The following is a 71,586-nucleotide window of genomic DNA, read 5'->3' as shown; positions in this document are numbered from 1 at the left end:
AATGGGACTGCCTTGACTATTATTGGGATGATCCGTATCTTTTCCGAATATGTACCGATGGTGTGATCCGATGATGTGTGCCGGAGGAAGAACAAATAGGTATTCTTGAGGCTTACCACTCTTTACCGTATGCTGGAGCAAGAACGGCAGAAAAAGTTTTGAGTTGTGAATTCTATTGGCCTACTCTCTACAAGGATACTAGTGAGTTTGTCAAGCGGTGTGATGAATGCCAAAGGGCCGGTGGGATCTCAAAGAGGAATGAAATGCCTTTCACCACCATTTTGGAGATAGATATCTTCAATGTGTGGGGTATTGACTTTATGGGTCCGTTTGTTAGCTCTTGTGGGAATACCTACATTCTAGTTGTGGTGGATTATGTATCTAAATGGGTTGAGGCCATTGCTTTGCCCAACAATGAAGCAAGGAGTGTGGTGGTATTCTTGAAAAAGAACATCTTCATGAGGTTTGGTATCCCAAGAGCCATTATTAGTGATGGGGGTTCGCATTTTTACAACAAGGCTTTTGATACCTTACTCACAAAGTATGGTGTCACTCACAAAGTATCAACCCCCTACCATCCTCAAGCAAGTAGACAAGTTGAAGTATCCAACCGGGAGATAAAGAGTATTTTGTCAAAGACAGTCAATGCCAACCGGACGGATTGGTCAAGAAAACTTGATGATGCTCTTTGGGCTTATAGAACGGCCTACAAAACACCTATCAGGATGTCTCCATACCGGTTAGTGTTCAGGAAGGCATGCCATCTTCTGGTAGAACTTGAGCATAAGGCCATGTGGGCTTTGAAGAAGTTGAACCTTGAATGGGATGTCGCGACAAATCTAAGGATGTCACAATTGAATGAGCTTGATGAATTCCGGTATCATGCCTACACAAGCTCGTCTCTTTACAAGGAAAAGATGAAGTACCTCCATGACAAGTACATCCACAATAAGGAATTTAAATAGGGTGATCTTGTGCTATTGTTCTATTCCCGGTTACGGATATTTCCAGGCAAGTTGAAGTCAAAATGGAGTGGCCCCTTTGAAGTGGTGAATGTAACCCCCTTTGGTGCTCTAGATTTGAAAAATAAGAATGATGAGGTGTTTAGAGTCAATGGACACCAGGTTAAACATTATCTTGGAAAGGTTGATGATGGCCACATTATGGAAGTTCTTCATTTCAAATGATTGGTAATCTGCGTCGTGCCGCTGTTAAATCAGGCGCTTCTTGGGAGGCAACCCATGCATCTTTTTCTTTTTCTTGTTTTTCTTCTTTGTTAGATAGCTTTATTTTGTGATAACTAGTTTTGAAGTGTATGTAGGAATGGGTGTGCATTGCATGGTCTGTGCAAGAAATATTGGCTAAGTGACACAGGATTGCGGACCGCACCAAAATTATGCGGGCCACACAATCACTATGCGGCCGCACAATTCTGTGTGCGGTCGCACAACTGGAAGATCAAAAATGCATGGTCTCTGAAGTTTGGCCTGTCAAATTTCCTTATCAATTTGCGGTCGCACTCATTCTTGTGCGGACCGCAGAAAGTATTCCAAGGTACAGGTAAGGAGTGCGGACCGCACTCAAAATTGTGCGGCCGCACTCAGGTAAGTCCTGGGCCCGACGGGTCAACCTATAAATAGGGCTTTTCAAAACTTTTCACACTTTACACTCTCTGAAAGCTCAAGCCCTAAGCAAGCACAGTGCATACCCCATTAGCTCTAAATATTCCCTCATTTCATCAAGTTATATTCTCACCTGCATCATTCACTACTAGTATGTTCAATCCATGTTAGATTTTTGTTCCTTCTTCTTAATTTGTGTTCTTGTTTTCTTTGATTAGTTTAGTTATTTTAAGGCCTATAAATGTCAAATGTGCTTAATATGTGCTTCAAAATCATGTGGGTAGCCTCGTATGTGTTAATTAGGGACTGGGTAGACCACTAAGCTTGTCAATTTGTGCAAACCATGTCTAAATTGTGAAAAATTACATGAACCCTAGTTTACTGCCCGTAAAATTCAAATTGTGCGACCGCACACATTTTTGTGCTGTCCGCAGTCCTTTAACTTAGGGCTTCTGTGTGCTTGAATTGTGTGGACCGCGCTAAAAAATATGCGGTCTGCAATGAAATTGTGTAGTCCGCAACAAAATTGTGCGGTCCACACTGATGAATGATCAGAGAACCCGGTATTCTTAACATGGGGTTGTGCGGCTGCACTCAAAAATATGTGGTCCGCAGTGAAATTGTGCGGTCCGCAGCAAAATTGTGTGGTCCGCACTGATGAATGATCAGAGAACTCAGTATTCTAAACCTGGGGCTGTGCGGCCGCACTCAAAATTGTGCAGTCCGTACTTTTGGTTGTGCGGCCGCACTCATCTTTGTGCGGTCCGAACTTTTGGTTGTGCGGCTGCACTCACTTTTATGCGGTCCGCACTAGGCAGTGTGGCCGCACTCATTTTTGTGCAGACCGCACTGCCTCTTCTGTTTTTCCACATCTGGACTTTAACTATCATGCATATATCTGTGTCCTATGAACCTGAACTCTAACTGATTATTATTGTTATGAATTGCAGACGATGGTTAGATCACGTGGTGGAGGAGATACATCAAAAGTGAGGGTAGAACCCTCCCGAGGCCGAGGCAAGAGTAGCCTAGCACTTGCCATTCAGAGGACCATAGGCAAGAAACCAACCGCTAACAGAGTTCCTGAACCCTCCGAGACCAGTGAGTATCTCCCATCTGGGGAAGCTTCTGAGGGTAACTCTATGCAAGCACAGCCGGAAGCCCAATCACAACAAGTCCCGGGTATATTTTACTTGGTAGATGAGTCATCTTCCACTGCTAGTTCTTCTGAAGGTTCGTAAGAGGGTAGCCCAGATTTTGAGCCCTCTTCCTCACATGTCCCGGCTGCACCAATCAATATTGATGATGATGATGATATCCCGGACGATGGTAGAGGGGGGTGATGCTACAGTGGGGGGTTTAGAGAGGTCGAGGAGAAGGGAGATATGGGAAGACAAATTTGTCATCTTGACTGTCTTCAACAGATTTAGAGAGTGGTGGCCCCAGAGATCGCTCACTCTTGAGCGACAATTCTTGATGAAGGATTTGGACAAGCATAACCCAAATGTCCTCAGGCATTTCCAGGAGAGCAAAGGATGGAAATGGTTCACCCAAAGCGTCCTCGATGCAAATGAGCACTTGGTTAAAGAATTTTATGCCAATGTGGCTCACATTAAGAAGGGTACCAAGGTGACAAAAGTGCGAAATCTGAAAATCCGATTCGACTCCTGTGCTTTGAACTCTTATATGGGATTCGAAGAAGTGGAGGCAGTCCAATACTTGACAAAGCTGGCTATGGGTGATGAAGCTCGCCCGTGGCTAGCTGACATTTTGGCTATTCGAGGATCAACACCTCTATGGCTTACAGCAGGGGTTCTCATAGTTCGGACCACCCTAAATTTTGAAGCAAAAGGGTGGAAACATTTGTGTGCAGCCGCATTGATCCGTGCCTAAATGAGAACAACCTCCCACTTCCCCGTGCAGTCCTGGTGGCTTCGATAATGGCTGGGTATCCGATTAATGTTGGTGCCATCGTGTCCACCAACATCACATTAGCTGTCCAGAAAGATGAGAGATCATACCCGTACCTGAACTTCCTCACAGAATACTTCAAAGATCAAAAGGTGGAGCTGAGGCAATATGATACAGAAGTAAAGGCCAAGAAGCCTTTCTCATGGTACCGCCTGTAGGGGTGCTGATAACCCGAAGTTCAAGGGTAAGGCAACTACCTCCACTGGCCAGTCTGAGGAGCCATCGATAGTAGTTATTGATCCAGCTGCTGAGCCTTCTGCAGCAGCCAGTCCTTCCACCCGGACAGCAGCCATGCCACCACTGTCGTCTTCTAGACCACCAGCTTCATTATCAGTGCCATTATCAGTGCCAGCTTCATCCACTTATCCATAGATTGCGCTGCGAGTCTCCCAGACATCGACGAGTCTTAACAACTGGATGCAAGTAGCTACTTCAAAGCTGTCTCACATATCAAGTGTCGTTGTAGCACAGTCAGCAGCCCCAGCAGCACCACAGGTACCTCCGTCAGTGGAGGAAATATTGAATAAGATTCTGGACAAACAGAAGACCATTATGGAGATTCTAGTGGCGCATGGGGAGGTCATTGAGGAGTTGGGAAAGTAAACAAAGAAGATGCGGAAGTCTCAGGCATCGAAGAGGTCAGTGGACAAGTTGAGGAAAGTGGTTGCCAAAATTGCATCTACCGGAGATCTACCACTGGACTTACTTATGGAGGGAGCACCTTCAGCACCAACAGTACCAGAGGCATCACATATAGCAGCCGGCCAGTCTGAGGAGCCGGTTGCGACTGCCCACACCGCTGAGGAGATGATCCAGATGCTCAGTAACCTTGTTATCCCTCAGCCAGGTGATGATGAGATACAACTAGAGGAGACAGAGGGTGATGCGGATCCCATGCAGACTGAGACCACATAGGGAGTTATCTTAACTCTCTATCCTTCCCTGTTCTTATTTTTATTCAGCATTGGGGACAATGCTTATTTTTATTCGGGGGGTGGTCTATTTTGATTGATTGACATGTGGCCTGTAATAACTCTTATACTATTTTTTTCCCTTTATCTTTATTTTCTCTTTGGTATGTATATATTCTCCCCCTTCGTTTGATGTATATATCCAGTCTCCCTTATGTATATATTCATTTTACTTCAGTTTGTATATTCACTTATCTTGCTTTCCGTAGTTTATTTCGTAGCTTCTTTACTTTTTCTTTCTTAGTAGTATAACTTCTTATTTACTTTAGTAGTTTCTTTTTGATTTGTTAGATTCTTTTTACGTTTGAGTGATCAATAAGTCTTTGGTTTTTTTAATGTCACGGTTCTTTCCAAAGGTGGATTTTGTGTGAACCGGGTGGCTCTTCCCAACGATAGATGGTGTGACAACCTTCTTAAGGGATTGAGGCTGTTTTCTTTTATGTTTAGGCAAATATAGTAGTAATGAATAAAAGGGTCTCAAGCATGATTCACTTGGTACCAACACATTACCTCCGACCTTATGGTTAAAAACAAAGTTGTTGGCATAAAATAGCTCTAGTTGTGACCTTTTGACTCTTATGTTGACTTAAACAGTCATCGAGTGGTTCAGTCGAGCCATTTGTAATTCTCAATCTTAACTAGGGTTGTTGTGGTCCCTCGACTCCATTCTCTTTAGCAATCCAGCAGCGTGAAAGGAGAGGTATTGAATTGCAAGTCCAAGTTCCCATGCTAATAGTGTAGAACTTGCCCCGAATATTTTTCTAGGCGAAATTCTAAGTGTAGCTTGGCTTGAGAAATGATTGTAGGCTCTCCTTGATCCGATTTGAAGTTTGAAATCTTCCATTGCCTACCAATGTGATACCCCTAGTCAACCCATTTGAGCCTAAGCCTTTTTTCTTTCTTTCAATAACCACGTTACAAGCCTTTATCCGTTTTGTAATGACCCTCTCTTGGTACCAAATTTTTCCTTAGAATTCTTGAGAAACAATTGGCAAAAACATAAGTTTGGGGGAGAGACAAGGAGTTTGAAAGTAATAAAAGGTACAAAGAAGAGAAAGAAAGGAAGAAAAGGGAAGGCAAAGAAAAGAAAGAAAGAACAAAAAGAAAAATGCCAAAAAGAAAGTGAATAAGGTAGAAAGTTAAAGGGATTCAAAAAAAACAATGATGAAAGGCATGAAGTAAATAGAAAAGGAGAAAAATGAATGTCATGACCAAGAAAGAGTGACGTTACGTCTCTCCAGTTTCCCCGAGGAAAAAGGAATTGACTCAAAGAGTCGACAAAGTATGAGCCAAGAGAAAATGGAGTGCTTAAGGAAAGATGCAACTATTCTATTCCAACAAGTCCTACCTTAGTCCAAAAGCCTTCATTACATCCCGCAAAAGCCCTACTTGATTTCAAGTTGAGTGAGCTTACATTAGTGGTGATTTACATAAGGGGCAAGCTTATGGTACTTAGAGCCGGACTTGTGACATTCTTTTGAGAGAGATGAGCGAACTTTTCACAATCCTTGCATCAAGTGTTACATTCTAAAGTGAGATATGCTAATGGAGAGTAGAGGAGGAGGAGTTTGGGATCCACAATGACCTACATAAAAGAGCGAGCTTCCTTGATGAATAAAGTCAACTCTTGATGTTCTAATGTCACAATAGAACTATTGTACTCAAAAAGTCAAATCATTGCATTATTGATAATTCATACGTGTTGTGGGTAATTGTTGGTCCCAATTGATGTGTGATTGATTCACCTTAGGCCAGATAAAATATCCCTTTTTTCTAGTGGAGGTGGGAATTTCCTTAATTGCTTGAGGACAAGCAAAAGCTTACGTTTGGGGAAGTTGATAAGTAGGGATTTTGACCGCTTATTTGCTCTCTTTTACTTGCGTTTTAGCTCAAAAATGCTTAAATGTATTCCCGGGAACTAATAAAATGTGCTTTCGTACAGGAATATTGGGAGACGAGCCAAAAAAGTCAAAATCAACTCATAGAGGAGTCAAAAATGGACAAGGACCAAAATAAGGCAAAAATTCCCACAGTGCGGACCGCACAATACTGTGTGCGGCCGCAGAACAATGAAACATCAATGTCAGATTTCCTTCAGAGTATGCGGACCGCACAATTATTGTACGGCCGCAGAAGAGGAAATTCAGAGAGTTAGTTTTTAGGCAGGTTGAAAATATGTAGACGGCACCATAATTGTGCGGCCGCACTCATAATTGTGCGGTCCGTAGAAGAGAAGAATCAGAGAGCCATGTTCTAATCCAAGTTCAAGTATGCAGCCGCACTCAGAATTGTGCGGTCCACACAATCAAATTAAGTGCGGTCGCATCCCACTTTATGCAACCGCAGAAGGCCCAGTTGACCAGTCAAGCTCAGAGTGCAGACCGCACACAGAATTGTGCGGCCGCACAACCTTCGCAGGGGCATTTTTGTCATATATTTTCACCTTAGTACAAATAGAACGTTTTGTTATTTTTAGGGTAAGTTTTGTTTTGGGAGAGTACCTGAGCCATTTTTCTTTACTGTTTTGAGTAATATTGTACTAGATTAGCTTCTAAACATTAGATTTTCTTTCCCTAATCAATTATTATGCATTATATCTTAATTTTTTCTTGTATTACTTCATTTTTTATGAGTAGCTAAATTTCTAGATAGGGTTGTGGCCCAACCCTAGTGTGGGTAATTAATGGGTGTTTGATTTAGGACTAGTTTGTGATTGTGTTAGTGATATTTAGCCTAGTTCTTGCTTGAATTCAAGAATTAATTGTTGCAATCATTGATTCATGCCTAATTGACTTAGACTCTACTTGAGAAAGAGAGACCAAGTCTAGGAAAACTTGGATAACAAGAAATTGGGGTGAACTCAAGAAATTTATCGCCCCAATTAAAGGGGTTGAATATAGAGATAGTAAGACCCGACTTGAGCATTTATCACTTGTTTTGTAAAATACCCATTTGGACTTGAAAAAGCCAAATGGGACAAAATACTCAAACTACCGAGAGGTATAGAATGGGTAATTGCGTGTGATTTCTATATTACAACCCCGACCAATCAAACTTGCCCTAGAGTTTACAACCCATTAGGTAACCACCTAGGTGGAAGTCACGACCCTAGATCTTTTATTATTTGGAAAACAACCAAAACCAAAAATATTGTCTTCTAGTTTTATAATTGCAATCAATAGTTTAAAGTAGAAGTAGAAACAACAAACAAGAATGTGGAAGCGTAATCTAAGGCATATCGTACAATTACACTATATATATACCTAATCCCAATTCTAACTCCCTGAGGATTCGACCCCGACTTGCGTTGGGTTTTATTATTGCTCCGACCGCCTCACTATCTATATTTATGGTATGAGTTTGGGCGACATCAGTGCTTTCAGACATAATAGTCACATTCTCCTTTTGTTGTTGCCTGGAAGTGTTAGTCTGATTCATAATATTATAAAAAGGTGAATGAGGTCGTACCGCTTTAAGTGTGTCACGTTCCAGTTGTTCGGTAGTTGTGCACAGTTTGCTTCGTGTTTGTATGAACCTTTACCAGTAATCCCGATGACTCGATATGGTCCTTCCCAATTCGGCCCCAGCTTCCCCTCGTTCGGGTTCCAGGTGTGTAGTGTTACTTTACTTAACACCAAGTTCCCGATATTGAAGTGTCAGAGGTTGTCTCTTCAGTTGTAATATCTTTCAATCTGATATTTCTGGGCGGACTCTCACCTCTCATCCAATAGTTCCAAGCTCGTGCTCATGGCCTCACCTTTTGATTCTTCGGTCTCATATCGGAACTCGAGGCTCGGTTCACCCACTTCGATCGGTATTAGTGCTTCGGCACCGTAGGCCAATGAAAATGGAGTGGCCCCGGTACTAGACTTCGAGATTGTACGGTATGCCCAGAAGACTTCGGGAAGAATTTCCTTCCATTTCCCTTTGGCATCGATCGACATTTTCTTCAGGTTTTGAAGTATGGTCTTGTTTATCGATTCTGCCGGTCCGTTCCCACTAGGGTGATAGGGTGTCGACAAGATTTTTTTGATCTTGTGATCTTCGAAAAATTTGTTTACCTTGCTGCCGATGAATTGCTTCCCGTTATCAGACACTATCTCGGCCGGTATTCTGAACCGGCATATTATGTGATCCCAAATGAAGTCGATGACTTCTTTTTCCCAGACCCTCTCGAACGCTTGAGCTTCGACCCACTTAGAAAAAGAATCGGTCATAAATAGTATGAATTGAGCCTTACCGGGTGCCCACGCAGGGGACCGACAATGTTCATTCCCCACTTCATAAACGACCAAGGTGACAAGACCGAATGTAGTAGCTCTCGGGGTTGATGGATCATTGGTGCATGCCTCTGACAACCGTCACATCTCTGTACAAAGTCCTTTGCATCTTTCTCCATGTCGATCCAGTAATAGCCGACTCTGATTATCTTACGAACCAAATATTCTGCCCCCGAATGGTTTCCGCAGGTGCTCTCGTGAACTTTCTTCAAAACATATTCGGTGTTTCCCGGCCCCAAGTGTATGGAGAGTGGGCTATCGAACGTCTTCTGAATAGAGTACCTTCAGACATGCTAAACTTGGCCGCCTTCGTGCATAAATCTCTCGATTCTTTAGGATCTGAGGGCAACTTCCCAGTCTTCAAGTAGTTTATATATTTGTTTATCGAGTCCCAAGTTAAACTTGTTAAGTTTATTTCGGCGTGGCCTTCTTCCACTACTGATTTCATGAGCTGTACGACCGTTCTTGAGCTGAATTCATCATCATCAACCGACGACCCCAAATTAGCCAAAGCGTCGGCTTTGCTATTTTGATCCCGGCGTATGTGCTGTAAGGTCCATTTCTTGAATCGATGCAGCGCTACCTGTAATTTGACTACTTCGGCCCCCAGGCTTTTAGCCAATTCGAGACCTACAATCATAGCCTCATACTCGGCTTCATTGTTAGTCAATTTCACAGTTATAATAGATTTCCTAACTACGTTACCCGTAGGTGGCTTCAACACGATACCGAGTCCGGGCCCCTTTGCGTTCGAGACACCGCCCGTAAAAAGGGTACAGATTCCCGAGGAAGTCGCCGAGGTTAATAACCATTCCTTTTCGATTTCGGGTATTAAGGTCGGCATAAAGTCGGCCACGAAGTCTACCAAAATTTGAGATTTGATGGCAGTCCGGGGTCGATATTCGATATCGTACCCGCTAATTTCTACGACCCATTTGGCCAACCGGCCTGAGATCTTGGGTTTATGCATTATGTTCCTTAGCGGGTAAGAAGTTACGACACATATGGGATAGCATTGAAAATACGGTTTTAATTTTCTGGAGGCGCTTAGCAAATCGCGCGCCAATTTTTATAGGTGGGGGAACCTTATTTCAGCCTCGCCTAGAGTTCTACTAATATAATAAATAGGAAATTGCATACCTCCCTCTTCCCGGACTAAGACTCCACTTACCGCTATCTCGGATACCACTAAGTACAGGTACATTTGCTCGTATGCCTTCGGAGTATGGAGCAAGGGTGGACTCGAAAGATACCGTTTGAGTTCTTCCGAAGCTTGCTGGCACTCTCGGGTCCATTAAAAGTTATTCTTCTTCTTCAATAATGAGAAGAATCGATGGCTCTTATCGGAAGACCTCGATATGAACCGGCCTAGGGCGGCTATGCGCCCGGTTAGCCTCTGAATGGCCTTGACATTGTCTACCACGGTGATATCTTCTATAGCTTTGATTTTATCGGGATTAATCTTGATCCCTCAGTTGGACACCATGAATCCATGGAACTTCCCAGGTCTTCAGTATGTTGAAGGTTTCCTGCAAATGTTTCAAATGGTCCTCTGCTCGCAGGGACTTAACTTGTTGATACCCAATTTTTTCCTCATATTTTTCATATATATATATATATATATATATATATATATATATATATACACCTTCAAAATAGCGCATATGTATCATCATTTGATTTACAAGCATACACAAGTATTATTCATAGTTTTCCATAATTTCTAAAAACTTTAAATCAATTTATTTCTGTATTTTTATTATATAAATTTCAAATAATTACCCTACAAATTATTTTTATGATGATTTAATCATCTAAACTTATCATTTATACCAATATGAGGTTTTAAATATTTTCAGTGCATTTATCATAATTACATTTGCATTTTTAGGGCCAAATTGCATATTTTGCAATAATAGCCCATATGCATATATAATTACATTATTCATACATAAAATGAGTTTTTATATTTTTATAATGTTATGTAATTATTTTTAATCATATTCATGCACAAATTATATTTGTGTTATTTATTAATTATTTTATAAATTATTTATTTATTAAATAGTGGGTATTTAAAATCTAGCCCTAAAATCCCCTATTTTCGGATTTAACCCAACACCCTTACACCGGCCCAATACCCTTGGCCCAAGACCCATTAGCCCAATCCTCATACCCATTTAAACACCCGACCCAGGACCCCTTTAAATCGTGAACGTTGATCTCTAAGATCAACGGTTTACGTTACACCCTCCCCTTTAAAGCAACCTAAACCCCTAACCTTAATCATTCTATACCACCTCGCCGCCATGTAACTCCCTCGTCTCTCATCTCTCATGAACCCTAGCCGTCGTTCCTATCAAACCCCCCGCCCAAATCCGGCTCCAAAACGGAATCCACCATGGATTCCCTTACCGTATTTACCTCTCCTCACCACTGGCCACCCGTCTATGATCTTACTTAGTTGCTTGCCTAACATGGCAAGCAAATCTTTCCAAGACCGAACCAAATCGGTTCACACCTCTAATTTATATGGCTATTCCGTCTATGTTCATCATTGATTCTTTGTGAGTAACGAATATTCTTCATATCTGTTGATGATTCTTACCTACCCCAAATTAGGGTTTTCAAACCCTTTCAATCGGACCAAAATAGGTCCGATTATCTGATTTTTAATGTTATTCCGCCTCTATTCATCTTATTTTGTGCGATTTTTACCTTATTTTCCACTGATTTCACACTTTTCCTAAAACTAGGGTTTGAAACTTTCTCCTTTTCTTACCGATTCTGGTGAATCTTTTCTTTCTGTGTTCGATTACTTTATTTCCTTATGTTTTCCTTGATTTTTACTTTAATATTTGTTTAAATATTCTGAATAATTTTTGTTTGGGTATTATTTGTGTTTCCTTTAATATTTGCTTAAATATTCTGAATAATTTTTGTTTCAATATTATTTGTGTGTCCTTTAAAGTCTGCCTTAATAAGTCTGAACGATTTGTGTTTTGGTATGTCTGTGTATTTACCTTAAATATTCTAAATAATCTCGGGTGTTTTCCTGATTTGCTGAATCCCTTGATTTGTGCCCTAAATTACCTATAACTGATTATGAAATATTTTCTTACATATGACTGATTTATTTCTATGTTTATGTGCTGATTTCTATCACTATATATACTCTTCCCCCATTCCCTTTTAAAAGGACCTTCGACTACTTTCTGAACTCATTATAGACTTACTAGACCTAAGGTTATTCTGATTTTGCATTCTATACTCTAACTTTGGCCAGCTGGAAGCCAAGGCTGTCAGCTCTGAAATCTTGCTATATACTGTGGACTTCCATACTTTGTGCATTTTTCTCGCTTAACTGGTGAGTCACCTAACTTCTGCACTTTCATTCTTACATGTCCTTGATTTGTATATCTGATTACTACTGAATTTTTTATTCAATATGCTTTGGAAGGGTGTTTAAGTATAACTCTATCAAACCTGTATGTCTTAGTCCCTTTAACACTTAATTACTCCTAATGTTACCTGTGATGAAGTTATTTGAACTTATTTAAGGTCTATCCAGTTAGTGTATCAATCCTTGAATGCCTATGAACATGTTTATCCCCTTACCTTGAATCCCTGCAGTGAATGCCTCACATTTGTGACTCTTATTACTAGTTATAATCTGCCTCTTTGCTATTATGTTAATATGATCACTCGATCCCACACCCCCTCTAGTGTTTGTTTGTAATTTGGAATAGCTGTCTCATCATGTTCGAATTACTGCTTTATCCTTTGATACAAACTGGACCATCTTTGGTTAGATCATTATAACAAAGTTACCTGCTACTTAACATGATTTTACTGAGTGTGTGTGTCTTGACTTATGACTGTAAGCATGATGCCCTCCCCATTTCTATGATGTTGTTCTGGTTTTCTTGATAATAACACTAGGTTATGTACTTAACATGATTCAGCATGTTTTAACTCATTCTACATCCTATGACTTTGTCAAACTTGCAAACATGTTCTTTGCCATATTTTAGCATGTGACTGCTACTGTGCTGAGTTTGAAACCTGTTTATGAGTTTCATTAAACTAGTTCTTTTTTTAAGTTCTATTTAAGTGTCTACTTGTTGACTCAATTTGGTCATATCTGTTTAAATCCTCAATTCCTATCTTCTCAATTTTGGTCTTTCTTTCTCTATCAACTAAGCTCTTTTTAATCCTATTCTTAGCCAATGCTGCCCAAGTTCTATCCTTTGGCCTCCCTAGTGTGAGCACTGCTAAGGGTTCATTAGAGACCCTTGTGAACTCTGACACATTAGGATTTGGTCCCTAATCCCTCCTCTGAACTATTCTTGTTAACCCCATAGTGTGAGCACTGCCCTGGGTTCTTGAAGCCCTTGGGAACTCTGACACACTATGGCCTTGGTTCTATATGCTCAACTCTATCTTGTGCTCACTGGGTGAATCATTCAATTCCTGGCTGTTGTTTGTCTATGAGTGTGTAACTTGGAGACTGTTGTGATTTGTGAGAATAAAGGTCATGCCTATCCAGGTGTATTTTGGGCCTGCTGTAGGCTCCCTATAGTTATTCTCCTATGTAATTCATGCTATTCATTTTAGGTCTGTAATAATTATTGTAATAACATTTGGGGTATTAGTGAAATTGGGAAAGGCATTTTTATCTTATATTTGCAATAAATGGGGTAGAAATCCTGCCTATAGGTTCAATAATGAGTGTTTAGTTATCGTATGTTAGAAATCATGCCTATAGGTATCCTATTATGTTCAGTCATTATATGTTAGCAATCCTGCCTATGGTTTCAATACTTGGTCCAATTGTGTTCTATTTCTGCTTATTAGAAACCATTCCTATAGGGAATTATATGATTCAATATGCATTTACATGCTTCGCTATTCATAAATTGTAGAGATCATGTCTATAGGATCTAAAATCGGATTAAATTGTAGAAAGCATGCTTATAGATCTGAATCAGTTTAATTATCATCTTGCTCGTTTATTCAGGAGTTCTCACCACTGTGTCATTATTATCACTAGAAAATATGCCTATAGGACTAAATAAGTAATTTTGAATATCCTTACGTGATGCCTATAGGTTTAATCCCCTTATGCTTAAAATCAGTAGGCAAATTATGTAGGTTTCTGGAAATCGTATTTAGGAAATGGCTTTTGCATGTAGCTGTCTGCTCATTAATTTGATATCACATAGAGATCCTGCCTATAGGATTCTACAGCCTTAACTCATTAAAATCTGTCAATGTTAATCAGTTTGGCGTGCATTTATTGTCTAAATGCAGAGGCTAACTTGAGCCCTTATTTGCTTATATGTGAAAGACCTAAATGTTTTGCTTGTCTCCTAGTATTTTCCCTTTTGATCAACCTAAGTTAAAGTCTAGAACCACCCTGAAATAGAGGTCCAAATGCCTCCTGGACCATAGGCATGGGACGGGTAGTGTACGCATAGGGTACGACTTAGAATTGACTAGTGCGCTTTAGGTAAACAACTTAAATATAGTAATCCGCGCTCTTCCGAAAATTACCCTTTTAAATCGGAAAGGCTTATTTGTGGTAGACTAGTCGATCAGCGGTGCAATCGACGGTCCCGTGCCTTTCCCTCTCAAGTTGTCCACTTGGGAGTACCAGTCTAGACCATTCTAGAAACCCTACTCCAACTTGAAATATATATGCATCATGCTAAACCTAGTACGGGTTGAAGCGTTATTAACGTAACAACTCGCTAAGATGAACCTCGTCCAAAGCCGACGGGATTTCCACAATCCCAATGGATGCTATTATACTATGTGCATTACTTGAAAAAAATATGCCAACGTGTTGATCATTATTGCGTAAACATTTTTGGCATTAATGAATTGACGCAAATGTTGTGTTGGCATCAATTTTCTCCAAGTCTACATGCCGCTTAGGCCTACCTCGGGCACAATGAGGTCCCCAAATTAGGACGCGAATTATTGCATGACTTTGTGAAACATGTTTTAATATCGCGAACACTCTTTTAATATTCCTTACCAACTTGGTTACCTTTTATTTTTTCTTTCTTTTGATTATTCCCATTCCCAAAGGTTGGTTCGTGCATACTGGCATCTTCTCAAGAACTAGACTGTTGCACCATCCCGGGCCCGTCGAGTTCCTAGGTAGCCTGGCAAATTAGCATGAATTACTTTTAAAATAGTTTTGAGCATTTGAGACATTTTTCCGTATTCTGTTTTGAAGTAATTGCTCGAGCCATCAAGCCACACTTGTTGACGTTTTAAAGATTTTTTTAATGCATTACTGCTTTTCGTATTTATTATTATCTTTACATTTTTCTTTTAAGCATTATTATTACCTATCCCGATGAACCTACGACTGTGACATGTAATGAGACAATGCAACATGAGGATAGTGATTCAGTTAATAATTACTGACAACACCGCCAATTTAAACAGCGATTTGATGAAAGCCATCTCCATGGCATAGAGACCGCAAATGAACGGAGTTGTAGAAGCCGCCAACAAGAACATCAAGAATATACTGAGGAAAATGGTAGATAATTACAAACAATGGCACGAGAAGCTTCCATTTGCTCTGCTCGGGTATCGTACTACGGTTCGCACATCAACTGGGGCAATTCCCTACTTATTGGTTTATGGTACTGAAGTAGTTATTCCTACCGAAGTAGAGATCCCTTATTTAAGAATTATACAAGAAGCTGAGCTCAGCGATACAGAATAGGTACAGAGCCGATACGAGCAACTAGCTCTCATTGATGGAAAGAGAATGAATGCGGTATATCACGGTTAACTCTACCAAAACAGAATGACAAGAGCTTTCAACAAAAAGGTCAGACCAAGGCAGTTCGCAACGGGGCAGCTGGTACTGAAGCGGATCTTCCCGCATCAAGATGAAGCCAAAGGGAAATTTTTGCCCAATTGGCAAGGGCCCTACATGGTTCATCGAGTATTAATAGGAGGAGCACTCATACTCTCAGAAATGGACGGAGAGGCTTGGCCAAAGCCTATCAATTCAGACGCAATCAAAAGATATTATGTTTAGAATGTTCGCATTTCTTCATCCGATGTAATTGAACTACGCTTGACCTGATTCCCATTTAAGAGGGGATACGTAGGCAGCCCTGTGGGTTCGGTCACAATTCAATAAAATTCTCATTTTCCCCACAATCAGAAACTGGGGCAGAATTTTGAGGAGGACCCTGTGGCAGAATTTTAATTTCGGGGCAAGCTCAGCCAACGGCACCGTGTGCGGAATATTCAGAAAATCGTCTGAATAACTGGGGAAGAATTTTGAGGAGGACCCTCAAAATTTTATGGCAAGAAGGTCGCAATGTCTCTGATAATGTCACAGTTACTGGTTTAATTTATTTAATATTACTGTGTTTTAAAAAACTATGCACACATATTTTTGGAAAGCTTTATTTTTAGCCAGATGCTACCCATGGTAACTCGAGCAGGATTTCAATGCAGAGCAAAGCAAAGCAAGCAGGCGGAGGGATAAACCGACCTCCCCATAAAACTCACAATTCTCCTTTGGATACAAGAACAAGGAATAGCCGCGAGTACGTGCGCACCTTAGAATCACTATCTTCATAACAACAAAGCTACCGAACGCAAACATATCTCCAGCTAAGAAATACTCTGCTATCACTTATTATCTATTTATTGCATGAGACTAAGCATTGTCTCCATTTTGCATGAGGCTAAGCTCTGCCTCCTTAATTGCATAAGGCTAAAATCTTCCTTTCCTATTGCATGAGACTAAGCATTGTCTCCCATCTTGCATGAGGCTAAACCCTGCCTCCTTAATTGCACAAGGCTAAGCTCTGCCTTTCCTATTGCATGAGACTAAGCCTTGTCTCCATTTTGCATGAGGCTAATCTCTGCCTCCTTAATTGCACAAGGCTAAGCTCTGCCTTTCCTATTGCATGAGACTAAGCATTGTCTCCCATCTTGCATGAGGCTAAGCCCTGCCTCCTTAATTGCATAAGGCTAAGCTCTGCCTTTCCTATTGCACGAGACTAAGCATTGTCTCCATCTTGCATGAGGCTAAGCCTTGCCTCCTCAATTGCACAAGGCTAAGCTCTGCCTTTCCTATTGCATGGGACTAAGCAATGTCTCCATATTGGACGAGGCTAAGCTCTGCCTCCTTAATTGCACAAGGCTAAGCTCTGCATTTCCTATTGCATGAGACTAAGCATTGTCTCCCATCTTGCATGAGGCCAAGCCCTGCCTCCTTAATTGCACAAGGCTAAGCTCTACCTTTCCTATTGCATGAGACTAAGCATCGTCTCTCATATTGCATGAGGCTAAGACCTGCCTCCTTAATTGCATAAGGCTAAGCTCTGCCTTATTGCAGGAGACTAAGCATTGTCTCCATTTTGTATGAGGCTAAGCCCTGCCTCCTCAATTGCATAAAGCTAAGCTCTGCCTTCCCAATGCACGAGACTAAGCATTGTCTCCAATCTTGCACGAGATTAAGCATTGTCTCCCATCTTGCATGAGGCTAAGCCATGCCTCTTTAATTACATAAGGCTAAGCTCTATCTTCCCAATGCACGAGACTAAGCATTGTCTCCAATCCTGTATGAGACTAAGCATTGTCTCCTACCTTGCACAAGACTAAGCATTGTCTCCAATCTTGTACAAGACTAAGCATTGTCTCTCCTTGCATAACCACAAATGTTGCGATGTTCAAAACCTTGCATTATTCTCTTCTCTCGGGGCTAAGATCTGCCTCCGGTTCTACACAAGACTAAGCTCTGTCTTGTTTCATCTCAAGCATCATGTCTTTGCATCTCATGGGCTGAAGCATAGCCAAAGTTTCCGAAGGCGTCATAGTCCGAAGGCATCATCCTCATAGCCGGAAGACACCATGCCATGGCCTGAAGATCTCTCAATATTGCACATCATTATTCAAAGGCATCATAGTTCGGAGGCACCATCTTCATAGCCCGAGAAGATCATTTCATGGCCTGCGAATCCCCTATCTCACAATTCATGGCCCGGGACATCACACCGTCCAAAGACGATCTCCATAGTCCAGAGGGAATTTGCACCATGATTAAATTTATGCAATAATCTATATGTATTTGTATGCATCGTATTTTGAGTTTGCAAGTGATCCAAGAAGTAACCGTTCTCTTAACTGGAGCAATCTTCGCTCCGGTTTCCATTCAACGTTCATATCCAGCAATTATTTCAAACATAACCAACCACCGTCTGTTACCCATTTCCATATGATAAACATTAAAATATCCATAACCATTCCCAGATACATCCGTTTACAATCCCAATATCGTCCTATCAAGAATATCTTGTACGTTCTTACAATAACTCTATCGGTTTATTCCACCGTTATATCCAGAACTACATATGGCCTAATTCCTGTAAAATCAAGGATATGTAGGCAGCTCAGAAACTAGGGCCCGGCCTATATTTTTCAAAATCACCCCGTTCGGTCAAAATTGATCATCATTTCTTTACCTGATAACTCTTTCATCCTTCCCGGGTAAAGAGGGGCAGTTGCTAATACCCAATTTTACTCTCATATTTTCCAAATATATATATATACCTTCAAAATAGCGCATATGCATCATTATTTGATTTACAAGCATACGCAAGTATTTTTCATAATTTTTTCGTAATTTTTAAAGACTTTAAATCGATTTATTTCTATATTTTTATTATATAAATATCCAATAATTACCCTAAAAATTATTTTTATGATGATTTAATCATCTAAACTTATCATTTATACCAATATGAAGTTTTAAATATTTTCAGTGCATTTATCATAATTACATTTGCATTTTTAGGGCCAAATTACATATTTTGCAATAATAGCCCATATGCATATATAATTATATTATTCATGCATAAAATAACTTTTTATATTTTTATAATGTTAAGTAATTATTTTAAATCATTTTCATGCATAAATGATATTTTTTTATTTATTAATTATTTATTTGTTAAATAGTGGGTATTTAAAATCTAGCCCTAAAATCCCCTATTTTCGGATTTAATCCAACACCCTTACACCAGCCCAATACCCTTGGCCCAAGACCCATTATCCCAATCCCCATACTTATTTAAACACCCGACCCAAGACCCCTTTAAATCGTGGCTGTTAATCTCTAAGATCAACGGTCCACGTTACACCCTCCCCTTTAAACCAACCTAAACCCCTAACCCTAAACATTCTATACCACCTCGCCGCCCTGGAATTCCCTCGTCTCTCAAATCTCATGAACCCTAGCCATCGTTCATATCAAACCCCCCCAAATCCTGCTCCAAAACGGAATCCACCATGGATTCCCTTACCTTATTTACCTCTCCTCACCACTGGCTAATCGTTTATGATCTTACTTAATTGTTTGCCTAACATGGCAAGCAAATCTTGATAAAATCGAACCAAATCGGTTCACACCTCTAATTTCTGTGGCTATTCCGTCTATGTTCATCATTGATTCTTTGTGAGTAACGAATATTCTTCATATCTGTTGATGATTCTTACCTACCCCAAATTAGAGTTTTCAAACCCTTTCAATCAGACCAAAATAGGTCTGATTTTCTGATTTTTAATGTTATTCCCCTTCTATTCATCTTATTTATGCGATTTTTACCTTATTTTCCACTGATTTCACACTTTTCCTAAAACTAGGGTTTGAAACTTTCTCCTTTTCTTACCGATTCTAGTGAATCTTCCCTTTTTGTGTTCGATTACTTTCTTTCCTTAAGTTTTCCTTGATTTTTACTTTAATATTTGTTTAAATATTCTGAATAATTTTTGTTTTGGTATTATTTGTGTTTCCTTTAATATTTGCTTAAATATTCTGAATAATTTTTGTTTTGATATTATTTGTGTGTCCTTTAAAGTCTGCCTTAATAAGTCTGAACGATTTGTGTTTTGGTATGTCTGTGTATTTACCTTAAATATTTTGAATAATCTCGGGTGTTTCCCTGATTTGCTGAATCCCTTGATTTGTGCCCTAAATTACCTTTAACTGATTCTGAAATATTTTCTTGCATATGACTGATTTGTTTCCATGTTTATGTGCTGATTTCTATCACTTTATATACTATTCCCCCATTCCCTTTTAAAAGGACCTTCGACTACTTTCTGAACTCACTATAGACTTACCTAAGGTTATTCTGATTTTGCATTCTATACTCTAACTTTTGCAGGCTGGAAGCCAAGGCCAGTCAGCTCTGAAATCTTGTTATATACCGTGGACTTCCATATATTGCGCATTTTTCTCGCTTAACTGGTGAGTCACCTAACTTCTGCACTTTCATTCTTACATGTTCCTGATTTGTATATGTGATTACTATTGAATTTGTTATTCAATATGCTTTGGAAGGGTGTTTAAGTATAGCTCTATCAAACCTGTATGTCTTAGTCACTTTAACACTTAATTACTCCTAATGTTACCTGTGCTGAAGTTATTTGAACTTATTTAAGGTCTATCCAGTTAGTGTATCAATCCTTGAATGCCTATGAACATGTTTATCCCCTTACCCTGAATCCCTGCAGTGAATGCCTCACATTTGTGACTCTTATTACTAGTTATAATCTGCCTCTTTGCTATTGTGTTAACATGATCACTCGATCCCACACCCCCTCTAGTGTTTGTTTGTAATTTGGAATAGCTGTCTCATCATGTTCGAATTGTTGCTTTATCCTTTGATACAAACTGGATCATCTTTGGTTAGATCATTATAACAAAGTTACCTCCTACTTAACATGATTTTACTGAGTGTGTGTGTCTTGACTTATGACTGTAAGAATGATGCCCTCCCCCCTTCTATGATGTTCTTGTTTTCTTGATAATAACACTAGGTTATGTACTTAACATGATTCAGCATGCTTTAACTCATTCTACACCTATGACTTTGCCAAACTTGCAAACATGTTCTTTGCCAACTTTTAGCATGTGACTGCTACTGTGCTGAGTTTGAAACCTGTTTATCAGTTTCATTAAACCAGTTCTTTTTTTTAAGTTCTATTTAAGTGTCTGCTTGTTGACTCAATTTGGTCATGTCTGTTTAAATCCTCAATTCCTGACTTCTAAATTTTGGTCTTTCTTTCTCTGTCACCTAAGCTCTTTTAAATCCTATTCTTAGCCAAAGCTGCCCAAGTTCTGTCATTTGGCCTCCCTAGTGTGAGCATGCTCAGGATTCATTAGAGATTATTGTGAACTCTGACACACTAGGATTTGGTCCCTAATCCCTCATCTGAACTATTCTTGTTAACTACTCTAGTGTGAGCACTGCCCTGGGTTCTTGAAGCCCTTGGAAATTCAAACACACTAGGGCCTTGGTTCTATATGCTCAACTCTATCTTGTGCTCACTGGGTGAATAATTCAATTCCTGGCTGCTGTATGTCTATGAGTGTGTAACTTGGAGACTATTGTGATTTGTGAGAATAAAGGCCAGGCCTGTCCAGGTGTATTTTGGGCCGGCTGTAGGCTCCCTATAGTTATTATCCTATGTAATTCATGCTATTCATTCTAGGTCTGTAATAATTATTATAATAACATTTGGGGTATTAGTAAAATTGGGAAAGGGATTTTTATCTTATATTTGCAATAAATGGGGTAGGAATCCTGCATATAGGTTCAATAATGTGTGTTTAGTTATCGTGTGTTAGAAATCATGCCTATAGGTATCCTATTATGTTCAGTCATTATATTTTAGCAATCCTGCCTATGGTTTCAATACTTGGTTCAATTGTGTTCTATTTCTGCTTATTAGAAACCATGCCTATAGGGAATTGTATGATTCAATATGCGTTTACATGCTGCCCAATTCATAAATTGTAGAGATCATGTCTATAGGATCTAAAATCGGATTAAATTGTAGAAAGCATGCCTATAGGTCTGAATCAGTTTAATTATCATCTTGCTCGTTTATTCAGGAGTTCTCGATACTGTGTCATTATTATCACTAGAAAATATGCCTATTGGACTAAATAAGTAATTCTGAATATCCTTACGTGATTACCTTTATTTATTATTTAGTAGAACACCTAGACATCATGCCTATATGTTTAATCCCCTTATGCTTTAAATCAGTAGGCAAATTATGTAGGTTTCTGGAAATCGTATTTAGGAAATGGATTTTGCGTTTAGTTGTCTGCTCATTAATTTGGTATCACATAAAGATCCTGCCTATAGGATTCTGCAGCCTTAACTCATTAAAATTTGTCAATGTTAATTAGTTTGGCATGCATTTGTTGTCTAAATGTGGGGGCTAACTTGAGCCCTTATTTGCTTATATGTGAAAGACCTAAATGTTTTGCTTGTTGCCTAGTATTTTCCCTTTTGAGCAACCTAAGTTAAAATCTAGAACCCCCCTGAAATAGAGGTCCAAATGCCTTCTGGACCATAGGCATGGGACGGGTAGTGTACGCATAGAGTACGACTTAGAATTGACTAGTGCGATTTAGGTAAACAACTTAAAGATAGTAATCGGGTAGCAGGAGATGATAGTCTGTGCCCACTAAATAATATGAGTAACACCCCATCTTGAGGGAGTTACGAAGTATTATTTATGTTGCATGGGGTGATCCTTTAGGCTAAAAAAGTTAGCCCCCCCCCCCATCACCACCTTTGTTTAAAGTCAATCATTTTATTTGCCCAAATTGCTTTCCTTCTCTTAGACTAATTCATATAATTCGAGTTCGACCGGGACCCACCGTTGTGGACCTCGAAGAGTGCCTAACACCTTCTCCTCAAGGTAATTTGAGCCCTTATCCGATCTTTGGTGACACGAACTGGTTAATCCAGAGTTATTTGCAAAATAGGTGCCCTAACGCACCTTAATCCGTTAGGTGGTGACTATCTCTTTTAGCACCGTTCCTTTAAAATAGTTATCACGACGTCGAAGCCCGATTTCGCGAGAAAAAAGGGCGCGACATAACTAACATGTCGTCAATGTAAACTTCCATTAATTTTCCTATTTGTTATTCGAACATTCAGTTTACTAGGCGTTGATAAGTGGCACCGACGTTTTTTTAGTCCGAACAACATTATGTTATAACAATAGGTGCCGAATTTAGTGATAAAGGAATTTTTTTCTTGATCGCCCAGGTCCATTCGGATTTGATTGTACCCGGAATAGTCATCGAGAAAGCTAAGTATCTCGTGCCCGGCCGTTGCATCGATCATGCGATCAATGTTATTCAAAGGAAAAGATTCATTGGGGCACGCCTTGTTCGAGTCTTTGTAATTTGTGCACATTTTTAATTTATTTTCCTTTTCAGGCACTACTACTACATTCGCCAACCAGTCCGGGTACTTAAATTCCCGAATGGAACCTATTCTAAGGAGTTTGGATACCTCGTCTTTGATGAATGCATGGTTGACTTCGGATTGAGGCCTCCTCTTTTATTTAACTGGGTGGAACTTCGGATCCAAGTGTAGCTTATGAGTGGTTATTTCTGGCGGGATCCCTGTCATATCTAGATGGACCAAGCAAAACAATCTACGTTGGCTATAAGGAATTTAATGAGTTTTTTTTTGAGCTCGGGAATTAACCCCTTGCCCATGTATACCTTCCGATCAGGCAAGTGTTTGATCAATATGACTTGCTCCAGCTCCTCGACTGTCGATTTGGTGGCATCGGAATCGTCAGGGGTGATGAACGGCCTAGGAACTCCGTAATCATCATCCTCGCCTGCCTCTTGCTTCTCCGATTTGGTCGGGGCTAATGTCGGTGATTGCTATTTAGTTTCTCCCTTCCTAACCGGCTCCGGGTTCTTTGATGTTGAGAGTGCGGACAACAGGATCACCTCATCGATCGCGAACATTTTTTTTGCGGCCAGCTGCTCTCCGTAAACCGTCTTGATGCCTCTCGGAGTGGGGAACTTCAGTGCCCGGTGTAGTGTCGAGGGTATTGCCCTCACGTTGTCAATCCATGTCCTTCCGAATAGAGCATTATACCTTACATCCCTTTAAATCACATAAAACTTTGTTTACTGAATGGTCCGCGGTGTTCACCGACATTGTTATCTCCCATTTAGTAGTTTCACATGCCATGTTGAATCCGTTTAAAACCCGAACTGCAGGCACTATTTGGTCTTGTACACCCAGTTGCTCTACGACCCTCGATCTGATGATATTGGTCGAGCTACCTGAATCAATTAAGACACACTTAACTCAAGATTTATTTATGAGTACAGATATTACCAGTGCATCATTATGTGGTTGCACGATGCCTTTAGCATCCTCATCGTTGAAAGAGATGGTCCCCTCCGGTATGTAATCTCGAGTTCATTTTTCCCTTGTAATTGACGCCTTAGTGCACTTTAGCATTGGCCCCTGGGGGATGTCGACTCCACCAATGATCATGTTAATGATGTGATGAGGTTCCTCTTGCTCGATTTGTTTGTTGGAGTCCCTGTTCCTTGAAGTGCTTTTTAGCTCGATCGCTCAGAAATTCCCGGAGGTGCCCGTTATTGAATAACCAGGCTACTTCTTCTCTTAGATGTCGACAGTCTTCGGTCCTGTGGCCATGAGTGCCATAATACTTACACATCAGGTTAGAGTCTCTTTGGGCAGGATCAGATTGCAACGACCGAGGCCACTTGGTATCTTTGATGCGTCCGATGGCAGATACAATATCGGCAATATCTACACTGAAGTTGTATTCCGATAATCCCGGTGCCTCCCTGGCCCCGAGTGTCCTATCAAAAGTGTTTTTACTCATGAGTCCCCGACTATTGTGGCCTCGATCGCTCATTTTCTTCATTCATCGCAGGGTTACGTCCGGATCCGCTACCCCTTCGATCTCCGTTATACGGTTGATACTGATCTCTGTTCGGTCTTGGTTGATGATCGATGACTCTTTTAGACCTGTCATTAGTTATGATGGGATAAACGGACCCGGGGGCCCCGAGCTGATCATCCTTGACTCTTATTTTTGATTGGTACATGTTATGGACGTTAGCCCAAGTTACCGCCGGGTACTCTATCAAATTCTGCTTCAGCTGCTGCAAAGCCAAGGAGCTTTGGGGGTTGAGTCCTTGAGTGAACACCTGAACGGCCCAATCGTCCGCAACCGGAGGCAGGTCCATTCGTTCCATTTGAAACCTCGACACGAATTCCCTGAGCATTTCGTTATCTCTTTGTTTTACTTTGAAAAGGTCTAATTTTCTAGTCTCGACCTTGATATCCCCGGCGTGAGCTTTCACGAAGGCATCTGCAATCATAGCAAACAAATCAATGGAATTAGGGAATAAGTTGTGATACCATATCACTGCCCTTTTCGACAGGGTTTCTCCAAACGTTTTCAGCAAAATCGACTCGATTTCATCATCTTCTAAGTCGTTTCCCTTGATGGCACACGTGTAGGAGGTCACGTGTTCATTTGGATCCATGGTTTCGTTATACTTTGGAATTTTTGGCATACAGAACTTTTTTGGGATTGGTTTCGGTGCCGCGCTCGGAGGGAAAAGCTTTTGGACAAATTTCTTGGAATCCAGGCCTTTTAATATCGGGGGTGCTCCTTGGGTTTGATCAACTTTGGAGTTATATGTCTCCACTTTTTTTTGTTGGCTTCAATCTTCTTTTCCCTCGATTCAATCTGCTTTGTCAGTTCCTCAAGCATCTTTATTATTTCGGAGTTGGTCCCGGGTTCAACCTCACCCGGCCTTTCCTTGGTTTGTTCATTTCTTCGGGTGTTTTACCGGGATGGTTCGGGCTCAACTCTTTTGGGGGCGCGTCTTTGGTTCTATAGCTGGGCTATTGCCTCCTGTTGAGATTGTAACATTTCGAAGATTACCCACAAATTGATCCTGTCGCCTTCACCGTCATGCGTGCCCCCGGCTATTAATTAGACTCCTCCGCGAATGTTGTTCTCAAGGTCGGTAGGTAAGTTTGCATCGATGGCCACATGTGAGTTGGCATCGATTGGGTCCGCAACCGGAACTCCGTTGGGGTCAATAGGGGGCACCTCGTTGCTGGGCATTATATTGTTGTTCTCGCCATGGTGGCCAGACTCAGCATCAACATTCAAGTGAGCAGATTGAGAGTTTGACATTCTTAAATTGACCTGAAATTAAAATCTCAAAGAACAAGCGTAAAACAGAGTGCGCTATAAAAATTTGTATCAAATTACCACTATTATCCTTAGCCATGGGCGCCAAAATGTTTACCCTTAAAAATGAATAATAATTGAATTTATACGCGGTTTTAAGGATATGCGGATTAATTCAATACAAGTGATCAATGACGTTAGATTAAGCAAATAAAAGACGTAATAAATGGCCAAACCAATGATAGGAGTGAGTCCGAGCTCGGTTAATGGCTTAACGGGGAACCTGTTTTTAGTTCCGAGCTTGCACTTATGAAGAACTTATGAACAAAAGCAATAACTTTGAATAACTTCCGGAAACAAAAGTATATTGCCTGGGTATGCGTGTTACAATGTCCCTAATGAATAATAAACTTTCCCTTTATATAGTAGGGGAGTCATACCCCACGTACAATTCTAAGAAAGATAAAAACCTTCATTTTCGCTAATCACTGATTTTCTGCCAATACGGGCCGAGATTCACGCCGGTTGGGCACAGATATCACGGTCCTTTGTTAGTCGTGTGTGATCATTTGGCAACGCTCTCTGAAGTCTTGGGACTCGAACCGAACCTGGGGGACGTGGTCCCGATGGCTCCGAGAGTAGGTGTCTCGCTCGGGTCCTGATGCGAGAGGTTCCTGGTTTTGATTTCGATTCCTTACGGTCGTGTCCCTGCTCCGTTGCCTCACCAAAAAACCGGGGTGCTCATTGAACTCGATTTCACCAGTATACAACATCCAATTGAAGCTAGATAATGGTTGTAAAGTTTTTGTTTTAAAATCAAAAGTCTATTGCTGATTGAAACTTATTGTTGAACATCCTCCCTTTGAAGTACAGCCATGTCAACAACCACAACATGTACGCCTTAACTTAAACAAGCTAGGATTAGATATGAATTCTCACCGATCATAGTTTCCATTTAAACATATCAAGCTAACATTATACAAAGTGAAAATAAAAAGTACTAGAGTTCTTTATATATCTTAATTATATAAAAATCAAGAGGCGGACCTAGAAGGGATCACCAGCTCTCGGTAACTTCAGAAAAAGTATATGTATATATATGTGTATATATATTAAATAACAAGTATATATTTCAATTGACACCTTATGATTCAAATTATAGGCAACATCATTTGTTGATTTAGGGGAATACAACTTAACTTTTAGTGTGATGCCTGGATTCGGTTCCAACTCCAGCATTTGCTTAAATTTTGCTGGCCCCGCCATTTTAAAATCCTGAGCCCGCCTCTATAAAATTCCATAATAATATTAAAATTAAAGAGTCCAAGAGACAATTCAAGAGTTGCAAAATAGGTGTGGCAATGTGCTTCATGTGCTTAACTCTAACATTAACCAAAAAGGGAAGAATTTTTTCCATCATTGCCTATTTATTTATTTATTTATTTATTTATTTATTTTCTAATTTAAAAGGGAGGAGTCCTCTCATTCTAAATAATGTATCACCATTTAGTTCACACACACAATAACTCTCGTATCTCAAATATTCAAGAATGAATATGTCTATTGTCGATATAGGATAATGAAATAAGACACCATGAATCTGTGCCTTTTGAAATTTTATTTATCATTAACTAATAAAATTGCTCATGTTTTATTTATCATTATGATTTTATTAAGCGGCAACTTATGTTACAAACTTTGTTTCCTGTATAAAATAGCTCATATAGGAAATCAAGTTTTTGGCTTAAATTGTCACTAAATAAAAACATAACGAGAATAACTATTGCATTATCATTCTTTTCGGTTGTCAGCTTGTTTCGTTTCAGATGTTCGAAAAAGGTTATTGGCGATATGGATTTTACTGATAGAATAATAATTATAAAAGGGCAAAAGTTACTGGAATGATATCAAGGTCTAGTTTCTAGAAGTACTACAAATATGTATCGCAGATTAATTAGGGACACCAAATCATAAAAATTAAGATAACAAAAACTTTAGGCCAAAAGCGATTATGTTCACCCATTTCCTTATGTAAAATTGGTTTTTTCTTACTCTATATTAATTATGTAAAAAGAAAAGGACTAAAGAAAATCAAGGGTTGAAATGGCCAGTAAGAGTCAAATTGACTGGCCATATTGGTGTAACAAAAAGAGTTGTGACCTTTGCATGGGTTAAAATGAGGTCTATTTTTTTACGCTAATAATATTCTCTCTATACTACTACATGTTTCATTTTTTTTCCCTACAAATCATGAATGTTATCTCATGAGACAGCATTCATGATTTGCTCATCACCTTCCTCTTCTTTTTTCTGATTTCCCTATTAATTAAGGAATCAGACATATAATACATATCCAAAATTCTGTCCAAATTTTCAGATTAGAAGAGGAACATAATATAATTGACTAACTAAATCAGGCTTTTTACTTTTTGCAGAATCTTGATTAATTACATGTGATAATGGCTTTGATCTCCATCTAATCTCAAAGGGGCTGAATTAATTAAAGCAGATTATTTAGAGATGGGTGCATGTTGTACCTGTCAAAGGGGCCAAAATTTTGAAGGCAAACATCATAATCACAATCATAATAATAATCATCATAATTATTATGAGGAAAATAATGGGGAGCAGAAAGAGATTGAAGATGATTATCAAAGCATAGTAGGAAGAGGAGACTTGGGTGCCAATGTCAGGTTATGTGGATTTTCTAAATTTGTATCAATGTATAGTCAACAAGGTAAAAAAGGGATCAATCAAGATGCCATGACTGTTTGGGAGGTATTCTTCTTTCGATTCCTCTATATTATTTCTAAAATGATGCAAAATTTCTCCTCTATTTTTCCATTTTCTTCTTCTTCTAAATCATTTTTATGATAAAAGTTAGACATATCCTACAATTCAAAGAATAATATGGTGCATATTTTCATTGATATTATGTTCATTTCTTTTATACTAATGTTTCCGAGTCATATTGGCCAAGGGTGGTCAATTGAATCCCCTTATCAAAATTACGTTGAGACATAGGTCATTAACTGTTTATGCATATTGAATTATTGATAATTGAATTCCATTAGTACAATGAAAACTTCTTTCATTGTGGTCGGGGTTTAACATATGTTTTAGGTCATGGATAACTCGTAGCTATTAGGGATGGAGCTAGTGTTTGATTTACCGGGATTCAGTCGAAACCAGTAGCTTTGGTTCAAACCATGTATTTGTCTTACGAAATCTATTATATATGTAAACTTAAGATGACTAGAATCTGATAAGCTTCAAATACTAATTTCGCCTATGCTAGCTGTGATATATGTGCGAAGAGGACCGATACTATTATTAAACAATATTGTGCAGAACTTTGGTGGACAGAAAGGTATGTTCTTCTGTGGTGTGTTTGATGGACATGGACCCTCTGGCCACAAGGTTGCGCGCTATGTTAGAGATTTCTTACCTTCCAAAATTTCATCATATAATAATGAGATCAGTACCAACAGTATTAGATGGGATGTCGAAAAGGATGATGATGAAGCTTACAACCCATATTTTGCTGCTTGGAAAGATAAATTTCTCAAGTCTTTTAAAGAAATGGATCAAGAACTTGAAGGTGATGGTTCTATTGAAAGCTATTGCAGTGGCACGACAGCAGTGACTTTAGTTAAACAGGTAAAATAAACATACCTGAAAGAACCTAAATTTGTTGAGACGTTCGGTTTTTTCTCCTGTTTTTTTGTCTATTTTGAGGTGGCTCTAATTGTTGAATTTTTCAGGGAGAACATTTGATAGTTGGAAATTTAGGAGATTCTCGCGCTATTATTTGCACCAGGGACGACAAAAATGAGCTTGTTTCTCAACAACTCACAGTGGACTTGAAGCCTAACCTTCCAGGTAGATACTTTTTTACGCTGTCAGTGTATTATAATCATAGAAGGGGAGCCTTGGTGTAACTGGTAAAGTTGTTGCCATGTGACCAGGAGGTCACAGGTTCGAGCCGTGAAAACAATCTCTTGCAAAATGCAGGGTAAAACTGTGTACAATAAACCCTTGTGGTCCGGCCTTTCTAGCTTAGTGCACCGGGATGCCCTTTAGTGTATTATAGTCGTCGGTTATAACAGTTTATTCACTGCATTTTAGTGTATCAAATTATAGTTACTATAGATAGTTACCTGTTGTTACATGTCATCTTAATCTGATGGTGTTAAAAATCTTTACTCTGTCAGTGCTTGGGAAAGTGTTTACATAAGTTTGTTTAACTGGATTGACTTTATTTTGTTAATGTATTGTGCTGTCAATTTCAACAGCTGAATATGAGAGAATAAGAAGTTGTGAAGGAAGAGTAATGGCAATGGAGGAAGAACCAAGTGTATATAGGGTGTGGATGCCGGATCAAGATTGCCCTGGCCTTGCCATGGCTAGAGCTTTTGGAGATTTTTGCTTAAAAGACTTTGGCCTCATCTCTGTCCCTGAAGTTTATTATAGAAAGCTTACTGAGAAAGATGAATTCATTGTCTTGGCAACAGATGGGGTAAGCTATATCAGAATTCATACTTCTTACTTATTCACCTAATCCTAGTTTTTTGGCTACAACTTGCAGAAAAGAACAATGCTATTGTGTGTCTCTAAATTTGTGAGGTTATTACATGTCTTTGTGTAGATACTAAATTGTTCCCAAATATGCCAAACTTGGAGTTAGACTTCAACATCTCATGAGGAAGCTCCCCATAACACATTTTGGCAAATGCTATAGGACTAGAGGCGGATCCATGACTTTAGAGTCACTAGGTCCAGAGTGATCGCTGTCTAATATGTATGTGTATGCACATAGTGGCCGAATCATGAATTTCACTAAGGGGAGTCAAAATATAAAGAAGTAAACATATGAAGAAGCTAAGAGGATTCAATATATAGTAGTATATACATATAAAATAAAATAAAACTGACATATATACGCAGTGTAATTATCCGGAAAAGGGTGGCTCTGCCACTGAATGCACATATACAATGATATACATAGTCCAAGTGGAAAGCAAGGGGTCAGTCACTATATATGTAGGACATTAAGCAGCTCTTAGACCAAATAAGGCAGCTAATGCACATCTTCTTTTTTTGTGTGTGTATAGTTGTGGGATGTTTTAAGCAACGATGAAGTGATACGTATAGTAGCAACAGCAAGGAAGCGATCTATTGCAGCAAGATTGGTGGTGCATCATGCAGTTCGAGCCTGGAAATACAAGTACCCGTGTGCCAAGATCGATGATTGTGCTGTCGTATGCTTGTTCTTGAAACGCCAGAGGCCTCTGCTAACGAAATCATTGTCAGAAGTGACTGAGCTGAGCTTAAATTACACAGAGCTAGCAAGCAGTCAAAACAACACCCCCAACTCAAAAATAGATGATGGTCTTGATACACTGCTAAATTATCAACTCAAGGAAGAAAAAGATCCAAATGTAGCATTTGCAACTGGACTTAATGATGGATCAGGTAATGATAATAACAAGAGTTCGTCAAGGCACGCTCGTTACCTTAGCAGAAGAAAATCTGCAATGAATTTTTGAGTCCATTGATCAGCAGTATATGTTAAACTAAACATGTATACTACAAATTTAAATGAAATACTTGTATGTATTTTGATTTGTATAGTAGTCATGGGATATATAAAAGTTCTAAGGCAAAAGAATTTGGTGGGTAAAAATATCATAAAATCAAGTCTGACACTTTTGGAGACTTGAAACTATTAGCAGTATATTGAGGCTAATTAGAAACCTAAATATAGCGCGGTTAACACTCCAACTAATCTTATCTCATGTGCTAAAATAGGATTTGCCATTGTCATTTCATTTTTCTTTACTAATGGCAAAACGATTCAGTCTAATTAATGAGACCAGGTTCATTCCAAACTTGACTTTGAGGATGTCCTGAATCATAATATGCATATAGTAGCTGATTTATACTCATAATGTATTCATGATTCGAAGTTTATGATTCTAGATTCTAGCTACTTAAAGTTATTGGGTTCTAAATTTATAATTTGTATATATGAAATGATCTTTTAAAGATAAATACAGTGTTTGAGTCAAATATATAGACACAGCCGATTCAACAAAACTCAATACGTCCTCCGAATATGTGCATGTGGTATGTGAAAAACTTACATATATATATATAAAGAGCAGAATTTACTGGCTAACTCCAAATAATTGGAGGTTTTTTGGGAGGTGACAGCAGAATTTAGTAGAGAAATCTACCAGTATCTTTTCTAAAATTCAAATGATTCGAGTTTAAATTTTTAACCGCGTAAAACAGAAAAATTTGTGTCCTACAACAAAATTTTGCCTAATCATAGGAAAGCTTAACGCAAAGCAAATTCCTGTACTCTCCTTAGATAGAATGGCAAAAAGCTATCAAAAATATAAAGTAATTATATAGATGACGTTTGTAGTGGCTAAGCCTAAGTCAAACATTTATGTATAAGTTTAGAAGTTACTTTGATAAAGAAAACATTACTTTGTATTTACTATTGTTCGATATCTTTCGAGTTGAACTCGATTCTGTTCGAATTTTAAACGTAACTTATTGGTCTGAGATTATTTATTGGATGTATTGTATTGTTCTATTATTTTTGTCTACTATATATCTTTAATAACAGGTTAGTTATATCTACAACCAAAATGAAAATTGAATATTTTGTAGTTGAAAAATATCGAATCTCGTTTGAATTATGATTTGTAAGGACCTTCAGCATAATTTCTTGACTTGGATAGGGCATTTGGAACACACTTATCTAAGTTTTCTTGAAATAATAGGATAGAAAAAAATCTCAATTGTAATTGAAAGAAGAAGTTGAATGTACTATGAAGAGTTATAAAATTCAATTTGAACTTTTGGTAATTGTTAAAGTTTTATAAAGTGATTTATTGGTGAAAGGGTGTCAAATAATTTACTACGTTTAAATAAAATAAGTGTTACTATATAACTAAGACCTAGCTTTGCATTTGCTTACACAAAAAACTTGTTTCACTGCAATCTTAGCTGGAAATATTCCATGGTACTGTTTTATGCTTTCCCTTCACCATCCTTGTGAGATCCAATTCAATTAATCAAAACTCTACACTTAGGAGGATCTGTCTCTCCCCTATATTTTACAACAATAGCAACAATATTTACAAATTTAATCTTTTGGTAATTGAGATTATTATTGTAGTTTCCAGCAACAAAAGCTAGAAGCAAATAATTAAATTAAAAAGAAACGTCAAAAAGAAAAAGAAAAGACTTTCTTAATTTTCATTGTTAAGGCGCATTATATTGGACTTTTTTCAATACAAGTTGACTAACTCATTACTAGTATTTGAATTTCCTAAAGTACTTTATTATGGTAGTAATTTATAAGTTTCACATAAATACAATGGTTACCTCTCACATTATGCTGGTTTGGAAAAACTACTTCCACATTCTATCACTGTACCAAATTATATTAATTTATTTTGGTTTAATCATGAATTAAGGGAAATTACTCCCATGTAGGCACGAAGTGTAGATAAAGTTTTGTTAAATTGTGATTTGTCAATTTGTGATGGTGCTAGCTCCTACCTAAATCTGAACTTACATTTCAGAGGTTATAGAAAAAAACACTCATCATTTATAAAATTACCGGGTTAAGAATTAATATAAATCAATAAATAAGCCTATATTTAAAAACTTGTAAAATTGCCTTTAAATTGTATTTTCAATTCCATAAATGACTGAAAAATTAATTTAATAAAAGACAAACATCATTTAAATTTGATTTCTTATAGTAATTCCATATAATAGAAAAAATGAGTAAAAGTCCGTGTAATATTTTAAGACTGTTTAAAAATAAATAAAATATAACATGCGAAAGAAAACGAAAAAGAAAAGTACAGTTGGGTCAGGTTGTTGTTGCCTTCTTTCATTCATCAACTATATGTCAAGTACACTTGGGAAGGCCATTTCGCGCCTCTTTATTTTTACAGTTTCTCTCATTTGAAATCCAAACTCTCGAAATTCACTCATTGCCAGGTTCCTTCACCTTTAGTTTCTCACTTTACTTCATTGTATGTCTAAATTCGTTTCCGCATTATATAATCTCACTTCTATTGTATATATAGTTGTATTTGGTTCTGGTAATTTATTGCCGTTGATCCTGATTTGGCAGCTAAAATATTTTCTTGTTGAACAAGAAAATTGTTCATTGCATTTCCATTTACATCTTTATTGGCCGATTTTGCTGTGCATGTGATCATCTCGCTTTCCTTCATTTTACCAAATGTTTATGGAATTTACTTTTGCAGATGAATTTTAGTATCAGTACAAGTATTTGTGGTTTGATTTTAGGGCTTAGTTCGTTAGATATTAATTCATTCAATGTGGTTAAATTTCACATTTTGTTTTGCTTTTGGATTTAAGTTATATACACTGATCGTGTAAAGATACCATTAGTGAATGTTAATGTGTGATAGCAGGTTACTTATCATTTTTATTGGATTACCAATTAATATATATTAAGATATTTACTTGTAATTACCTAATAACCGACCTGATTATGTAAATATTTTTTAAATGTCAATGCGTAGAACTTAAACTCTTTGAAGCCGGAATTCTTTCAATCTCATTTCTCAACTCTCAAAATTTTCCCACTTCTAGGTTCTTTTGCCTCTTCCGGCTCCACTTCATCCATCTGTATGTATGCGTAAAATCGTTTCCTATAAAGCCACACTTTGATTTGTATAGTTACATTTGGTCGTCGTTAACTTCAATCATTGAATTGGTAGCTAAAGTACATTCTTAAAGATGAAACTTGTTCATTTGACCAGTTATTTCCTTTTACATTTTGTGACGTGGGGTTATTTGCCGATTTTGCTATGTGATCATCTCAGTTCCCTTCTTTTTGCGAATTTTTAATCAAGCATTTGATGTAACTCCCTTTATTTCTCATTTGGTTTTAGGTTTGATTCTATAGATATTAATTTCATCCAATGTGATTATCTTTTTTCCTTTTTCTTTTCTTTTCTTTAGATTTGTGTGTGTGTGTTGTGGGGGGGGGGGGGGGGGGGGGATCTAGGGCAGGGTGAAGGAACGGGAAAGATCTCTACGTTACCCCGTTGTCCCTAATGCATCTAACTTTTGATGCGAATTTGGACACGATTTCTTGAATTTCTGACGTGTAATATGTATTTAGAAACTGAATGAAAAGTAGTATAGATCAAAACATTTTTATAGTTAAAATCCTAATGTGAGTGACTTAGACTGTTTTATTGCTATCACCAGGATAGATTGTTGTCATCCTATTACATTAGTACAAATCCTTAGGTTAGTGAATGTTTTCATGGCTGAAGGTGTCAAAGGAGTGGGTTGGACCAATTTCGACGTGTTAAAATGAGCAAATCAATGATCAGATCATTATATAACATACTCTTTTTGTTATTTTTTCCTTTCCTGTTCTTGGCATTTCACAGAAATAGGAAGAGATCATTGTGCCTTGAGTCATATAGTGCTACACTTGAGGTCTTAAGTAGACATTTGCTTCTCCTTTAGATGAATAGATATATTGTTAGTAATTATTTATTGGTTGTTTAATCCCTGTGCCTTGTCTAGCTTGATCATAATAGCTCTGTTTTTCTTTTACAGTCATGATGATTTAGTTTTGTCCAAATGGATTTTTCAGGATGGGAGCACGGAGAACAATGCATATGTTCGTACCTAGTAATTCAGCACCTTCATCACCATACCAGGCAAAGAATGCTCGAGGTTTCCGAAATTTGATGAGTGATCAACTTGGCGGTGTTGTATTCGGCTGCACAAGTACTACAATGAAAGAATGTCTTGAAAAGCAACTATTTGGTCAGTTATTCGGCCCTAATATGTTGGCCTTTGAAAAAGAAAAATTAAGACAATTGTGTGCAGAGGCATAATATACGTTTGAGCACAGTTTTTAATGTCTTTTAACTATCATGTGAGAGTTGATTATTACTTTATTTACTTGTTTCATTTTGTCATCCTTTACTCAATTATAAGCATTTAAAATCTTTGACAGGTTTGCCTGTTGAACACTTTTTATATGTGAAAAATGTACATCCTGGTTTGCCACTGTTCTTGTTCAACTACAACGATAGGAAGATCCATGGAATCTTCGAGGCAGTAAGCTCTGGTCAAATGCATATCAATCCATATGCTTGGACATCAAATGGTTATGAAAAAACACGATATCCTGCACAGGTTTTATATCATGTTTTCTTCTTAGCTTTATCTGCTTTTATTGATGCTTGCCGGGCAATATCCTAGGAAAGATTCTTTTACTGAAATTTTGCTGTTTCTTTTGAAGGTTCAGATACGTGTCCGTCTACAGTGTCAACCACTGCAAGAAAATCAGTTTAAACCAATAATATTGGATAACTATTATACTCAGAACCATTTCTGGTTTGAACTAGATCATGCTCAATCTAATAAATTGATCTCCAAACTGGCATCTCTTGCAATTGCTCCAAGTAAAACACTGTATAACTCAGCAAACTGGGGAAGTATAATCCAAGATCTACCTGAAAACGACAAGATAGCGGATAATGGATCTTTTGAGCCACAAGACTTGGAAAGTAAGTCGTCCAGTTCCGTTGATGTGAACAGGAAGTTCGGTGCCGGAGACATTTCTCCTTGTTCAAATGGTAGTGATCTGCAGTTCGAGGCACCGCTTGATTTTCAAGCTGCACTAGATGAGAAGGATTTTATATACAAGAAACTTAAAGAATTAGTTCTTGAGCGTGAATGTTCAGGGGCCCCTACAAATGGACATGCAGAGGAAAGAACCAACGCAACGCTAGGTAACACTGTAAATGATGTAAGCATTGGCAAAGCAGCTTTTCGGAAAGCACAGCTTCCTGGAGAAGGGAAGAATGAAGAAAGTTCTTGTGACTCGACTGGTTATCCTTCTTTTATAGTTCAGGTTCTTCATCTTCGCGTAATATGTGCTTCTTTTCATCATCCATGACAGCATTTCTGTTGAACATTTGTTCTATGTGACTCAGCTCTCTCTCTTATTGTAGCTGCTTCAAGGAATGGAGAAACTAAAAGCTTTTAACGAAGAGCAAAATAAAAAGATGGGTGGTCTGGAGCAGAAGCTGGTAAAACCTTATCTTTTTGCAATCTCAGTTTTATGGTGACAAATCTGTTCCACGCTAAAATCACTTTTTCAGTGGTCTAGGCTAGAGAATTTTCTATATTTAAGACATCTTGGAAGAATGGTAAAAAATATAGACATTTTCCTCTTTCCTTTTGTTTTATGTCTGCTTGGAGAGGGGGATCAGGGTGTTGGAATGAAAACTGCAACAAAAAATTTTCTTATGTCAAAAGACTCCATAGGTGATATAAAGGAATTATGCAACACGATCAGGACTGTCAGAGATCATTAGTAAGTAGTCATCCAAACAAGATAAACAAACTTGAAAAGGAACTTGATATTTTTTCATATTGCATATGGTGTCTGTTCTGTATCTACATGAATCAAGGATTTTTTCAGCTCCATACATACTTGAATTTATGCTGCATCTGCAGTAGAAGTGATCAAGTGAAAACCAGATAATCATAGTGTTTTTGCCCTTTCTTATTCCCTTGTCTCCCCATGGAATGTAGGCTGATGTACAAGAAGAAATTAAACTGTTAAAAACTAGATGCTTGATGTTGGAGTCCTCAAATCCTTCTCGTACACATGCTGGTGAAAATGTGGTTGAGTCAGATGATGTAGCACATCTGAATGATGAGTCAATCATCCTAGCTGGAGGATATGATGGTGTATCGTGGTTATCGGCCTTCGACTCATACTCGCCTTTAAATGATGTTTTAAAGTCGCTTAAGCCAATGAATTCTGTTCGATCATTTTCTGCACTTGCAAAGCTGAGTAGAGAACTTTATGTATTTGGTGGCAGATGTGGAAGCTTGTGGTGCGACGGAGGTAATGCTAGTAGTGCCTTCCTTCACATACCCTCCTTTCCCCACCCCCTTTCTCTTAAGTTGCTGATACTGATGACAATCTATTGTTGTGAAGTTGAATCATATAACCCAGCTGATAACAAGTGGACCGTGCACCCTTGTTTGAATGAGAAAAAAGGTAGCTTATCCGGAGCTACTTTAAAAGACAAGATCTTTGCAATTGGCGGTGGAAATGGGACTGAAAGCTTTTCACAAGTTGAAATGTATGATCCTCAAGTAGGTCGATGGATTTCTACACGATCCATGTGGCAGAAGGTTAATTCTATTCCTTGCTTACTCCAGTAGTGATAGTTTGAATTTGAACGGGACAAGGAGCATGTGAAAAAAGCTGACATTGGTGCTCAGTTTGGCAACAGTAAAAGTAAATTGCAATGAGAGCTTATGTGCATTACCCTTGGATATCCTGTCTTTGGTGCGGTTGCTTATCTTCATTTTTCCATGGAAGTTCTTTTGTCTCTACTTTATTCAGTCCTTTAGTAGTATTCAGGTAATATGAAGAAATAAACAAGTGAGGAAACCTTAAAGAGTTGAGGGGAAGAATTGCAAAATGAAATGATGTGTTGTTTAGCAATAATTTACTACAGTGGCCTACTGAATTCGTCTCACTACTAGCTAACTAGAGACAATATGTTGTCTCTTTCTTGTCCTTGCCTACAGTCGGGGCTTCCATTTGCTTCTTTTTCTTTTTATTGTTGGACTATGTTTCTTAAGTAGCGTCCATTTGTATCTCCATTTTCTTGCTACAAGTGCTAATCTATCTCCTCTTGACATAAATTTCTACCATGCATGTACATCTGCAGCGATTTGCTCTTGCCGCAGCAGAACTCAATGGTGCATTATATGCTGTTGGTGGATTTGATGGAAGCAATTATTTGGCGTAAGTTATTGCTTAATTGCTGTTCTTTTCTTTCTATATAATGAATGCACCAAAGAAGCTTGACATTCGGGCCTCATTTTCTCCAATCATTGAATTGTAATTCTCCTTGATCTTTCTTGAGAAAGGAAAGTTGCTTGTAGTTTTCCAACCTGTGGTCCTTTTTGGTGCTAACTGCATCAAGATGTTCCTATAGAAATCTGCAACAGCTCTTTTATTTCATTAAACTGCATACGTGAAAGTAGTAGAGTCTATTTTTAGTTTTCTGCTTTGTTCTTTTGTAGCATCTTTCTTATTAGCTATTACCTCAGGACTGCTGAAAGATTTGACCCCAGAGAACATTCTTGGACAAAAATTGAAAATATGAGCACGAAAAGAGGATCTCATGCGTTGGTTGCTTTGATGGGAAAGTTGTATGTTGTCCTTTTATCACATCTTTGGATCGTATATCTTTGGTTCTGTATTATGTCCTCAAGAGTCCCTAGCCATTGTCCACAACCTGTCCCATTTATAATTTGGGATGAATTTGATCTTCTTGTTATTCACTTTTAGCTTCATGATTGCTCTTCAGATATGCACTTGGTGGGCATGACGGGTATCAAATGGTGCCAAGCATTGAGATATATGATCCCCGTCGTGGGACATGGACGATTGGAGAAGCAATGAACTACTCTAGGGGGTATTCAGCTGCTGCTGTACTAAAGGAGTCCATTTATGTAATTGGAGGGGTTAAATCTGATAATGAAATAATAGACACGGTATATAGTTAGTTATTTCATTGTTTTTCTTATGCTTTGTTTCCATTATATACAAAAAGTCGACCCTCCTTTTTGTGATTGCAGATTGAATGTTATAAGGAGGGTCAAGGTTGGCAAACAACCACCTCGAGGGCTGTCGGGAAAAGGTGTTTTTCCTCTGCTGTAGCTTTGGAGGAATGCTGAACTATGCCCTGTCTTGTCTTGGGCACCCGTTTTTCAACAAGGTCACTATCTGCTCATGTTTTAACTACAACTAATAGTGTTAATTCTTGACAACATTACAAAGTAATTAGAGAAGTGGTTTCATTCCTTAACTTCTATTCTCAGTATAGAAAACAGAAAAATGGTCAAAACTCATAGCCAATGTATGGTATAGTTTGAAGAAGTATCACTGTAAGACAGTTTTCTGCAGCTTTTTGTCTAAGGAAAAACATGTGCACAACACTTTAATTGTTTTTTGCACTATTAAAATTTGTTGTCTAGCATAATAAAATCAGGGTAAAGAATTGGGTTTTAGGAGGGTTTTGATGATCCAATAATTTGTCATTTCTATCTGCTTATAATTACAGAACCTTAAACATAAAGATCGTGTACCCAAAAAACGGATAACAATTGAATTTATACGTAGTTCTAAGGATACGTGGTATAAATTGGTACAAATTGAGAAAAATAAGTAAATGAATATCGAAATTAGCTGTAAAAGAAAAGAATGCAAACCGAATGAATTAGTTAGTTCAAGCCTTCAAGTTTTATCTTCTCCAAATTAAATGGAGAGTAATTGATAGAAGAACAATATGATTAAATATCAAACCAGAAAAGGATGGTATTTGCTTTATGTTCTATAAATCTCAATGAATCTGACGTCCCTTCTACAAATGATAACAACCCTTAATATAGTGAGGAGATCCTATTTTGGATATAATTAAAAATACATAGTGGGGATCCCATGATAGATTAATTAATTAGTCTCTCCTTGATTTGCGCTGTGATTTTCGCCGAGATTCTCCCTCCAATTATTGCTATAACGGCTTTTTTGTTTCTTGGCTCGATCTCGATCTTGGCCGATCTCAATCTTGATCGATCTCTGGGTCTCGAGCTCAATCTTGGCCAATCTCGATATTGATAGGTCTCTGGGTCTCGAGCTCGGTCTTGGCCGATCTTGATATTGATCGATCTCTGGGTCTCGAGCTCGGTCTTGGCCGATCTTGATATTGATCGGTCTCTGGGACTCGAACTCGACAAAAGATATGACGTGACCCTTGGCCAGATCCACCCTTCTTTTTGGAGAATAGTGATTCTCCTCTGATTTTTCTCAAGCAAAATCGAGGGGTGTCTTTTCACCCTCAATCACCTTATGCGCCTTTATAGTCCCCGACTCTATCAAGGAGGGCTAATCAAGTTTGCTCGCTGAGCTACCAAAGCACCGTTCTCGAGTATAGACGAGACTCGTGATCGAGGTTGGATGGGCCGATTTGTTCGAGTCAAAACCTCATACCTGATCCCTGCCGATGACATGCCGTTTCCTGAGAAATGGAATATGAACCGTGAGTACTTATTTTCCTTCGAGCGTTTTAATTTGTGACTGCCTTTCATTTTATTGATTTACTTTTTCTTTCAGGTTACATTTGTGGCTAGGATGTCGGAACCGATTCCGGAACATAAACAATGGGTTGAAGGTCCGGTGTTGCAGAGACCGTACTCCGAGCGTGCTTGGGTGGAATTATCAAAGGATGGATGTGAGACCCGCAGTCATGGTAAGTCTCTTTCTTAGTTTGTTTGTCGTTTGATCTTCTTCACTTGCTTACCCCCCTTTTTTTTTCAATTTTCTTTGTAGGACTTGGGAAGGACGTTACCATGAGGCCCCCATATGGTGATGAAGACATATATGCCCCGAAGAGGATCAATCCGTGATGAATGCGGTAGGACCCGCTTTCCTTTTCAACGAGGCCCAACATGCTCTAAATCGGGTAACTTCGATGGTATCTCTAATGTTTCTTTTACACTTACAGTTGTAGATAATTCTAACATATTTTTCCTTGTTTGTAGGCTTCGGGTTGCATCACGAGGATTTTCTCCGAATCCGGGAGGAGCACGAGGCTAAAGTTCGGAACCTCACTGAGAAGAGTGACTCATACACACTTCTTAGTGAGAAGCTTCGGGCAGATTTGGCAACGGCTCGGGATGAGCACGAGGAGATGGCTGAGCAGGTATTACGAATTCTTCACGATAGTGAAGATGAATTGGAAATAACCACTAATGATCCGATTCTGCAGGTTCGGCAGAGGCTCGAACAGATCGGACGGCTCAATTCGCAGGTAGATGAGTTACTGGCCGAGGCAGAAAAATTCAAAAAAAATATGGACATCCTCGCCTCGAAGAAGGAGGTTATTCAAGCGCAATTGGAGTTGGTTGAGGCCCAGCTTCGGGCTGCAAAAGAAAACGCCTCGGTACAGATCGAGAAGATTAATGAGCTTCAGTATCGGTTGGATTTGGCCACTTCTGATAAGGCAAGCTTGGCCGATGAACTCGAAGTGGCCAGATCCGAGGTGGCCGTAGCTAGATCTGAAGTGGTCGTAGCCAGATCTGAGGTGGCCGAGGCTAATAAAAGAGTTGATGCTAAAGTGACCCAGTTCAGGATCGATGTTGAGGTCAACCATGCCAAGGTCGAGAGCATGGTCGAACATGGTAAATGGCAGGCTCGAAGGGAAGCTCTCGAAGAGGTCAGTGCTCAGGGTTTCGATGTTGCTGCCGAAATTAAAAATGCTAAGGCGGAGGAAGCCAGGGCCCGAAGGCTGGCCTTCCTTGAGGAAGACTCTGATAGCTCGAGAGAATCTGAAGACTGAGAAAATTCCGAGGACGCAGCCTCCGATAAAGACCAAGCCACTTAGGACATTAAGTTTCTTGTTTTTCTTTTGTATTTTTTTCTAGGGCCAATTCGGCCTTTTGTAAAAAAAAAATTGAGTATAAATATAAGGGTTTTCTTGCCATTTTGGTTCTTGTGTTTTCCCTTTACTTTTCTGTATTTTACAAAGGTCGAAAATGCCTTAGCTTAAAATTGTGTTCGACGGTTCGAACAAACCTTTTCCTTTATTTCTTTTCTGCCTTATAAAATTATGAAGTTGTATTCTAAGGTCCGAGGTTTAGACAATTTGATTGAAACTGAACTAGTATAGACCTTAGGCTTTACGATCGAGTGAGTGCTTGCTCGAACTCCAAGTAAGGTAACCCTTAGGTTTTTTATTTGAGTGAGGATGGTCTCTCGAAACCAAAGCAAAAAATATCCCTTAGTCTTTTGTAAAAAGATTGTTTATAGCTTTCTCCCCCTTTTGGCTTAAAAAGTTTTTTTTTATCATTTGTATTTGCAAAACTTGTAATGCCTTAGCATGAAATAAGGAATTGTTCGATATTTCAAATAATTTTGTATTCATTAGAGTTTTCGAGGCTTGATATTATCGAAGCCTTTTATGATTTTGCCGGGGGTAGCATTTTTAACCGGTTTATGAAAGGATTCGAAGGTCTGTTTTGTTATGGAATTTAGACGTCTCTGTCCCATGTTAATTCGGTCATAGCCTCTTTCGTTCGGAATTTGCCCCTTGGGCTTATTTTCCCGTTTTACTTCGAGCTTGTCTGAAGTGTCAGTCCCCGAGTGTGGTGGCTGTGGCCTATAAAAATCGAGGGTTACCCAAAAGGTCTTATGAACTCAGAGTTTTAATAATTCGATCTCGTTTATTTTTCGGACGGCAGTCCCCGAGCATGTGGGTAATCATCCGAACTCTGGTCATGGTCGGCCCTTAAGCATGTTTACATAATAGATCTAGAGTATAAAATTATAAAGTAGAAATTTTTTTCTAAGGCACGAGATATCGGTAAAGATAAATGCTTCTCTTTATAAATGATTATACATACGTATATGTTCTGTGCCGGGGCTCGAGCAAACTACGCGGGCATGGTTCGTTTGACGGTTTGGCCCTTATAAATTTTTCCTATCGAGACCCTGTTTCCATGAAGTAACTTCCTCGCATCAAAGTTGATATCCGAGGGCAAATGCCCCCTAGTATTCGAGGTTGATTGTAAAGAGGCCTCGGATACTATTGAATTGTTCTAAGTTAGCACGATCAATGGTCGCCTCATTAAAAACTTTGCCGGAAAACCCATTTGGGACAAACTTGGTCTAAGAGAAAAAGAGTGCAATACGTGCTTTCATACCTAAAGGCTTCGTGTGGAAGAATCAATCGTTGTTTCTGGCCGAACACCTGCAAGGGTTAGTTTAAAATATAAATGAAAATGGGAGGGGCCGTACCTTAGCAGTATTATTGTTTTAGGTGCGATACATTCCAATTGCTTGACAGTTGTTCGCCATTTATCGTGCCGAGCTTGTAGGATCCTTTTCCGATAATTTCTAGAACCCGGTATGGTCCTTCCCAGTTCGGACCCAGCTTCCCTTCATTCGATTTTTGGGTATTGAGGTTGACTTTTCTTATCACCAAGTCCCCTTAAAATATCGAAGATTGGCTCTTCGATTGTAGTACCTTTCGATCCGTTATTTTTGGGTGGCCAATCGGACGAGAGCGGCTTCACGTCTTTTGTCCAACAATTCTAGGCTCGTATTCATGGTCTCGTTATTCGACTCTTCTGTTGCATATTGAAACCTGATGCTAGGTTCTCCGACCTCGACCGAGATCAGAGCTTCGGCGCCATAAACTAACGAGAATGGTGTTGCTCCAGTACTGGATTTCGATGTTATGCGGTATGCCCATAGAACCTCGGGTAGTATTTCTCTCCATTTTTCTTTGGCGTCGGTCAATCTCTTCTTAAGATTTTGGATGATGGTTTTGTTGGTCGATTCGGCTTGTCCGTTCTCGCTGGGATGATATAGGATCCTTTTGATCTTGTGATCCTCGAGAAATTTAGTTACTTTGCTGCTGATGAATTGTTTTCCATTATCACATACAATCTCGGAGGGCATCCCAAATCGACATATGATGTGGTCCCAAATGAAGTCTATGACTTCATTTTCTCTGACTTTTCTGAAAGCATATGCTTCAACCCATTTAGAGAAATAATCAGTCATAAACAAAATAAACTGAACCTTACTTGGGGCCGACGGGAGAGGGCCAATGATGTCCATTCCTCATTTCATGAAGGGCCATGGGGACAGAACCGAGTGAAGTAGTAACCTGAGTTGATGAATCATGAGCGCATGCCTTTGGCATTTGTCGCATTTCCGAACGAACTCCCTTGAATTCTTGCCCATATCGGTCCAATAGTACCCTGCTCTGATTACTCTATGGACCAACGAATCGGCACCAAAATAATTTCCACTAGTGCCCTCGTGAATTTACCGTAGGATATAGTTGGTATCTCCTGGTCCCAAACATATTGCCAATGGTCCATCGAACGTCCTTCTAAATAGCATTCTGTCTGCGGACAAAATGAACCGTGTTGCCTTTTTACGCAGAGTTCTCGACTCATTTGGATCTGACAGAAGCTTCCCATTATTTAAGTATTCTATGTATTTATTTCTCCAATCGCAGGTTAAACTTGTGGAGTTTATCTTGGCGTGACCTTCTTCAATTACCGATCTCATGAGTTGTACGACGGCCCCTGAGTTGAGTTCGTCATCTTTGACCGATGAACCTAAGTCTGCAAGAGCGTCAGCCTCGTTGTTCTATTCTCGAAGTACGTGTTGCAAGGTCCATTCCTTAAATCGATGTAGAGTCACCTATAGTTTATCTAAGTACCTCTGCATTCGGTCTTCTCGGACTTCAAAAGTCCAGTTAACTTGGAGAAACCACGAGGATGGAATCACACTTAGCCTCTATGACCTCCGCTCCCAAGTTTCTAGCTAGTTCGAGACTTGCAATCATGGCCTCAAACTCAGCCTCATTGTTAGTAATTTTTGTAGTTCTGATTGACTGTCTAACTACATTACATGTGGGTGATTTTAGTACGATGCCTAGTCCGGACCCCTTCACGTTCGAAGCACCGTCCGTAAAGAGGGTCCAGACTCCTGAAGATGTACCCGATTTTATCAGTAGTTCTTTTCAATCTCAGGTACGAAGGCCGGCATAAAGTCATCCACGAAGTCCGCCAAGATTTTGAGAGTTGATGGCAATTCGGGGTCGATACTCAATATCGTACCCACTGATTTCTATGGCCCATTTGGCCAATCGAACCGAAAGCTTGGGTTTGTGCAAAATATTTCGGAGAGGATAAGTTGTTACAACACATATTGTATTACATTGGAAATATGGTTTTAGTTTCCTAGAGGCGCTTATTAAAGCAATCACTAATTTTTCTAAGTGTGGATATCTAGTTTCGGCCTCACCTAAGGTCCGACTTATGTAATAGACAGGGAATTGCGTACCTTATTCTTCTCGAACCAGGACTCTACTTACCGTTATCTTTGAGACTTCCAAGTACAGGTAAAGTTGTTCGTCCACTTTCGGGGTGTGAAGCAACGACGGGCTTGATAAATACCACTTTAATTCCTCTATGGCCTGCTAGCATTCCGGAGTCCATGCAAAATTGCTCTTCTTTTTAAGCAGCGAGAAAAATCGGTGGCTCCTATCTGAGGATCTCGAAATGAATCGTCCTAGGGCAGCTATCCGCCCCGTCAGCCTCTGCACGACCTTTATATTATCCACTACCGTGATATCCTCGATAGCTTTGATTTTATCGGGATTGATTTCGATCCCCCGATTGGACACTATGAAACCAAGAAACTTGCCTGAGCCAACCCCGAATGCACACTTTTCGGGGTTGAGCTTCATATTGTACTCTCTCAGTATATCGAAAGTCTCTTGCAAATGCTTTAAATGGTCCTCTGCTCGAAGGGACTTGACTAACATGTCATCAATATAAACTTCCATTTATTTCCCTATTTGTTCTTCGAACCATCAGTTTACTAGGCGTTGATAAGTTGCACCAAATTTTTTTAGACCGAATGACATTACATTATAATTGTAGGTACCGTACTTAGTGATAAACGAGGTTTTTTCCTGATCCTCCAGGTTCATATGTATCTGGTTGTACCCGGAGTAGGCATCGAGAAAACTAAGAGTCTCGTGGACCAGTCATGGCATCGATCATACGATCGATATTAGGCAAAGGAAAAGAATCCTTGGGACATGCTTTATTCAGATCTTTATAATCTACACACATTCTAAGTTTGTTTTCCTTCTTAGGGACTACCACCATGTTTGCTAACCATTCAGGGTACTTTACTTCCCGAATGGATCCTATTTTGAGAAGTTTGTTTACCTTGTCCTTGATGAAGGCATGTTTAACCTCGGACTGGGGCCTTCTTTTTTGCTTCACCGGATGGAATTTTGGATCCAAGCTAAGTATATGAGTGGTGATTTCCGGTGGGATCCCTGTCATATCAAGATGGGACCAAGCGAAATAATCCATGTTATCTATAAGAAATTGAATAAGATTTTTCCTGAGCTCGGGATTAAACCTTGTGCCCAGGTATACCTTTCGTTCGGCAGATGTTCGATTAGTGTGATTTGCTCCAGTTCTTCGACCGTTGATTTGGTAGCATCAACATCATCGGGGACCACGAAGGATCAAGGGATCCCATAATCATCATCTTAGTCAGTCTCATGCTTCTCTAGTTGGGTCGAGGCTGTCATTTGTGATTGCTATTTGGTATCCTATTTTACCTTCGAATTTGACCCTTTTGTCGACGGGAGTGATGATATCGGAATCACTTCGTCGACGACAAACATTTCTGTTGCGGCTGGTTGCCCCCCGTAGATTGTTTTGATTCCCTCTGGTGTTGGGAATTTTAGAACCTGGTGAAGGGTCGAGGGTACTGCTCTCATATTGTGGATCCACGGTCTCCTTAATAGGGCGTTACACCTCATGTCTCCCTCTATCACGTGGAACTTCATTTCTTTGACGGTTCCTGCCACGTTTACTGGCAGAGTTATCTCACCCTTAGTAGTTTCACATGTCATGTTGAATCCGTTTAGTATCAGGGTTGCGGGCACGATCTGGTCCTGTAGACCGAGTTTCTCTACGACCCTCGATCAAATGATATTGGCCGAACTACCTGGATCAATTAACACATGCTTAACTTAAGTTTTATTCATAAGTACAGATATTACTAGTGCATCGTTATGGGGCTGCAGGATTCCTTCTGCGTCTTCGTCATTGAAGGACAAGGTTCCTTTTGGTATGTAATCGTGAGCTCGAGATCACTTCTCTCTTACAATCGACACCTTAGTGCATTTAAACACTGGCCCCTTGGGGGACATCGATCCCTCCGATGATCATGTGGATAATGTGTTGTGGCTCTTCTTATTCGTTATGTCTATTGAACTCTCTGTTTTTGAAGTGATTCTTGGCCCGACCACTTAAAAACTCTCGAAGGTTCCCTTCATTGAATAACCAGGCTACTTCTTCTCTTAACTGCCTGCAATCTTCCGTTCTGTGACCATGGGTGCCATGATACTTGCACATTTGATTGGGATTTCTCTGGGTTGGATCGGTCTACATAGTTCGAGACTATTTAGTATCGTTGATGCATCCGATAGCCGATACGATGGAGGATACATCGATGTTGAAGTTATGCTCTGACAACCGCGATGCTTCCTTAGGTCCGGTATGCCTGTCGAAACCATTCTTGCTCATAAGCCCTCAAGACCCTTGGCCTCGATTGCTTATCATTTCACCTCGTACGAGGTTGTGTCCTGGTCCGCTGCCCCTACAATCTCTATTAATCGGGTGGTATCGGTCCATGTTCAACCTCGATTATCGACCGATGTCCCTTTTGGTAACGGATCCAGAAGGGCCCCCCAACTGGTCGTCTTTGACTCTAATCTTCGATTGATATCGATTATATACATTGGCCCAGGTAACAGTCGGGTACTCAATCAAGTTCTGCTTCAACTGTTGTGAAGCCACCGAGCTTCGTTCGTTTAGTCCTTGGGTGAAAGCTTGAACGGCCCAATCGTCCGTAACCGGTGGCATATCCATTCGTTCCATTTGGAAATGAGATACAAACTCTCTTAGCATCTCGTTCTCTTTTTGCCTTACCTTGAAAAGGTCTGACTTCCTGGTCTGGACCTTTATGGCTCTAACGTGTGCTTTTATAAAAGAATCTACAAGCATGGCAAAAGAATCGATAGAGTTAAGTGGTAAATTATGATACCATATCATTGCTCCCTTTGACAATGTTTCCCCGAATTTCTTTATTAATACGGATTCGATCTCGTCGTCCTCTAGATCCTTCCCTTTAATGGCATGCGTGTAAAAGGTGACATGTTCGTTGGGGTCGGTCGTTCCATTATATTTAGGAATCTCGGGCATGCGGAACTTCTTGGGGATCAGTTTGGGAGCTGCGCTCAGGGGGAAAGGCTTTTGTACGAACTTTTTGAAATCCAAACCCATCAATATTGGTGGTGCCCCCGGGATCTGATCAACCCTGAATTTATAAGTTTCTACTTTCTTGTCGTTTGCTTCAATCCTATTTTCTCCTGACTCTATCCGTTTTGTCAATTCCTCGAGCATCTATATAATTTCGAGTTTAGTCCTCGATTCTTATTTATTTGACCATACTATAGTTGGGCCCGTTCTGTGGGTGACTTCTTGGGGTGGACCGGGCTCAGGCCTGCTTGGTGCCTGGGTTTGGATCAGCAACTGAGCTATCGCTACTTGTTGAGCTTGCAACATTTCGAAAATCATACGCAGGTTGATCCCGTCCTCTCCAATATTTTGGGTATTTCGAACTGCATATCGAGTTCCACCATGAATGTTGTTTTCGGGGCCGGAATGTTGGTTCGCTTCGATGGCCACATGCGAATTAACGTCAATTGGATCCACGACCCGAGTCCCAACGGGGTCAACGGGCGACCTTTCATCCCCGGGCGTCACATTGTTATTCTCATGTTGAAGGCCAGATTCATTGTCGATAGGTAGGGCCATTAACTGAGAGTTAGTCATTTTCAGCTTGAAATCAAAGACACTTCCAAGAGCAAGTGTAAAATAGTATGTTTTACAGAGATTTGTATTAAATAATCACTATTATCCTTAGCCCCATGGTGAGCGCCAAACTGTTTACCCGGAAAACGGATAGCAATTGAATTTATACGTAGTTCTAAGGATACGTGGTATAATTTGGTACAAATTGGGAAAAATAAGTAAATGAATATCAAAATTAGCTGTAAAAGAAAAGAATGCAAACCGAATGAATTAGTTAGCTCAAGCCTTCAAGTTTTATCTTCTCCAAATTGAATGGAGGGTGATTGATAGAAGAACAATATGATTAAATATCAAACCAGAAAAGGATAGTATTTGCTTTATGTTCTATAAATCTCAATGAATCTGACCTCCCTTCTATAAATGGTAACAACCCTTAATATAATGGGGAAATCCTATTTTGGATATAATTAAAAATACATAGTGGGGATCCCATGATAGATTAATTAATTAGTCTCTCCTTGATTTGCGCCGTGATTTCCGCCGAGATTCTCCCCCTAATTGTGGCTATAACGGCTTTTTTGTTTCTTGGCTCGATCTCGATCTTGGCCGATCTCAATCTTGATCGGTCTCTGGGTCTCGAGCTCGGTCTGGGGCTTGAGCTCGGTTTTGGCCGATCTCGATATTGATCGGTCTCTGGGGCTCGAGCTCGACAATCTAACTTCGCATCATGGCTCGATATTACAATGATGAAGCTCGGACCATCATGTTCCAATCTCGATTAGTCATACGAAGGGTAAACTCGGTTTTGACCGTACACAAAAAAGTATGTCCAACAATATTTTGAAATATTTGTGGCGATGGGGGCTGCTATATGTGACTAGAGATGGAGAAGAGAGCAAAGAATGCAAACAGAGTAGAAGATAACATTGGCTGGATTTTAATAGGCTTTTTATACAGTCAAATTAACAATTAAAGAGAAGGGTTTTACTTGCTGACTTGCTGTATATGTTAGTGTCATGATCTGTATGTCAGTGTCTCCTTCACTAAGATGTCTCTTATGCTTCCCCAAGACTAAAATCTTTTATTTTCGTTGTCATTTTTCTCACATTGACTATCTAGTAAAGTAAAATCTAAAAACATTTGATCAAAGAATTATTAGGATGAGATACAAAGTATTACGTGTTGATTTGGGTAAGGAAGAAGAGAAACTACTTTTATAGGATTCTATTCTTATTTACTAACTCATTTCAAATGTCCATATTTTAGATAAGACTCCTAGCATTTTAAAAGAAAATTTATAAACTCAAGATAACGTAAAATAGTACACCTCGGTCTCAATTTATTTAGCGCCACTAAACCAGGGGCGTGGTTTATAAAATAAGGAATAATTCCGTCACGTTATTTTTAATATACAAAAATTACCAAAAGTACTCTTATAGTGAGGCTCACATGAATCATGTCAATTATTAAAAGAGCACATACAAGGTATCAATCTTTTTCGGATCAACAAAAAAAAAATTAAATCAAATGGAACAAAAGGAGTCTAAATTTTAAAATTTCATCGTTACAATTAAACAAGGAAAATTTGCTAGTCTCCTGAAATAATAGTTGTTAAAGAACTAAAGAAGAAAAAGTTAGAACATATCACAAGAGATCAGAGTTCAAATTCTAGCATAAGCTACAATATTTTTCTTATTTTTACATGAATGATAAAAAGTAAGAGTGTACAAATAGATCCGGAAAACCGCACCAAACCGAAAAGTCAAACCAAATCGATTAAAAAATCCGACTAGGTTTGGTTTGATTTGGTTTGGTATTGAGTAAAAAACCCGAACCAAACCGACATATAAATATATAATTTTTATATATACTTTTAAGAATTTTCATAGAATTTTCTTTAAAAAATATCTAAAAATATTTAAGATTCTCTTATGGGATGTAATATTTAGTAAAATATAAAGTGCAATATCTTTATTAGCTTTAAATAATGGGTTGTATGATCACTTTCTTATCAAGTGTTAGTGAAATGTATCAATCTCTTTGTTCTTCCATATTCATATGTCAAGATCTATTACATTCTTATATCTTTTTCGAATTTGAAGTGGTATTTTGATAATTTAAAATTAAATAGAACATATTATTATATAGGTATCATATTGATTTTATATTTAATTATTAAATTCAGTTAACCTTGAAAGTGTACATCAACGAAAAATTATATATTGTCAGATGACTAAAAAAATAACTATCATATGTTACTAAGAAACTTTTCCTATAAGAATATGTTAATAGATCATACATTTGTCAATTTTTTCAATTTTTACTAAATATATATTTACTTATAAAAAACTTAACAAAGTAAGATTGAAATAATATTTATGCAATAAAAAATTCAAAAAATCCGAAAATCCTGCAAAATCGAACCAAACCAAACCGATATAGTTGGTTTGATTTGGTTGTGATAAAAACCGAACCAACCCGGTTCATGTACGCCCCTAATAAAAAAGGTATTGTTATTAGGAAGAAATCAGAATAAGTGAGATAAGCCTAATACCATAAACTACAAGGGAAATTCATTCGGCAAAGGGTCAAATATATGCATGTACTTTCGAAAATGGTCTAAGAATACCCCTCGTTATACTATTGGACTATATATACCATTCACGTCATACTTTGGAACAAATATACCCTTATTTTGGATGGAGTGCCACGTGGTAGTACCAGATGAAAATGACCCATTTTTTTTTTACCCGACCCGTTTTAAAAAAAACCATCACCCGACCCGTTTAAAAAATAAGTTTTTTTAAAGCATATATTTTACAAAAACTAGAATTTTTTTTTGCAAAAACTGGAAAAAAAAAATTGCAAAATATATATTTTTAAGTCTTTTCAGTTTTTTTAAAGTATTTTTTTTGTAAAAACTGAAAAAAAAATATTTTTTTGTAAAAACTGGAAAAAAAACTCTCCTAATCCAATGGACTACGTATGTATTAGTTTTTAAAAAATGAAAATATTTTGCAAAGTCTTTTTTTTTCTTCTAGTTTTTACAAAAAAAAATATTTTAAAAAACTGAAAAAACTAATAAATATATATTTTGAATTTTTTTTCAGTATTACAAAAAAATATTTTTTTTAAAAATGCTTTAAAAACTGAAAAATATATATTTTATAAAAACTGGAAAAAAAAAATTTGCAAAATATATATTTTATCAGTTTTTTTTGTTTTTTAAAGTATTCTTTTTGTAAAAACTGGAAAATAAAAGATTTTGTAAAATATTTTTATTTTTTTTAAAACTAATGCATATGTAGTCAATTGCTTTAGGAGAGTCTTTTTTTCCAGTTTTTACAAAAAAAATATTTTTTTTTCAGTTTTTACAAAAAAAATACTTTAAAAAAACTGAAAAGACTTAATATATATATATATATATATATATATATATATATATATATATATATATATATATATATATATATATATATATATATTGCAAATTCCTTTTTCTTTTTTCAGTTTTTACAAAAAAAAATTTCAGTTTTTGTAAAATATATGCTTTAAAAAAACTGAATTTTAAAACAGGTCGGGTGGTGGGTTTTTTAAAACGGATTGGGTAAAAAAAAAAGAAATGGGTCGTTTTCATCTGGTGCTACCACGTGGCACTCCATCCAAAATAATGGTATATTTGTTCCAAAGTATGACGAGAAGGGTATATATAGCCCAATAGTATAACGAGAGATATTCTTACACCATTTTCAAAAGTACATGGATATATTTGGCCCTTAGCCTAATACCATAAACTACTAGGGAAATTAATTTTACAAAACAAAACCTAGAGAAGAACTTTAAAACTAAAGAAGCTAGGGGTTTATTCATTAAAAATCAAAAAGCAGTGAAGCAAAGTGCAAAAGGTCAGTACTTTAGGGTACAAACACAAAATACAGTGTTACTAGAAAGCCCAATCTTTTTATTTGGTGGAGAAAAATAGGCATTGTGGAAGATTCGAAGTTAATTTTGAGGGTTTCACAGAACAGAGAAGAGGAAAAGAAGAAGAAGAAGAAGAAAAATGCCGTGCCTTAACATTTCAACAAACGTGAACTTAGAGGGAGTTGATACTTCCTCTATTCTTTCTGAAGCTACCTCTTCTGTTGCCAAACTCATCGGCAAACCAGAGGCCGTATGTTTACCCCTTCCCTTTTTTTTAAATCTTAAATTCAAATGCACAAATGTTAAATTATAAGTACTATTTTTCATTGAATCACTCTTTTTTAGCCTTATATATGCACAGGTGTTCACTTATATGTGTGTATTTTATTTGGTGTCGTTCTGTGTGCTTGAGTTACTTGTACACTTTATGTTGACTCCAAAATTCCAAATAGTACAGTATTATAAAATTAGTATACAACAATTATGCCTCAATCCAAGCTAGTTGGGGTCGACAATGTAACTCGTCTTAGTCCAGTATTTAAGGTTCTCTAGCACTAGAAATTCTGAGCCGAGGATCTATTGGAAGCAACCTCTCTGCCTAACCGGGTAGGGTTAAGGTCTGTGTACACACTACCATCACAAGACCCCACTTGTGGGATTAGACTGGGTATGTTGTTGTTGTTGTTGTTGTTGTAGTAGTAGTACTAGAAATTCTCAAGTAATTGTTATTGCACCCAAGTAATTGTTATTGCATATATGAATTTGTGTCCCAGTGCAATAGACAAACCTATGAACCTTATGAAGGTTACTATGTTTTGATTTTTTTAATTGGACATTGACCAAAGTTTTGTCTAAATGTACAACCTAAGCTTGTACTTACGAAAAATACTATTTTCTCCTAATTGAATGCTCATCTTTTGGCACAATGCGTGTTTGATAATTGCTTGAGCTCGTTTACCAAATATTTGACTCCAGTTTCATGATTCTTACTCTTGCTAATTTGCCATTGTTTGTTCACTGCACCCCTGTCTTACTTAATGAAAATCAAGGATCAGAAAGGGCAACCTTAACATCTTGAATAACTAAAATCATTTGCAATATGCTAAACAATCCTATCCAAGTTCGATTATTTAGGATGGAAAGGAAAGAGTAGCTTGGAAATATTTCTTGTTCATTCCTTTCCTCTCAGTCCTATCCGTCAAACCAATCAACCTGATTAAGAATTTGACTGACAATAAACTTCAAGAGCGGAAGAACCCCTAAAATTGAGAGGAGAAAAGTATGTTGTTACCGAGAAAACTGTTGGTAGAGGCGAGTCCAAGAATAAGCATTGGAATGTTAGGTATTGAGTGAGGAGGACAAAGGAGCGGTTTTGATGGCATTTCTCAAAGCTAGTTTTACGATAGAATCAGTCTCTGGCTTTTGACGAATTCTTAAATCTAACTAAGTAGAAAGTGATGACCTATTTGTATCAAATGCATTCGTTGATGAATACTTAAGTAAGTAGCTTCTTTCTATGGTTTTGCCTTGTACTCTCTATACAGAAGCTCGATTGACATGTTTTTGTGGCGTGGTCTGTTTTGGGTGGTTTCTCTGTAGTACATTAAGATTGCTTTCGTTGTGCAGTATGTCATGATTGTGTTGAAGGGATCTGTTCCCATGTCTTTTGGGGGTACAGAACAACCGGCTGCCTATGGTGAGTTGGTCTCCATTGGGGGCTTAAATGCTGATGTTAACAAGAAGCTCAGTGCTGCAATTGCTGCCATACTTGAGACCAAACTGTCTATCCCCAAATCTCGATTTTTCCTGAAATTCTATGATACTAAGGTAATGTGCTTGGCTTCTTAATATTTCAAGGATGGGTAAATTCCCCGCATCTCTCTCATTGCATTCTTCCTGTTTGTTTAGGCCCACCAAAGTCAAGAATATGCACAATGTCTGCATGCTTTACACCAGTGCTAGATCATGTAATTAAACTTTTCACTGTCTAAGAACACGAGGAGAAGTTTTATGCTTTTCCGATTCCTTAAATATTAGTAAATATAATGTTCTACTTTAGGGGCGTCGGTCATATATTATTTTGCCCTACTAAATTTGACAAAACTGATGACTGCTTCTCTTTTTTGCAGGGTTCCTTCTTTGGCTGGAATGGATCTACCTTCTGAATTTCTATTTCACAATTGGTCATCTTTGAGCCACTTATGAACTGTATGTATGTGCTTGGATCTGTATTTGCCAAGTAACTTGATACTATATCTTTTCTTGTTACTACTTGGAATGATGAATGTCTGGTCCTTGTTGTGACTGATGGAATTATCCTGCTTCTAAGCCCTATATTTGATCTTGGAAACATTGTCTTGAATAGAAAGTTTGAGCTATCAGCACTCTTATGCAATGCCATGATATTAAGTTGCATTCTTGGAACTAAAGCAACTTGTGTTGTCATCGCTGAGATCTTTTTGTTTGCGTGTAAGATGTTCGCATGTGTTCGTGTGCTTGTTTTATCTATATTTTCTTTATTTATCTATTCTACACCATTTTGTTGCATTCCTATCAAAGATAGCCTACACTTGTGGTTCGTTGTCCTCATACTTTTGTTATGAAGGCTTCAAAATCTGCCTTTTAAACTATGACTCGCTTGTTAACAGAATTGTTTCACACCTTTCACGAGCTCAGTATTGTACTATTTCTTGTTAGCTTCGTTTTTCAATCTTCTGCGGGTGATATGACTGGTGCATTGATTTATCTCGTGATGATTTATTAGCTTTCATTTTCGAAGTATCTTTTGTTTGTTTTTTCCCCTTTAAATCTCAAATTAGGGACAAGAGTGAGTTGCTCTAGTGGTGAGCACCCTCCAATTCCAACCAAGAGGTTGTGAGTTCGAGTCTCCCCAAGAGCAAGGTGGGAGTTCTTGGAGGGAGGAAGCCGAGGGTCTATCGGAAACAGCCTCTCTACTCTAGGGTAGGGGTAAGGTCTGCGTACACACTACTCTTCCCAGACCCCACTAGTGGGATTATACTGGGTTATTGTTATTGTTGTAAATCTCAAATCAGGAGGACAAGCTAATTCTTCTCCAAAGCTCAATATGTGGATTACTTGTGTAATCTTCAACCGATTATATCTTTTCGTTGAGGGAGGAGGTTATTCTATGTTGCACATGGTTTAAGCTCCCCTATTTACGTAACTTAATACAAATTGATTTAGTTCCCTTGAAAATAAAGCTAAAACTTTTGTTTTAGGGAACGCTGACCTTTGCAGCTTCACGTATATTTGTGGACTGTGGTTAACGTTGTTTGGTGAAATTGCAAAGTTTTACTTCACCATAAAGTAACAAGGGATACAGACAGGGCACAGAAGGAAAAAGCTTTTCTTATACTGTATGTTTGCACAAAAATTATATCGATTACTCCATTACCATCTTCTAGATATTTTCAATTGTAAAATACCAAAGTATTTATTCTTGTACTTCTCCTGTCATTGTTTTCAGTATGGCTGTCCAACCGGACGGGAAAAAATTAACGGGACGGTGGCGGAGCGGGACGAAACAGTAGGCCCATTCCGTCCCGCTAACAAACGGGACAGGACGGGTTCGCGGGCCTTAAGTGCCGTTTTAAAAAAAAATTATTTAAGCATTGAGTTTAGCAACGGCTATTCTTTTGACAATAACTAAGTTTTAAAGTTTGCAACAACTAGTCTTTTGACTTATTTAATAAACTTAAAAATTAAACGGAAATTAGGAAACTAAGTAAAGAATTATCAAATATTAAAACAAAAGATCTGTAATGAAATATTCTAGTAATTGTAAATTTATAATAGAGTTATAATTTATTTAATATAATTTCAAGCCATTAAGTAACCAAGTAAGAGTGTAAGACAATTCATAAAAAAAATTCAACGCTTAGAGCCTTTTATTTTATTAATAGAACTTTCAAATCTCACATACAAATATAATTCTTTTGAAGAATACCTAATTTACGCAGCCACCTTCTAGGAAGGTTCCTGTTTGAACTAGGCCTCTTAGTAGCCAATTACAAATTATCATACTAATATTTGTAAGCTCCTATATAACTTCGTTGTAATTTATCTATAATTTCTCTCGGACATTGTTCCGGAATTGGCAATGTTGATTGATGTTCTATGAGTTCCATGCCGTCATCGCTCCCAGTGCTAAGTATCTCATTGTATTCTTCTTCTTCCCTAGTGGTTAATTTTTCAAAACCAAGATTTCTTCTTTCTGAATTAATCCAATCTCTGAATAATACGGAAATCTCTAGGCTGTCCTCCGCTAATGAATGTCTATAATCTCCGATTTGAAATCTTGTCGTGCTAAAAGCACTCTCCGATGCTACTGATGATGCTTGAATAGCAAGGATATCTCGGGCCATTATTGAAAGTGTTGGAAAAGTCTTGTCACGCTCCCTCCACCATGCCAAAAATTGTTCGTTGCTTTCTTCGTCTTTAATACTTTCCAATCCTTGATTAAGATAAGAATCAAGTTAATCATCAATAGAGGAATCAAAACCTTTTATATCATCCATATCTTCCCATAGAACTTCTACTCTAGACTTAGAAGTAGAAGGAGCAGTTTCACCACCTGTTGTTTCCATAGATTTATATTTATCAAACATTGATCTAACATAAGAATATATGTTAGCTTGGCAGTGTTCGAGAGATGGTTGTTCATTTTCTTGAATTGTTAAATTCTCATAAATTTTACTAACAAGTCCCTTTGCATCTCTTAATTTTAAAGATGGGTTAAGTATAGTAAAAATTAAATAAACTTGGGGAATATGGAAAAAATATTTTTTAAATTTTGAAATCATTTCATTAATGGCCGATGCATTAGTTGGATTAGTTTTATACTTACCAAATACAACAGAAATTCCACAAGTATACCATAATATTTGTGTAACAGTAGGATAATATATACCAAAAAATTATTTTGTAGCATAATAAAATTTTTCTAAAATTTAGTAAGCAATTGGAGCCGTTGTCCAACGATTAGAATTCAAAAAAAAAAAAAAAAGGACACGGGACGGGATGAGACGGGACAGGCGGGATGAGACAGAACAGGTGGGACGGGACGAAACGCGACGGGACAAACGGGACGAAATGGCTATCATGTCTCATCCCGTGTCCCGTTTAACATGGGTCCATCTCGTTTAGAATTAATTGGGACGGGACGCAAGACAACCTTAGTTTAGAGGACAAAGGTAGTAGTAATATGTGCTTAATAAAATAAATAAAATCAATGTTCAATATTAATCCAAAAATAACTAAAATGTTTCTGATGTTTAGTATTAAAGCAAATGATTAAATCGTTCTTCTTTCACCCGTATTTTGTAATTAAAACAACTTACTTGAACAACATCCACCTCTAAATTTCCTGTCAAAATAAAAAAATAAAGAAAGCAAGAAAAATCGTATGCTATATAAATGAGAAAAACCGGTGAATAAGAAATTCATTGAAGAAACTGAGAGATCCACCGACAAAAATTGGATCTCCTTTCTCCATCAGTCAACCTCTCTAATCGTACAAATCAAGCAAATCCTCAATTTCCCTATAAATCAATTCACCAAACAAACTTCCAATTTCTTCTCACAATCCCAAACAACAATGGCTGCAGCCGCTTCATCACCAGCAGTTCTTCCAATTTCCAACCCTCAAACCACCACCACCACCACCTCCGAGAACACCCAACAAACCATTACCGGCGTGGGTCCCACACCCGCTCTCCGATCCTTCATCAACCGCATTTCCGACACTATCCGAGGTGGTCTTTCCAATCGCCGTCCATGGTCGGAACTTGTTGATCGTTCGGCCTTTTCCAAACCCGAATCCGTTTCCGATGCCACCCTCCGTATCCGCAAAAACTACTCCTACTTCCGTACCAATTACCTTTCCCTCATCGCCGTTGTTCTCGCCTTTTCCCTAATCACAAACCCATTTTCCCTTATTCTCCTCACCGGTCTCCTTGCCGCTTGGCTTTTCCTCTACCTTTTCCGGCCGTCGGATCCGCCTTTGGTCTTATTCGGTCGGCAGTTTTCTGAACGTGAGACGCTTGGGGTTCTTATTGTTTCTACGGTGGTCGTGATCTTTCTAACTAGTGTTGGATCGGTCCTTGTTTCAGCTCTTATGGTTGGTCTTGCTATTGTGTGTACCCATGCTGCTTTTAGGGCTCCGGAAGATCTTTTCCTTGACGAGCAAGAGTCTCCGGCCACTGGGTTCCTCTCATTCTTGTCCGCCGCCGCCGCTGGCCCAGCTGTTGCTGCTAGGGTTTGAGGTGCACGACGTCGTATTCGTGTCCAAGGAGATTGATAGTGGTTCTGTTGGGGTAATTTTTTAAAAGGTATTGGAATTTTAGTAGATAAAGGGAACGATCAATATGAGATGAGAATATATTACGAATAGGATTTTACTTCGATTGTTCTTAATGTTTTTGTTTAAAAAAAAAATTGGAAATGTATAATAGGGAGGATCTGTTGGGGATTTTGTTTCTGTAATTTGTTATACGAAATGATGTTAAATCATTCAGATTAATTCATTTCTTATTATGTTTTTAGAATACATTTTTTTATTTGTAGACATGCCTCGGTTGAGTAACCCGATCTGAAATCGGAGGTCGTAATGAACATGAAAATCGAAAGTAAAACTACGGGATCATAAAGATCCAAAAAATTCCATTATAATAATAATAAGAGGGTTACGGGGCTTGAAATCAGATGCTACGGGCTCCAAATCTGATTTCTATTGTTCAAATCAAAAATCAAGATGTTACGAAAACTCAGTTGAAATTTCATCCCGATCCAACGGTTGACGAATCGGGAAACATGATTTGAAGTTGGCTGGTCGGAATAAAAATCTGCAGCAAAACAAATATTTTTCTTCTCTCTTGATGAAAGTTCTCTCAAAAATCACTCTTATGTGCTTAAGTCTTTCAAAGACTTGTATCAATGAGCATATAACAATTCTACAAGGTTGTCCTATTTATAGATCATGAGTGGTATTTTTCTCTTAAAGCCAAAACCAACTATAAATAGGAATAAATACCGAATCCAATTCCGAATAGGAATAGAAACCAAAAGAGAATAGGATTAGGCCATCGAGCCTTTGGCCGGACAACATGGGCATGTGCCCAATAAACTCCCTCTCCAGCCAAAGGGCCAAATGTGTCTTCAAGTAGAGGAACTATTGACAGGCTTCATGCCTGCCAATTTTCTGCAAAATTCATGTTTATCTGCAACCACCTCTATTGTCAGCATACCCGAAGGATTTTCATTAGTGTGTAACTTCTCAACCTCAAATAATTTCTCTTCCACGATCATTCTTATCCAATGATACTTTCTATTTATATGTTTGGTCTTAGAATGAAAAGTGGAGTGCTTGGTGAGATAGATAGCACTTTGATTATCACAAGATAAGATGTACCTTGGTTGCTCAAAGCCAAGATCATTAATAAGCTCCTTCATCCATAATAGTTCTTTGACACCTTCTGTGACAATAATATATTCGGCTTCTGTGGTGGATATAACTATGCACTTCTATAGTCTAGATTGCCAAGAAACAGTCCCCCCTGCAAAAGTGATCAAATAACCGGAAGTGGATCTTGAATTATCAAGATTGCATCCTAAATCAGAGTCTGTGTAACAAACAAGTTCAGGCTTGCCACTGCCAAAGCACAACTTTAAATCTGCAGTACCTTTCAAATACCTTAATATCCATTTTATTGCATCCCAATATTCTTTTTCAGGATTAGAAAGGAATCTACTAACAGTACCAACGACATGCGCAATATCTGGTCTAGTGCAAACCATAACATACATCAAGCTACTAACGGCAGAAGAGTAAGGAAAACGAGACATCTCATTTTTCTCTTCATCTGTAGATGGACTCTAACTAATACTTAATTTGAAGTGTTTAACAAGAGGAGTACAAACCACTTTTGCATCTGTCATATTGAACCTCTTAAGTACCTTCTCAATGTATTGCTTTTGGGACAAAAATAACTCTTTTCTATTTCTCTGTCGGTGAATTTGAATGCCCAAGATTTTCTTTGTTGTCCCCAAGTCCTTCATCGCAAACGATTTGCTCAACTGCTTCTTAAGGACTGTAATTCTGGATTTATTCTTGCCAATGATAAGCATATCATCCACATAAAGTAATAAGATAATAAAATCATTATCAGAGAACTTCTAGAAGAATACACAGTGGTCTGAAAAAGTTTTCTTGTACCCTTGATCTTCTATGACAGATTCAAACTTCAAATACCATTGCCTTGGAGCTTATTTCAATCCATACAGGCTCTTTTTCAATTTGCAGATATAATTTTCTTTTTCCTTAGTTACAAAACCCTCAGGTTGCTCTATATAAATTTCCTCATCTAAATCACCATGAAGGAAAGCAGTCGTTACATGCATCTGCTCAACCTCTAAATCTAGACTCGCGGCTAAGCCTGGAACCATGCGAATAGAAGACATCTTCACAACATGGGAGAAAATTTCATCAAAGTTAACTCCTTTCTTCTGGCCAAAACCTTTAACAACTAACCTCGCCTTGTACCTAGGCGTAGAGGTATGGCTATATTGCTTTATTCTGAATATCCATTTGTTAGATAAAGCTCTCTTACCTTTCGGCAATTTCACTAACTCATATGTGATATTCTCATGGAGTAACTTCATCTCATCTTCCATGGCTTCTATCAACTGATCTTTGTGAGTATCTTGCATGGCTTCATCACAGCTCTCAGGTTCTCCCATGTCAGTCAAAAGTACATACTCATCAGGAGGATAGCGCATTGATTTTTGCTTTTCCCTTGTAGATCTTCTAAGAGATGTTTCAGGAGCATTCGAAGTAGTTATCTGAGCAGGAATTGGTTGATGATCAACCACAACTTCATCAACTGAAGCATCCATAACATCTACACCCTGATGATCATTTTGATCTTGATCACTATCTTCATTATTGTTTTGGGTTCCTTCATGTGCAATAGATGCCTTAGCAATAGAAACTGGATCAATATCAACTAAGCTCTCATTACTCTGAGAATCTATCTTCTCAGCTTTGTCAATATCTTCAATATTCTGGGTTTCAAAAAATATTGCATCACGACTTCTAATAATTTTATTGCCAACTGGATCATAAAAATGACATCCAAACTCATCTTGACCATAACCGATAAAGATGCACTGCTTAGTTTTGACATCCAGTTTCGATCTCTCATCTTTAGGAACATGCACACAAGATTTACACCCAAAAACTCTCAGGTGATCATAAGAAACATCTTTGGCAAACCAAACTCTATCTGGGACATCACTATCCAAAGCAATAGCAGGAGACAAATTGATAACATAGGCAACAATGTTAAGTGCTTCCGCCCAAAATGTATTTGAAAGTTTAGCTTCTGAAAGCAAACATCTAACTCTCTCAACTAGAGTTCTATTCATCCTCTCTGCCAAACCATTCAATTGAGGCGTCTTGGGCGGAGTTTTCTGATGACGAATTCCTTGTTCCTTGCAATAGTTATTAAAGGGACCACAATATTCACCACCATTGTCAGTGCGAATACATTTTAATTTCTTCCCCATCTGTCTCTCAGCTAAGGCCTGAAATTCCTTAAACACGCCAAGTGCTTGATCTTTATATTTCAAAGGATACACCAGAGCTTACAAGAATGATCATCAATGAGGGTCACAAAGTAAAGTACACCACCTTTTAAATTTACTTTAAAATGACCACACAAATCAGAGTGTACTAGCTCCAATAAATCGGACTTTCTTGAAAAAGGATGGCTATGAAAAAAAATCCTTTTCTGTTTGCCAGCTAAACAATGGATACACCTTTTCAGCTTTGCTTGTTTCACTCTTGAAAGCAAACTTTTCTTAGCCAAACACGTAATCCCTCCCTCGCTCATATGACTCAATCTTTTGTGCCACAATTATGATAAAGTATCACTTTTCACCAGATTTATGAAGTCATTAAGAATAGAGTCGTGTATCATATATAATTGAGAAGACTTGACTCCTCGAGCCACTACTAATGAACCCTTGGTGAGCTTCCATTGGCCATTAAAGAGGATATTATGGTAACCTACATCGTCTAATCTTCCTGCGTAGATCAAATTGAAAGGAAAGTCTAGAGCATGCTTGACATCTTGAAGAACTAACGTTGAACCATTATTAGTTTTCAAACAAACTGTGCCAACACCAAACACCTTAACTTCACTGGTATTTTTCATCTTTAATACTCAAGAATCATCGTAGTATAAGATGAGAAAAAGTCTTTTCTTGGTGTGACATGTGAGGTAGCTCCAGAATCTACTATCCAGCTTGTCTCATAGGGCACCAAATTGATGAAGTTTTCATCATAAGCAAAAAGAAGGCCATCTTGAACAATAGCAACAACATTGTTCTCGTTATTTTCAACTTTCTTTCCTTCTCTAATGTCTTGCTTCAACTTGTGGCAAAACCTCTTAATATGTCCTTTCTTGCCACAGTGGTTGCATGTAATATTTTGGTATTTGGATCTTGACTTATTTCTACTTTTACCTCTATTCCTCGAACCTCTTGTTCTATCTCTCCCCTGGTCTTCTGTAACCAAGATATTTACTTGTGAGGACGATGTAACACCCCGAAAAATTTTGAAGTACTTAAGTGTAAAGCCCGGTAGAATTTGCAAAGAAAATAATATTTTATGGTGCCGGACTAGGCTTATGTATTTTCTGCGGTCGCATAATGGACCACAAAAATGCACTTTTCCGCCAAAAATTTTCCTTTACTTTCCGGTACATTGTTCAACCCAAAAAGTCTGAGCCGGCCGCAGAGTGAGGCAGTTAATTGGGTCAGTTGGAAGCAACTATGCGGTCGACTATGCGACCGCATAGTGACCGCATACACAGACATTTTTTTGGCTATTTTATAACCAATTATGTGACCGATATGTGGTCCGCATATATGCGATCGCATACCTTGTTCCGGAGCTCCATTTTTGGATTTTTAAAACCTGACCCTATTCCGTTAAATACATATTTTGGGCTATTTTTGAGATATAATCTGACATTTTAGAGTGAGAGAGAGTGCCCTAGAGTGAGAAGGTGTTCTTCAATAATTATTTTTCAATTCTTGCTCAAGTTTTGAAAGATTAAGAAGGCAAGCTCACTAGGTGTTCATCCTAGAGGTAAGATTCTACACCATAAATCCTAATTTCAAAATTATCTGAAAATGGGTAATTAGCAATATAATTTTTGGGCATCAGAGTTGATTATTTTACATGCATGTGATATCAAGGGGTGTAGGAAGATTGTTGAACTAAGCATGGTAAAGATTGGGTTGTGGGATAATGGAATCCTCCATAAAAGGACCTTGAAACCTTGTGCACACCTAGTGTTTGATAAAATACTCAAATGAGCTAGAACCATGATCATCTTCCTAATTTTGATTCAATTTATTATATTTCTACAATAGATTGAAGTTGCTAAGAATTTCGGAACATTCAGAGTGTAAGGAAGCTCAAGTGAGGTATTTTGGCTAAACTCTTCTCTTAAAATTGAATCCCACGATATTCATGTAAATTATGTAAGTCCCGAGTGATCCATTATGAAATTGGCTATTCCGAGTAAGATTAGGTTGAAAGATATATGTTCAACAAGCATCCCAAATGCTCTATTCATGTTATGTTACCAATTGAGGATGTGTTAAAATATGGGCTATGCATTAACAATGTTTCGACTTTAAGTCAAGTTCAAATGAAGGCTATTATGCCAAATTTTGTGAAATATCTCTATGTGCATTAGACTCTAAATTGCTCACATGTGTACTACACACTTTGATTTGAATTGTGTTTATTGTTGATGATGAGGATGATATTTGAAATTGATAATGTGAGCATGAAATACTGAATATGGCCAACGTGCCAAGAATGATCTTATAATTATGGCCACTAATGCCAATGAAATGAAAAGATGTGAAAGTATTATGAAATGCGATGATTGATATAAAAAGGTTGATGTCTCAAATAAGACGGCCTAGCCGGTCGGGTCGTGATCGGACACCATGCCTCACACATGGTGGTAATTGTGCTGGAAATTGTAATTAAAATTGTGATTTTGGTCGATGTCCCTAATGGATAGCCTAGCCGACCGGGTCGTGATCAGACTCCGTATTAAAGACGGTGGTATTGATATTGAGAGAAATTATGGTTGATGTCTCTACTGAGATAACCTAGCCGATCGGATCGTGATCGGACTCCGTGCTAAGAGTACGATGGTACTGGTTTTGTGGACAATGGTATATCGATACTAAAAATCTCCCAATGTGAGATATGGAAATTAATTTGAACACTGTCTTGATCCTAAATTGAGGTTTGATGTTGATTAAGGCTTTCATTGATATTATGATAATCTTGTTTGTATTATTTGTCATTCTATTGAGAGGGTGTTTAATTATACATACTAGTACTATTCGACAGTACTAATGTCCCTTTTGCCGGGGGCGCTGCATCTTTCAATGGATGCAGGTGGTTCCACAACAAAAGATATTGGTCAGTGATAGCAGTGCACCTTCTTCCCAGCTGACTAGGTGAGCCCCACTTCATTCCGGGGTCATGAATCTTTTATACTTTGTGTATTCTGTTTGAGGTATAGCCGGGGCCTTGTTGCCGACATTATCATTGTACTCTTCTTTATCTATAGAGGCTCCGTAGACATAGTGTGGGTTTGTGTATTGGTGCTGGAGAAAGACAAACTATATTATGTTGTGGTTGTATTACTAGTCCATTTGAGACTTTAAAAATGATGAAACTATTGGAATTGAATTGGTATTGTAGACATGAACACATTTTCGTCTAATTAATGAAGATATGTATTATCTCTATTCGTGGATGAGTTTGGGTAGAAAGAAATCTAACAGGCTTGCTCGGTCGAGAGCCGATCGCACTCCTCGATTTTGGGGCGTGACAAACGAACTCTGAGATTTTCTCCTTACTTCCTCGTTCAACACACCACTCTTGGCATATTCCATGGTCACCTTACCTCCAGGAGCTAAATTTGTCAAAGAAACACGAAGAGTTTCCCAAGAGTCTGGCAGAGTATTAAGAAGCCAAAATCTTTGTATCTCATCATCAAAATTAACTTCCATTCCAGACAGCTGATCAAGGACGCCCTGAAAATTATTTATGTAATCAAGGATATGGCTGTCTCCCTTGTATTTAAAGGTCATCAATTGCTTTAGCAGGAATAACTTGTTGTTCCCAGTTTTTGAAGCATAAAGAGTCTTTAGCTTTTCCCACAATGATCTCGCTTGTGTCTCATTCACAGTATGGTTGCGAAAATTATCTTCAACCCATTGTCGTATATATCCACATACTTGTTGGTGCTAGAAATCCCAATCTTCATAAGATATACTCTCGGGTTTATGAGCTACAAAACGGGTAGATGCATCTTCTTCATGAACAACAAATCTTTCATCTTGCTTCTCCAAACATTATAATTTCTCCCATTTAAACATACTATCTTGCTCATATTCGCTTCCATTTCGTAAAAACCCGAATAAATAACCTAGGCTCTGATACCACTGTTATATCGAGGAAGATGCAAGCTCAAAATTAAAGAAGATAAAGAACACCAAATTTTAACGTGGAAAATCCTTCAAATCGAAGGTAAAAACTACGGGATCACAAAGATTCAAAAAGCTTCACTATAATAATAAGAGGGTTAAAAAAGTTCTTCAAATTGGCTACACAATAAGTACCAAACACGGAGCAACAATAGCAACAAGAGCAACGACAAATCAATTGAAAAAAGAGGAGAAGTCACAAAACTAGAGCTGCTATTCAGGGCTCTAAATCAGATGCTACGGGCCTCCAAATCCGATCTCCACCGTTCAAATCAAATATCAAAATGCTATGAACACTCATTCGAAATGTCAGCCCGATCCAACGGTTAACGAATTAGTAAACGTAATTGGAAGTTGAATGATCGGAATAAAAATCTGCAGCAAAACAAATATTTTTCTTCCCTCTTCTCTCTTGATGAAAGCTCTCTCAAAAATAACTCTTATGTGCTTAAGTCTTTCAAAGACTTGTACCAATGAGCATATAATAATTTTCCAAGATTTTACTATTTATAAATCATGAGTGGTGCTTTCTCTTAAAGCCAAAATTAACTCTAAATAGAAATAAACATCGAATCCAATTCTGAATAGGAATAGAAACCAAAAGAGAATAGGATTAGGGCATTGGGCCTTTGGCTGGACAACATGAGCACGTGCCAACAAACATATAATAAAAAATTAAATACGTTTAGATTACTTAATAGTTTAAAAAAATATTTAAAATTATGGTAAAAACAGTTTGAACTGTGAGCTTGGGTAATGGTTCATAGACCATCTCCATAAAAAGCCCTCTATAATGAGCTCTAAGCAAGAGCGTAGCTAGGAAAATTACTCTGGTTATTTTTTTTTTCATATATATATATATTAGTTGTTGAATTTCCTTAACTTATTTGCGTGTTTATTTTTTCAAATTTTTGAGACGCTCCCGGCGAAAATTGGGGTTTCGCCACTGGCTCAAAGGTCCACACTTTAGAATTGCTATAGTAGGCTATCATAAGAAATGATAAACCAGAAACTGTAAGTTAACCCTCTAGTCTTAGGCATGCCAAACAACAAATACTTTCTATAAAAAGTGAATCAGCCAATTCCCCATTTACAAGCTTCACTGTTGTAAAAAATATGCTAGCCACATGCTAGATGTAAACTAAGTTCTTCTATCAATTTTTGAATTTAATTTGGAGCTCTTAAGCTTCTCCTAGACTCGAAATATTGGATGCATGTATACTTCTCTTAGGTGAGACAAATTATGTAATAGGGGAAATTTAGGAGATGTATGCACATTTAGCACTTTATATGAGTCCTTAGGAAACTCACCCGGTCATCTTAGGAAACATTGGCCAAAATAGTGGCGAAACAAAAGAATTCTCCAAGGGTGTTCAAACTTGGAAAAAGTAAAAATATTTTTCCGACAAAGGGTATTAAATATATATTATTTACCTCTAAAACTTACTATTTAACTATATATATATAGTGTAATTTTCCGACGAACAAATATAGCTTCGCCCCTGGCCAGAATAACAAAATTAGGCCATATATATATATATATATATATATATAATGTTCATATCTCCTATTTGTTCACTATTTCCCTTGGTAATTGACCCTTAATTAGTTCTCAATTGAATCTTCAAGATGAATGACCGACTATATATTTATCGCCTCAGACATTGCTTACACTTACAATATATGAGGGAATGATCAGTCTGATTTATATATGGGCAAAGAACTTTTTAGTTTCGGTATGCTTAAATATAGTCAAGCGCAAAAAACTCTTTGTGTACAGTCAAAATCGATTGAATCAGTCGTACAGACTGGTCGAGACGATAATGCTTCGATCAAAGGGTATCTGCATGACAAGCTCGGTCGAGATCCGAAGTAAGGGTGTCGAGCTTCGAGCTCTAAGACCAATCAATGACAAGCTCGGTATCATTATCGAGCTCATATCCAAATCGAACTACAAGGCAAAGCGGAGATTATCGAAAATGCATAGACCGACCAACACTCACCCCGAATATCGAGACCCCAAGTCAGAATCGAGCTCGAACCAAGGCCGAGGGCTTGATCCAATATCGAGCTCGAGCCAGTATCGAGCTCGCAGACAAGAGCCGTTGCAACCACACTATGAGAGAGAATCTTGGCAGAAATCGAGAAAAAGACAATTCATCGTGGGTCCTCCACTATATATTTTTATTATTATAGATAAAGTAGGATCCCTCTAATATAAGAGGGGGATGTTAACACATTTAGGGGGGATTACGTTGCCTTGTTCATCAACATTTCTTTTTTCTCTGCCTTATATTTCATTCCATTTGCCAAATATAGAGATTTTTACATTTCACTCTACAATTTGTATCAAGTTATATCATGTGTCCTTAAAACCATACACAAATTTAACTCTATCCGATTTTTCGGATAAACAGTTTGGCGCCCACCTGGGGCTAAGGATTACAGTGGTTATTTGATACAAATCTGAAGAAACACATTGTTGTGTTTTATGCTCGGTTCCGAAAATTCTTGGATTTCGTATTAGCAACGACTAACTACCAATCAAATGGCTTCACCAATCGACAACGGAGCCGGTCTTCAAGATGAGAATAATAACTTAACACCCAGTACCGAAAGGCCACTTGTAAACGCCGTTGGAGCTCGAATCGGAGCGTCAATAGATATCAATTCTCATGTAGCCATTGAGGCGAACCTCCATGATGAACCCGAGAATAACATCCATGGTGGCACTCAGTCTGCATCTCGAGATACCCATAACGTCGAGGAAAACGGCGTTAGCTTGTGTATGATTTTCAAAATGTTGCAAGCCCAACAGGAAGCAATAGCTCAATTGCAGAGCCAAACCCAGCTACAAAGCAGGCCGGAGCCCAGTCCACCTCAAGAAATCACCCACAGAACGGAGCTAGCCATAGTGAAGTCAAATGAGCATGAATCGGGGACTACTCCCGAAATTGCTAAATTTCTCGAGGAACTCACAAAGTGAGTCGAAGCCAATGATAAAAAAGTAGAATCATATAACTCTAGGGTCGATTAGATCCCGGGGGCTTCACCAATGATAAAAGGGTTGGATTCTAAAAAAATCGTGCAAAAACCTTTTCCCTCGAGAGTGGCCCCAAAACCAATCCCCAAAAAATTATGTATTCCCGAAATACCCAAATATAACGGAATGACCGACCCCAACGAGCACTTCACTTCTAACACGTGTGCCATCAAGGGCAATGATTTGGAAGATGATGAGATCGAATTTGTATTATTAAAAAAATTCGGTGAAGCCCTGTCAAAGGGGGCAATGGTTTGGTATCATAATTTAGCATCTAACTCTATTGATTCTTTTTCTATGCTTGCAGATTGCTTCATAAAAGCACATACCGGAGCCATAAAGGTCGAGACCAGAAAGTCGGACCTGTTCAAGGTAATACAAAAGGATAATGAGATGCTAAGGGAGTTCGTATCTTGTTTTTAAATAGAACGAATGGATCTGCCACCAGTCACAGACGATTGGGCTGTTCAAGCTTTCACTCAAGGTCTAAACGAGCGGAGCTCAATGGCTTCACAGCGGCTGAAGCAAAATCTGATCGAGTACCCAGCTATTACTTGGACCGATGTGCACAATCGATATCAATCCAAAATAAGAGTCAAAGATGGCCAGTTGATTTCTAGGTCCGTTACTAAAAGAACTACCAAGCAAAGGTCGACCAGAGATCGATACTGGCCATATAGCAGAAATCCTCCAAACCCGGTCTGATAAAATGGCAATCAACTACCAAGAAATTGGAACGTGTAACGCCTAAAACGATACTATTGCTGAGTATCCGAGGCCTCTTTAAAATCAACCTCGTATACTGGGGGGCTTTATCATTGAACGTATCTGTGATGATTATCAAGTTTGATGCAAAGGAAGTTACTTCGTTATTTCATGACAAACAGTGTCTCCACAGGAAATGTTGTAAGAGCCGAATGGTCAAAACGAACCATGCTTATGTAGTTGGCCCGAGCCCTGACGCAAAACATGAATACATGTATAATGACTTGCAAAGAAAGTCCTCTTCTTTACCGATATCCTATATTAAAGATTTATTATGCAAACAGGATCGAGTTCGAACAAGCACTCACTCGATCACTAAGCCTACGTGCTACTTTTATTTCGAGTTCGATCAAGCACTCACTTGACCATTACGCCTATGGGGTACATTACATCGAGTTCGAATCATTCACTCGACTACTAAGCCTACGGGCTACTTTTATTTCGAGTTCGAGCAAGCACTCACTCGACCATTACGCCTACGGGCTACTTTTATTTTGAGTTCGAGCAAGCACTCACTCGACTATTATGCCTACGGGCTACATTACATCGAGTACGAATTATTCACTCGACTACTAAGCCTACGGGCTACTTTTATTTCAAGTTCGAGCAAGCACTCATTTGACCATTACGCCTACGGGCTACATTGCATCGAGTTCGAATCATTCACTCGACTGCTAAGCCTACAGGCTATTTTTATTTCGAGTTCGAGCAAGCACTCACTTGACCATTATGCCTACGGGCTATATTACATCGAGTTCGAATCATTCACTCGACTACTAAGC

At 38.4% G+C, this 71,586-nt stretch overlaps 6 protein-coding genes across 7 annotated transcripts; 5 read left to right on the top strand and 1 right to left on the bottom strand.

Moving 5' to 3' along the window:
• Positions 1 to 28,111: 28,111 nt before the first annotated feature.
• Positions 28,112 to 31,585, top strand: LOC104113898 (probable protein phosphatase 2C 65). Its single transcript, XM_009624213.4, has 5 exons — positions 28,112 to 28,692; positions 29,266 to 29,574; positions 29,679 to 29,796; positions 30,210 to 30,433; positions 31,029 to 31,585. Exons 1-5 carry the CDS (start codon positions 28,435 to 28,437, stop codon positions 31,461 to 31,463), a joined length of 1,344 nt encoding a protein of 447 aa, XP_009622508.1. The 5' UTR covers positions 28,112 to 28,434; the 3' UTR covers positions 31,464 to 31,585.
• Positions 31,586 to 36,184: 4,599 nt separating this feature from the next.
• On the top strand, positions 36,185 to 39,963 carry LOC104113899 (uncharacterized). The gene is made up of 8 exons (XM_018776898.3): positions 36,185 to 36,862; positions 36,963 to 37,040; positions 37,549 to 37,867; positions 37,961 to 38,160; positions 38,706 to 38,782; positions 39,091 to 39,192; positions 39,351 to 39,537; positions 39,622 to 39,963. The coding sequence occupies exons 1-8, from the start codon at positions 36,185 to 36,187 to the stop codon at positions 39,718 to 39,720; spliced, it is 1,740 nt and encodes a 579-aa protein (XP_018632414.3). The 3' UTR covers positions 39,721 to 39,963.
• Positions 39,881 to 42,380, top strand: LOC138904594 (uncharacterized). Its single transcript, XM_070193100.1, has 3 exons — positions 39,881 to 39,907; positions 41,156 to 41,291; positions 41,584 to 42,380. Exons 1-3 carry the CDS (start codon positions 39,881 to 39,883, stop codon positions 42,378 to 42,380), a joined length of 960 nt encoding a protein of 319 aa, XP_070049201.1.
• Positions 42,381 to 48,297: 5,917 nt separating this feature from the next.
• Positions 48,298 to 49,056, bottom strand: LOC138904593 (uncharacterized). The gene has a single exon (XM_070193099.1). It carries the CDS (start codon positions 49,054 to 49,056, stop codon positions 48,298 to 48,300), a length of 759 nt encoding a protein of 252 aa, XP_070049200.1.
• A 4,369-nt stretch (positions 49,057 to 53,425) lies between these two features.
• LOC104093135 (uncharacterized) lies at positions 53,426 to 55,817 on the top strand. Of its 2 annotated transcripts, XM_009598849.4 has the most exons (4): positions 53,441 to 53,638; positions 55,015 to 55,215; positions 55,297 to 55,355; positions 55,518 to 55,817. In XM_009598849.4, the coding sequence occupies exons 1-3, from the start codon at positions 53,528 to 53,530 to the stop codon at positions 55,348 to 55,350; spliced, it is 366 nt and encodes a 121-aa protein (XP_009597144.1). In that variant the 5' UTR covers positions 53,441 to 53,527; the 3' UTR covers positions 55,351 to 55,355; positions 55,518 to 55,817. The 2 variants fall into 2 exon arrangements, with proteins under 2 accessions (XP_009597145.1, XP_009597144.1); XM_009598850.4 differs by lacking the exon at positions 55,297 to 55,355 and having other exon boundaries at positions 53,426 to 53,638.
• A 3,024-nt stretch (positions 55,818 to 58,841) lies between these two features.
• LOC104093134 (PRA1 family protein B4-like) lies at positions 58,842 to 59,954 on the top strand. Its single transcript, XM_009598848.4, has one exon. The coding sequence runs from the start codon at positions 59,006 to 59,008 to the stop codon at positions 59,669 to 59,671; it is 666 nt and encodes a 221-aa protein (XP_009597143.1). The 5' UTR covers positions 58,842 to 59,005; the 3' UTR covers positions 59,672 to 59,954.
• The last annotated feature ends 11,632 nt before the right edge of the window (positions 59,955 to 71,586 follow it).

Source organism: Nicotiana tomentosiformis, chromosome 2 (genome assembly GCF_000390325.3).
Source record: "Nicotiana tomentosiformis chromosome 2, ASM39032v3, whole genome shotgun sequence".
NCBI lineage: Eukaryota > Viridiplantae > Streptophyta > Magnoliopsida > Solanales > Solanaceae > Nicotiana > Nicotiana tomentosiformis.
This window is presented reverse-complemented; position numbering and strand designations above follow the sequence as displayed.

Excerpts from the sequence above, each read along its gene's own strand:
- LOC104113898 (XM_009624213.4), top strand. The coding sequence starts at position 28,435 with ATGGGTGCATGTTGTACCTGTCAAAGGGGCCAAAATTTTGAAGGCAAA. Across the intron at positions 29,575-29,678 it reads CAGTGACTTTAGTTAAACAG|GGAGAACATTTGATAGTTGG; the intron begins GTAAAATAAACA and ends TGAATTTTTCAG. Across the intron at positions 30,434-31,028 it reads TTGTCTTGGCAACAGATGGG|TTGTGGGATGTTTTAAGCAA; the intron begins GTAAGCTATATC and ends GTGTGTGTATAG.
- LOC104113899 (XM_018776898.3), top strand. The coding sequence starts at position 36,185 with ATGCTTGCCGGGCAATATCCTAGGAAAGATTCTTTTACTGAAATTTTG. Across the intron at positions 36,863-36,962 it reads ATCCTTCTTTTATAGTTCAG|CTGCTTCAAGGAATGGAGAA; the intron begins GTTCTTCATCTT and ends CTCTTATTGTAG. Across the intron at positions 37,868-37,960 it reads AAGCTTGTGGTGCGACGGAG|TTGAATCATATAACCCAGCT; the intron begins GTAATGCTAGTA and ends ATTGTTGTGAAG.
- LOC138904594 (XM_070193100.1), top strand. The coding sequence starts at position 39,881 with ATGGTCAAAACTCATAGCCAATGTATG. Across the intron at positions 39,908-41,155 it reads AAACTCATAGCCAATGTATG|GTTACATTTGTGGCTAGGAT; the intron begins GTATAGTTTGAA and ends TTTTTCTTTCAG. Across the intron at positions 41,292-41,583 it reads ATGTGAGACCCGCAGTCATG|GCTTCGGGTTGCATCACGAG; the intron begins GTAAGTCTCTTT and ends CCTTGTTTGTAG.
- LOC138904593 (XM_070193099.1), bottom strand. The coding sequence starts at position 49,056 with ATGCTCGAGGAATTGACAAAACGGATAGAGTCAGGAGAAAATAGGATT.
- LOC104093135 (XM_009598849.4), top strand. The coding sequence starts at position 53,528 with ATGCCGTGCCTTAACATTTCAACAAACGTGAACTTAGAGGGAGTTGAT. Across the intron at positions 53,639-55,014 it reads TCATCGGCAAACCAGAGGCC|TATGTCATGATTGTGTTGAA; the intron begins GTATGTTTACCC and ends TTCGTTGTGCAG. Across the intron at positions 55,216-55,296 it reads TGAAATTCTATGATACTAAG|GCCCACCAAAGTCAAGAATA; the intron begins GTAATGTGCTTG and ends CTGTTTGTTTAG.
- LOC104093134 (XM_009598848.4), top strand. The coding sequence starts at position 59,006 with ATGGCTGCAGCCGCTTCATCACCAGCAGTTCTTCCAATTTCCAACCCT.